Genomic DNA, 71,279 nt, shown 5'->3' on the forward strand with positions numbered 1-71,279 from the left:
ATTATAGACTCTCGTTGCATATTTCAACTTCACTCGAAAATTAGAACTCAATCTGTCTGCAGTTTCACATTTAGCTTCTAAAAAATAAAACATCTGAAGGGATTCATGGAAAACACTAAAATTCATTCCTTTGTTTATTCATCAATTGTTTTTTCCTTCAAAAATACAGTTGATTCCATCGTCGCAAACCGCTCTTTGGGCTAGCTTATCATACGTTTTCCTCCACTACTCGTGAAAAGTAACATAAACGACACGCGTTTCCTTCGTCTCGTTACGAAGAGCTCCGACAACCCCAACAAAGTTCAACTTCAGATGGGTAAGAGACTAGCTTCCACTGTTCCACGGGACAGCTCTCCGTGGATTATCCTGAGTGACAGTAACCGGGATGCTGTTTCTGTGTTTTTTTTTTCTTCCAAATGTTATTGCCAAAGCTTCAGGGGATCGCTAACCTAATTCCATTCATCTGTGTGCTTTGAGGTGGCGGCAGAAGTCTCAACGGTTAGGACCTCACAACCTCAACAAATCCAATCCAAACTATCTACCACGTCTAGACCAACGCACCAGTGACCAATCAAAGATGACTTGCACATACACAGAGAGTTCAGGCACACCAAAAAAAAACACTCGAACAGAATCATGGAGAAGCTTGGCGTGCAACTGATAACTGATCGCATTAAAGTCAGAACACGCAAGAAATGAGCAAGAAATGACTTGTTTGTCAGAAAGTTGGACCGGTACATCCGAGTGCGCGTATTCGTCTGGAAAGGAGCGCGATTTAAAAGGACCGTGCTGATGCTTTGTCAGTGTTTTTGCCGTTTACAGATCACATCACGCGATTACTGGCCATTTTCAAAAGCCTATCATCAGCTTTTAGACTGATTCGAGTCATTTCATCAAATCTACCTCGCAGATGTTTGTCAGTAGGGGTTTGTCTCTCCGTCGGTGCGTTCAAAGACCCTCCAGTATACGTTTAAGAGTTGCCTGCTCCTCCGTGGGAACCTTTTTCCATGATAGAAATTCCTATGATCTTTTACGTGAGCTTCAAAACACTGAGCTCAGCGAATTCCCCTTCTAAGTAAAAGTGAAATATTAGAGAAAAAAAACAGTAAATCGTCAATCATGAAGCAATCCATGCTTTGAAAGTTAATGAAGGGCTACTGCTACAAACTGCATAGCCTCCAGGAGACCGGCCGCTGTCAGTATCCACAGCAGGATGCCATCTCCACTCAGCCCCCCCCCCCCCCCCCCCCCGGCCCCCTCTTGTTCACGCTGTACACCCACGACTGCAATCCCAGACGTGGAGAGAACTCTGCTGTGGAGTTTGGGGACGATACTCCCACCATCGGCCGGATTACGAACAGCGCTGAGACTGCCTTTGTATAATATATGTATATATATATAGGTAACTGTATATATTGTTTTCCCGCCCTGTGTAGTAGAATGACTAATAAATGTACCTGGAACCTTGAACCTTGATTAACATTAGCAGTCAATCAAAAGAAGGAGCCTCTTATTGCTTATTTGAACTGACTGAGGAACGATGTCGACCTTCCAAACCGTCCGTTCTGTAGACAAGCTCACTTGGACGTGTTCCTCTTTGTGCAGATTTGATGGCGAAATAAAAAAATGTTTGGTTTTCATAGTGCACTGAAATTGACTGAAACAAATGTCTGGGGGGGGGCAAATCTACAAACTAATGGTACTCTTTGGAAAGCGGTCAGCAGCAAAACACTGGTGATCTGTAGTTGACAGGATAGCACATAAAAAATAAAAACGCCCAGCAATCTGGTTCCACGAACTTCATACTGTTCTAAACAAATCCCAACTTTCCGCACTTGTGGCTATCTAAAACAACAGAGACACACCCTCTACGATTGTCACGGGAGTTGAATCCGTGTTCTGCCCTTCGCGCCAGTGTTTACCGAGCCTCGTCCTCGCTGTCCGAGTTAGCCGGTGGCTCTTCTGGCTGGAACAAAGGATTGTGGGCCAGTTTATGCAGATCCTCCGGGGTCATCTCTCTCATCTTCCCGTCCATGCCGAGCTGCATGGGCTGGATCAAATTGGTCCTGCGGGAAGGAATGGTTCAAATGATAACAATGTGTGCATGCAAATGGCAGTAAATGATACTAAATGTCTACTTATTCGTTGTCATTTTCAGTTGTAATAAATTGACAAACACACAATTTTCATATATGCAGAAAACCAAATCTCCTGTTATATATGTTACTGAATTTAGGGTTAGGGTTGGTTAGGACCTTGACAGTTTGTCGAACATGTTGACCAGCTTCATGACTTCATATTCTTTCTGCTCCTCCGTCATTCCCTCCATGGGGTTGGGCTGCTCCTCTTCTACAACTCCTGTTATCGGGTTTATACTGGAGACACGAGAGAGAGAGACAACAGCAACATTAGCATAATTAATGGTTACTTTTAATTCCCATTAGCATTAGTCAAATTTTATGGTATGGTCAAAAGCTCCGGAGCAGATGGGGTTTTTTTTTGTGCCAACAATCGAAATCGTCTGTTTTGTTTTGTCTGTTTCGTTCGGTGGTGTCATTATGTGGGTGTCCCTGCTGTGTGGGCAGTTCGGGGGGTTCACGAAATCCCCTGGCCTATGTATGGTTGGGGTTCTGGAGAGGATGCCGCCCGGTGACTCCTTTGTTCTGTGGGGGACTTCCAGCATTCGTGTGGGCAACAATAGAGAAACCTGCTGTGGGGTGACTGGGAGGAATGGCTTGGCTGATCTGAACCAGCATGTTTTTTTTAATTTTTTTATTGGAATGAAGTGGTAGTCATGGATCATCCACAACAAACATCATTTGTAAGCACAAGGTAGCTCATAAGTGAACCTGGTGCCAGAATGCCTTAGCTGATGATCTAGTTGCTGTCGTATCATCAGATCTGCAAACCCCGTGTCCTGGACACAACAGATCACCACCTAATGGTGAACTGGATCAGGTAATGGGGTAAACTGACGGAAAGACATGGGGAACTGAAACGTGAGGCGCTATCTGGAGTTGGAGCCCAGAAGGTCATAGGTGCCTGCTGTAGAAGCAACCTAAAGAAGTGGTAGTCTCTTTGGGCTTGAATGCTGTAGCTATTTATTCTTGCAAGGATACTGGAGGGGGTCATGGGAGTTTGCTTTGTGGACTTGGAGAAAGGCTTATGGGGGCGGGGGGGGGGGGGGGGGGCTACGATCATGAGCTTTGGTTAGTGTCGAAAAGAATAAGACTTCATTCTGGACGCCTCGTTGTGGAGGTATTCCGGGTATGTTCAATCAGGAGGAGACCCTGGAGCAGACCCAGAACACGCTGGAGGGACTATATATATATATATATATATCCCATCTGGTCTGGGAGTACCTTGTGATACTGCAGAAAAAAGCTGGAGGACGTTTGAGCTACATTGCTTGGTCGGCTGCCACTGACACAAGACACAAGAGCTACACCAATGTATCTATCAAGGTCTTCGGTTAAAGCCGCACGATATCATTTTTGCAAAAAAGGTGCAACGAAACACAGCACATCAGTTACTGAGGTAAGGCGACACAGTGTTGTGGAGGTACTGACTGGGCCTTGGCCTCTCTGTACTCCTCTGTCTCAGAGTCTTCATCTTCAGAGTAGATCCCAGAGTCTCTGCCCCCCCTAAGCAGTCCTCTGGCAGCCAGCAGACCTGCAGCATTACCGTATCCAGTGTACTTAATGAACCTTGAAACTGGATGGAGAACATATTGCTGTTAATACGGCAGGATTTGAACACATTGAAAAGATACCTGTACATTCATACGATGCCAATAAAAACAAAAATACATATTCACTGAACCGTCGATGGCTGATGTTACTGGGAGTCATAGGCTTAAAAGTCAATCACACGAAGATCGCCATGAATTATTGAAAGGAATCAACAATACAGATATTTCCCTCACCGCTCTCCTTGCAGAGAACAAAGAGGAACTCGGCAGCACAGTCCTTGACGTCAGTGTCAATGTGTGTCATCAGGCGGACCAGTTTGTTCCTCAGAGCGCTGCCCACCTCTGGCTTGTTCTTCACATCCCGCAGTGGGGGCAGCACCTACAATGCACACACAGGCTTACATGCGGATGGATACCCGAGGGATCAAAACACCAACAGTACACATAAGTCTTCATCGTGGCTTCTCTTTGCCTCAGCCCGGTGCTGACCTTTGACCTGAGGAACTTCCTGGTCTCTCTGTGGATGCGGGCGCTCTCGGTCAGCAAGTTCAGTGACGGGAGAAGGGTCTCCTTCAGCTTATGTCCCTGGGAGACGGGCAAGCAGACGATAAATACAACCTATCGGACGGACTGCAAGAGCAAATAAGCCTGCTTGTTTGGAAGTATGCACCATGTGAGCACAATGTGAACTAAAATAACAAGGTCTTAAATGTACATTTAGGGCCAGAGGATTAGATATTAAAGCATGAGCTGCTTTTGTTGATATCATACCTTAATAGTGCAAACAAATTCAAACAAATCTACAGTTAATCAAATTGCCAAATCCCACTGATATGCAGTGAACCTGGATCTTTTGGTGCCCCTGGAGGTCTGGGGCCCTGAGGTGTATATAAAAATCTTACACCCTTAGAATCAAGAGGGTTTCACTCGTCAGTTGACAAACAGCTCCACCTAGTGACAGAGATGAGTTTGCCCGGCCGTGGTTCAACGGTTCATTTCCTCGTACCGCCCAGAAAATAAGCAACGCATCGCTTTTGACAGATCAATATTATTCTAGCATATTTCAAAACCACTGTTTCATGTGATCCTGGTCATGAGTCGTGCCTTTGAACCCACATTACACGTTGTCTTACCCGGTCCAGTTTTTTCTCCATGAATTCCAGCAGCATGTTGACAGCATCCATGTTGACCCCCATGTACTCGCAGGATCCTTGCTGCACCTTGGGCATCAACAGTACATCCAAACAGGGCAGAGGGAGGTTCCCCAGCAGGTTGACAGTATGGCTGAGAAAAAGAGGGGGAGTGGGAGGGGGACGGAAGAGCAATTTATTCAGTCAGTGTATTTATTTTACTTCTTACTGTTTCTTCCATGCAATGAACATTAAAAAAAAACAGACATGCAAGGAAGTGTGTGTGTGTGTGTGTGTGTGTGTGTGTTGTCCCACCTGTGGAACTCCTCAGTCCGCTCCTCCCCGTCTGCATGGCTCATCAGACAGTGTCTCAGTATGGCTCCCAAATGTCTGCACTCTGCTGCCTCTTCCTTCACACACAAGACGTTACACACACACACACACACACACACACACACACACACATTGTTCACGTCACACTGAAAATACAGAAACGCTTCTTGCATCGAGGAACGTGTCCTTCCAAAGGACAGCATAGACACATTACTGGCACGTTCATGCATAATGATACTTTGTTATTCCCCCTGACTTTTCATCTAGTGTCGTTTTTTTGTTGTTGTTTTTTTTGTTCGGAGTGAAATGTCTCAACAACTATTGGATGGATTGCAATGAAATGCGATGTCCCCAGAGGATGAATCCTGATGACTTTGGCGGTCCCCTGACTTTTCCACTGTATGACCACTGCTAGCCTGAGAACAGCTAAGGGAAGGCCTTACGGAGCAGCTAGCGTTGTTGTAGACTCTTGAGGGCAGTAGAGAGAAGTAAAGCTACGGTAGCCTGGATGTACCAACCCCAGGTGCACTTTTCTGGAATAAAATAGCTGATGCACAAAGAAAATGACAACAACGCGTAACTGTCTTCGGTACCTCGTCGACCTTGCGCCTGGTTGTGTCAAACGTGATGTTGAACAGTATCTTCAGTATTTCCATGGCTAGTTCTGTCTGCTGCCGGCTCAGGGGGAGCGGTTCTTCGGGGGCGACGCCCTCCAACCCCGCCCTAGCCGTTTCCAGTGTGTCTGGCCAACACAGACCCAGCGTGGCATCCAACTGGTTGCCTAGAACATACGCAGGGTGGGAAGTCATTAATCATACACTTCAACTTGATACATTTGTACCTTCTATCATTTGCTTCTTGTACGTGTTTGCCTAATTATGTTATAGATTTGTCACGGGTTGTTGTGACATTGGTGACCTGGGGCCGGTTGCATACGCCTGGTCTTAAGCTAAGTCGGTCGTAACTCGGCATTCTAAGTCCGACCTAATAGTTATGCCGGCTACATCATCTAGGCTTAAGCCTTCTCCTCGCTAAGAAGAAGAAGAAGAAGAACCTTTTTCTTCTTGCCAGGCAATAGACATAGTCGCGTGGGCATTGGTTGGCCCACCCACCGTAAAGTCCATTCTGTAGACTTGAGAAAGACTGACTTAGCAGTTAGGACCAGGCTAAGAAAAGTTTAGTTCGTGCAACCCAGTCCCGGTGAGTTGCCTCTCAGCATTGGTTACCTTGGAGGCTAGCAGCCCAGAGAGCTGACATTGGTTTCCCAGGTCAGTGGTTACACTGGTTACCCAGGAAATCAGTTACCTAGCAGACTGATGCCGTGAAGCTCCTGAGCCAACTGCGTCCTGACGTCCACTCTCAGGGCGGTCAGCAGGAAGGTGAGGCGCAAGTCAAAGAAACGCACCTAGACAGAGAGAGCAGGCGCGTTGGAGACTATAGATTGCATCACTCACTCACTATCTAGTCTAATCCAGTCTGTGTTTATAGTCGTTCTTTTGGTTGGGTATCCCTGTCTTAATCCTAAGTATTTTTTTTAAGGCAAAGTCGAAACAAAAAGGTTTGTAAAAGAAAAACAAGATCATGTCCTTCACAGTATAAGGTATCAATTTCTCAGCATTTGTATCAAAACTGGGGTGCCGTATTGGGAGTGTGACCCGGTCTCCTCATTTGCAATAGAAAAGATGCTTTGAAAGATACAAATGCTGCCCGTGTCACGTTTTTTTCCAACAACTTCAAGAGGAGTATGATACATTTGGAACATACAAGTACTGTAAACTGCTCACACGGTGTTCACACTGAATATCTCTAGTCAACATCTCATATCATATATCATTGCCCACACTATTTGCTCCTAACAACAACCAAAGCATGATTAATGTTTGTATGATCATGTTTAGGCAAAACGAAAGGTTGTTGGTTCATTGGAAAAGTAAAAAGACTGACTTGAGACGGGGCGTGTTGGCTTACTCAATATGACTGACCCTAACCCCTAACCCTAACTAAAATCCGTCCCTAACCTTAACCTAACTACAAGTGGGATGTAGGATGCAGCTTCTAGTGTCTGTTGTCAAAGTCCTGTACTTTCAAAATGCATTAAGCGGATCAGTAGTGTATGAACATATGTTGTTGGAGACAGGGTCCCAGAGTGGTGGAAAGCTGGCCCTCGTTAAAAACTGGAATGAATTCATTTTGGGGGCTTCGAACCAAGGAGAATAGTGGGGGGAAAAACATGCAAACTCACACAGAAAACACTGGGAATCCTACCCTCCCGCGGATTAAGTACGTAGCTTCTGTCAGGTTAACATTAAAACATCTACCTAACTGATGTCCATACCTCGTGGCTCCAGGTGGGATCGTGACACTGCTTCAGCCTCTCTGCCACGCACTTTATCAGCTGCAGGTCTGCTGCTACCACCTGCCGTCCATCCATCCATCCATCCAGGATACAATTTTATAAATTAGCACCAACCAAATCAGATGTTATAATCCGAGGAATTCATGTCAACGCGGGCATGAAAGAGACTGACCTGTCCTGTCTCGTTGTGGAGCAAGATGTTACAGACGGACTTGAGAGCCTCAACAATCACTTCCTGGTCAGGGCTTTCCGACCCCTCTCCTTCCTCACCCTCCACTAGGAGGAGAAAGAATGGCAAAGTCAAGTAGCACATTCAACCCATATTCAGACATCAGTTGAATCATTCCAGAACGATGTAAGCCACGCCTCGAGTCTCCTGTGTACATTGTAAGAGGAAGGAATTTGGGGGGGTGGGGGGGGGGGGGGCAGTACCTTTTCCCCGCGATAGCAGGTAAAAGGTACTGTAAATTTGTAACATTAATGATGGCTGCATTCCATTTAGGTAAGCTGGATCTAGGTCCCTGGTAGCGCGCAAGCTGGGTCTCTGAAATGGCTTCGTGGGACACTTAATGGAACAGCCATCCGAAGTGTTGAAAAGCAGCAAGTTAGCACATCATCACTTCAGCCCTCTGTCTGCATCTACACAGGGTGTGTTCAGGGACAGTGCTGAGCGCCAGGTCACCTGCGTTTCAGAGCCCAACACACAATCACTGTAGTTGCAAAAAATAAAAAAAATAATGATAATAATTGAATTGAAGCGGAAAAAAAATCAGCTTTTTCTGGCAATGACAAGTGTTTGTGAAAAGGGTCTCATGCCAAATTGAGGAATTGAAATGTTATAATTGAAATTCAGGGGATTTAGGTGATTTCATGGGAGAAATGACGAAACAGGAGCACCGGGACACAATGCTTGGGAAAGAGATTACCTTGGCCCTCCGCCTGCTGGCTGTAGGCAGGCGAGGCAGTGCCGGACACTGTGAGGCCGGCGTAGCGGCCCAGAGTTGACATGGCGGAGCGGCTGGTGAAGGGGTCCAGGCAATGTTTGTCTCTGGACAGGATTCGAACTGTTTCCAGACAGGCCAGCTGGCAGGAAGGCTGCAGGTCCCTGTTCAGGAAACCGAGCACCAGCTCCCCCAGACGCTGCGTCACACGACAAGTACATCAGGTTAGACCCATATGTACGGAATGGCCATGAAGATTTTAATCTTAGAAGTCATTTCAAGTAAATTGAATCACTACTGAATACTTAATGTTTAAATTGAAATACTACATTTGACCTAAAACCATGAATTTATGTGGCCTGAATTCCCTTCTTTGAAATTTTCAGTTGTAAAATGTAAAACATTATTCCCAAATTAACAAAAAAAAAAAAAAAAAAAATCAGAAAATAAAGTGCCAAATATTCTAAATATATATACAAAGTGCTCAAATTCAAAGTTCAATCCACAACTCGAAGCGGCGTGTTCAGATCTAGATTTCATCAAGTGGACTTTTTTCCCATTGAATCTGAATTGAGCTCATAGAATGTGAGCCATTTCAAATATAGATCTTGAATATTAGGAACTGGAATTTGAATTGTGAGAAAGTTCAGACCATATAAATTCAGATCAATGTTTTTTTAAAGCAAAATATTATATATCTATATATATATATATGTGTGTGTATATATAATATAGAATCTTCTGTTTTTGTGAATGTCAGTCAACGGACGACTCAAATATCTTCAAAGTGTCACTTCTGGCTGATGCGGGGACCAGATGCTGGCTAGCTAAGACCAGCACTGATAAATATGTCCGCTAAGCTGCCTTGCATCATTTCTTCCTACAGTCTGTGCTGCAGGTGTGTGCACGTGTCCGTTAGATAATGGAAGGCGCCCAAAGGCAACATAAGCTGCACATGAACTCGACTTAACCCTGAACTAAAGGTGAGTTCTTTTTTTTTTTTTTTTTGCCTCGAGACTCAACCACCCCTTTCTATCCATCTATGGTGAAGGCAAACCAAACGGATAAAACAGTAACTTAACGAGGGTCAGTTTGTAAAAGCTTTGCTAATCCTGTTTCCCCACGCGGTGGATGAGAGGTTTCACGTCAAAAAGCTTACGAAAGCGGCTCGTTATCAGACGTGGGGGAAGTTATCCCAGCAAACATTTGCCAAAGCAGCAACATATAGTCCTCATCCTCCTCCTCCTCCTCCTCGTCTTTTCTCAAAAAGAGTCAGAAACACACTGTTTGAAAAGACTGTAGAGTTGTAAATGAAGAAAGAACGGATCATTGGGTATATGGGTCCACTACCTCAAACCAACTCCTAATATTCACATAACACATAGCAGTGGATGGCATTTTCTTTTGCCGATTTTCTGGAAATCTGTTAACATTTGCGTTACATTTGGATGGAAACCCGACACACCCGTGACACAAGGTAAAATTACTTAGGGAAACCTTCCAAGAGAACTTGTCTTAACTGAAGAGAGAAAATGTACTAATGTTGAGAATACCTCTCTGTCCCGCTCTTCTTCCTTGCTGAATGTAAAGCACTGGTTCATCTGAAGGAAGGAAGCAACACAGAAAGAACAAGAGACAAGAGGACGGAGACAGGGGAAGAGAGGGAAAAGGCAGGAGAGAAGACAAGAGAAAAAGACATGAAACAGTAACTCTTGAAGATGTTGAAGCTGCCGTGTTTGTCACAACCAGATGACATGCATTTAACCTAATAATGAGTTTGTCTCTCAGAAGCAGCGTGACGTTGTTGTAGGCAGTGTGCAGTGCGCGGAAGTGTTTGGTTTCAAAAAGTTCATGTACACCTCACCTGCTCGGGGCAGGTGGGAGAGGTTTGCCTTCGGGGCTTTCTGGCAGAAAGCCTTTCCGACAGACAGACAGACAGACAGACAGACAGGACTTTCACCCAGGAGACTGCTGTTCGTGTCCCGTGTGAAACCTAAAGTCAACGTACCACGAACCATGATCATTTCCTAAACCTAACCAAGTAGTTTTGGTGCCTAAACCTAACCAAACTGCGACATTAACCATGTGTTAGAAAGGCTTTCTGGCAGAAAGGCCTATTAATATTTGTTTATTAACTGGCCCCTGTCCTCGTGTCATGTTGCAAAACTGACCCCCCCGGGGCAAGTTGAGTATCCCTGGGCTAAGGTTTGCCTCCACGGAACCCATTACAATCATGGAACATACAAACTTGGAGGGTACTATCCCACTTATACCATGACCACTTGCTTACAAAATGCCATATGGAAACAAATAAAAAATATGTCGATATTTCAAAAAGTTATTTCAAAAGTCCTCTGTTGCTTCTTTCGGCTGATTTGGACGTCCAGATTCACGCACATTTCAAACACATTTTTCAATCAAATTTGCGTGATTCTCGCTGAGAAAGTTTTTTTTATCCTTTATTCAGTTGTTGGTGGCGGTTACACAAATAACCCTAGCACCAAGCGCTTGAGCTAAGCCTCACTGTTGCTGTATTTACCTATAGTTTAATACTGACGCATTCATTTAGAACTACAACAAACACATATGTCGTAGCTGTCCAGTTATACTGTCCAGTTATGAAAAGTTAACTTCTAATAGCTTAAATATAAATATTGTTAACAGAGTGTTGCAGAGATGACGTATTTTTGTAGGCCAACCTTGAAGTTAGTATCACCCTGGTTCCCTCCACAAAAAGTTTTTAACTTTTAAGAGAATATTGTGTAATTTCCCCCCGGGGATCAATAAAGTATTTCTGATTCTGAATATAGATAGATATAGATATATAGACAGATAGATGCAGAGCATAAACACAACGAGGCTGTAAAGGCGGACTAGTGAGTAGATGACTTTCCGTGTTCGGCATTAAAAGGTTTAATGTCCAAGACAACCTCTGTAGTCTCACGGCCTTTTTTAAGACGCATAAAAGCTTCAAAATTCACGAGTGGGGGGGGGGGTATCTACTGATGTATTCTATGTCGTAGGACATTAACGTTGAAATCCCTTAAGCTTGTGTGTAACCACAGACCTGATTTCAGGCATCTAACCAAAAAACCCCATTCAGAAAACCCATCGACTCATTCCTGCAGCACTCTCTTTGATATACAAATTAAAAGTGCATTTACTCAATGTGTATTCTAGGGCTTGGCTAACAGCAAAGGACAACCGAGCCTACTGAGGGAGGTGCAGCTTATAGCAGAGTCTCCTGCAGCGCTAAGCTCCTCATCTCCCAGAGCTCTTTAGCGCAGTGGGATTTGACTGGGCTGCAGGAGGCTCTATTTGCGTATCAGGGAAATCTAATCCTATTGCCTTCAAGATCAACTCCCGCACGGCACAAGTCGCCCGTCGCCTAAGAGACCCACGCGCCAGCGCTAGCCTGGGGTTAGCAGACGGCATGTTCCTAAAACTTAGGTGGCCAGTTAGACAAATGGAAGCACACCCACTTTGAGATTGAGGGCTCTATTTTCGGGAAACCCAGCGGCAAAGGTGCAGCTGGCAGCCAAGTGCGCCCTGCCCGGCGCCAAGTGCACTTTTGGTATTTCCGTGGCCTGGTGGCGCACTAGGATACGAGAAACGTTCAGCTCCTTTTAAAAGGGGACAGGGCTCTTTTCCTCAAAGATCCATACAATAAAATTCTGCACTTCAATGCCACTGTAGCGCCATAAATAAAAGTTTTATGTCGTATCATTTGATTTCTTACTGTTCAGTTAATTTTAATTCAGTTTAGATTTGACTGTTAATCTACATACTGCAACATAATGTCTTTTGTTTCTGGGAACACCACTGCAATCTCCCACATCTCCCACATCATGTTGGTCATCGCAGCATCAATCCCTGCATCGTGTCTGCAGGCGTTGCCCCAGCAACCTGGTGTTTTAGATGGAGGACTGGCAGGAACAGATGGTCTCGAAGGAGTAATTAGCGGAAAAGAGAAGTTTCAATCGATTTGACACATTTACCGTGGAGCTGTGTGAACTGCTTTCGACGCGTCCACCTCCAGCACACCCGTTGATTTGCACCGCAGGTTTCTGGGGGTTATTTTGCAACAATCTGGCGCTTGTGGCGCAACCCTTTAACCGGCGGCTCGACCGTGCGTAAATGTAGATACCTGCTGCCTTCAGGTGACTCTAAAGAAAGTCACCAGAGTAAAAGGACAGCTCCTCAGTTTAGGCAACGAACTGCCGTGGATTACAGAGTTGGTTAAGAATCGTTCATTAATCTTTCATTCTGTCTGGCTGGCATTAATTCCGTAATTGGACTTTTTTTTGTCGGCGGACCAATGGATTGGCATCGCCGCACCCTTCCAGAGCCCCAAAACTTTGGTGTAAATGGACTTCCTATTGCGCTTTTCGACCTTAACGGTTCGCAAAGGGCTGCGCGGATTGACAAGACGTACAACCCAATATACACCGAGTTACATGCACAGTCAGGTGCTTTTCATTTTAAGTCCTCTTCATGTGTACATAAATGGGGGGGGGGGGGGGGGGACAAAACACCATACTGCTAATAAAAAAGAATTTCTTTTCTATTGTGGCCAGATTACTTCCACTTTAGTTCCGAGTATCAGTGTGAGTGGGCGTGTGTGGAGGGTGCAAAGCTCCATGTACAGCATACTTGATTATAAAATATAAAAACAGGCAGGCTGGGCTCCACGTTGTCTCCATGCAAAATCAACCCCCATTATTACAACACCAGAGTTGAATTTTAACCTATGTAGCGTCGGAGAGTGTAGTTACCCAGTTACTCTGTTTATTCCTAATGCAAATTGCAAAAAAGCAGCAGTTTGCCTTTAAATGCTCAAATTACAGTCCAACATATGACCACATTCTGTTTTGTTGAGCGTTCAAATTTACTGTCAGTTTAATAATATCAATAAATAGACGAGCATTATCGGTATTTCACATTTTTTGTTTTTATTTTCAAGCTGTAATAATATATATTTTTTTATGAACAATGGATCGAATGACTGCAACTTGAAAGATGTCGCTCGTAGCGTCAAAACCCACGTCGTGGCAATGAGAAAACCTACACACACAATACTGGGTCACAAACCAAGTCACACGTTTCACAACCTCCTGCAGCCACCCCCCCCCCACCCCCCAACCATTGTGCTTGTCTAATGGGGGCGACAAGTTCCACTTTGTATGTTCTATACCTTGTGATACATAAGCACAGTACTTCACACAGCCTCACATGTCCTATGGATGATACAGTGTCATGCTACACACACACACACACACACACACACACACACACAGCAATAGTCTAGTCTTTACCTCCACATGGTTATACTTACGTTTCACAACAACAATCCCTCTTAGATAACATTCCAATACATTTTCACTTACAAGTAGAGCTGCAACGATTATTACACGATCATTAGGATCGAAAGCAAAATAGTTGTCAACTATTTTGATCATCCATAAGTCGTTTCAGTCATTTTTCAAGCAAATATTTAAGTTTACGACAGTAAATGAAGAGTCTTTTGGGTTTTGGACTGTTGGCTGGACAAACGAAGCAATTTGAAGGCGTCACCTTTCACATTTCTTTGACTAAGCGATGAATCGTGACAATAATCGGCAGATAAATCGATAATGAAAACAAACCGTTAGTTGCAGCCCCACTTGTAAAGTACGTGAACATTTTAACAGATACAGCTTTGTTTTTTTTTTGTTTTTTTAAAGCTCATTGTTTTGGTTTTCTGGCCAACAAATGCGATGTTTTTTTTTCAACCTCGTTTCCAGAACCAGCTTTTCGACAAGAGAGTCATCCATAAATTCCAAATAGAGTTCAGCTTTTGAAACAGTAGCCTTATGTTGTTGTTGTTGTTGTTGTTGTTATTAAGCCTTTTTTTTGTTGTTGAGGCTATTGCATGGTTAAATCAATTAATTTCATTTGATGGAACCCCCCCCCCCCCCCCTTGGTTCACTTCACTATGGCTCGGGCCTGATGTCAGTGTCGCGTTTAGAACTTGTTCTGCTGCCCCCAAGTGGCCAAACAAAATGAATGCAGCTTTAAAACTGCTTGAGTGTCTCTACATGAGGATATAAAATGATTTTAAAATGTCAGTTTAAAAACCTTCAGTGTTCTTGTGTAGGTAAGCTGGCGCTCTTGACCACGAAGACCTAATCTACCTGGGTGTTATCTTGTAACGGACCCTGTAGAAGCTTGAACAGAAGCTAACCGTGCTGCGGCAGTGAAGGCGACATTTACAGACCAGAAAAACACAACATGATGAACTTCATGTTTCAACACAGAGGGCTGGGTCTGTTGTGGCGCTGCGGTGCTGGTCTTTACCTCCTTGTTGTAGCTCTGTAGAGCCGCAAAAGCCGTGTCTTGCTCTCCCGACTCCATTTGCTCTATAATGGCATTTAAATCCATTTTCATCGCCATGGAGCTAGCTGCAGCTTCCTCCTGAACTCACCGTCAGAGCAGGACTCTCTGTGTGTGTGTGTGTGTGTGTGTGTGTGTGTGTGTGTCACTGAGATCGTACCCGCTATGGCTTGTCACCACCCACAGACCCACGACTGCATGATGTCTGAATCCCTACTAGCCGGCGGGGGGGCGATTAACGGAGAGGATTTGTGCTGCCAAGTGCTGCATTCAGGTGTCCCGGGGAAAGACGGAAGAAACCTATTTCCTCATTAAAGCATTTGCACAAGCAAACCCCTCCCGGCTACTTATGTAGAAATTAGGCAATATCAAAGTTGTTGGTGCATTTATTATAAACAGTGCTTAACAAATTTATTAGACCACCTGTCATAAAAATGAGAAAACACAAATATTTTAGAAATCTGTCAAAAACTTGTTTCAAACTAAAAAATTGTATTGTTATTTATTAGGCAAATAACAAACTGGAACAACTAAATAGTCCTTATTCACATATATTAACCAAAAATCTTAATATTCTGTACGACCTCCTTTGGCCCTGATAACAGCTTGCATTCTTTGCAACCACTAAAACAAATGTTTCTGTTCAGGAATGCGAGTAAATAACTGTCATTTGGCATCTCAATCAAAAAATAATAATGTGCTTCACTATTTGTCTTCTGCTTTTTTGTAAAACAGTAAATTTGAGAATTCATGGATAACAACAATAATTATATTTCAGCATTAAAGATATCATTTTGATTAAAGAGCTTGGCTTGCACATACTGGTGGATTAACCATTACAGAGACATCAAATGTTTTGGTCATCAGCAATACTGTTCATTTAGGGCAGCGGTGGCAAACACCTTACACTGGGTGGTGGTCTAATACATTTGTTAAGCACTGTATATATAGCTGACATTTTGATATGCCATATGTATATATATGTATACCTCCTGTAAATCTATCGATTTATAGTTAATAGTTAATACCTGACTAGGAAGGCATTCAAACCACATGTACACTGTGTATGTGTAAAGTTCATAGTCACTCACTCATTCACTTCTTCTTCTGTGGTCCCCACTATCTCTGGCACAATTATCTTGTGGGAGAGGTGCGTGTGATTTTTTTTTTTTGTCCATTTTTTTTGTTCCTTTTTTTTTTATTTTTAACAGTAAAGCCCTGTACATTTCCTCCTATGACAAATCAAAATGTCTGCTGTGGGAAAAAAAGGCATATTGACTCGATGAACTGAATATAAACAAAATATCATCTAAAATTGAAAAAAAACAACAGGTTTTATGATTTAAATGATTATTGAAATGATTAATCAGCTGCCTTTTTATGTCACTGTATAACTGATAATGAATATTGAATCTTGTATAATTTATTTTACACCCCAGTTCAGGAAGAAAATGAGATCTGCATGTATATCATTTTGTATTTCATGGGTGAAAAAGCTTCTTACTTCACTTCATGTCCTTTAAGTCAACCAGTCTTTACTCTGGACCTAGCTATTTATACAGTATATCAAAACTACTAGGCCAATGTTAAATTCTTAAACAATGCATTTTCATTGGACAAGACCAAGAAATAAGTCAATTACAACAGCTCTGAAGAGGAAGGCTGTATTTGTGACCAAAGCAAACCCTTCCTCAATTCACATCACAAACTTGAATTTTGTTGTTGACATTACAGTTTGCCTTCCTATAAAAGATTAACTCAAATGTGTCATCACAAGTACGACCATGCATTTTCCATTCCCCTTAAGCATCACTTATTGTGCTGATGCTTAAGGGAAATGTGATGGTTATACAGCTGCATGTGAATGTGCATACACGTGCAAGTGTCACAACTGAGTTTGACTTCCTTCCTCTTGCGACTTTGGATGTGAAATAGCACTCCAAACCTAATTGAAGAGAGGGTCACTCGTAGTTTGAGGACATTTTTATGTGCAACCTCTTGTAATCATTGAAAACCCTTTTTTTTTTTAGACTTGAACTGGACTAATGCCTTGAAAATATGAGAATGTATAAGAACCACACACCCGGAAAATAGCACACATTTAGTTTAGTGTTCACAAAAAAGTGCTTGTAAGAAATGGATGTAGATATATTCAGTATAACAAATCAAACAATGATGAGACTTCATGTCGCAAGGAAATCAACAATCTTGCACCATAAATAAATTACACAGAACTTTTGTTATGCTGGTTTTGCACATTACTGTACAAGTCTTTCTATTTGCACTATACTACTTAAAACACTCATATGACACTGATATTAAACATATTGTATATATTTTTTGTATGTATAGGTGTGTGTATATATATACATATGTATGTATATTCGTAACTTTGTATCTTCCTTGTAAATACAATTACGATTCTTCCTTTAGTGCTACTTTTATATAGTTTGCTCTAATTGTATTGTTTATATTCTATTCTAATTGAAATATTTGAATATCTGCATAAACATTATATTGCTGTTACCCTCTGGTTTGCTGCAAGACTACGTGATGAAATAAATGTAAAATTATTTTAATTATAACAATAACTGCAATAATAAAAAAAAACGTTCTCTGCTGTCATGACATTATACATATGATAGAAAGTCCTGACTTTTAACATACATTTTAACATAAACTGCAGTTTATCATAGGGCTAACAAAACTAATCTGTGACTATTACAATCAGTTATGTGTGTCCTATTTGGGACAGCACACATTTGATCAATTTCAATTAATATTTTGAGTTATTTTCAGGACACGAGGTGGAGTATTGTCCGTTGTGTTTCCTTGGCTACACCTCTCCTACTTTAATTTCACGAATATGTCCCCTATCTTTGATCCACCACCTTCAGTAAATTGGGCGTTTCTCGGCGAACCAAGGGCGTGCTCGTACTGTGCGAGTATGTTCGATTTAGAATGCAAAGTAAACGTGCGAGCGGGGTTAATGTTTTACATTAACATTTCACCCAAATATGATTAGATAAGAAATTAGATACACTAAAATACTCTTTTTTACTTTTTCTGTTACTACATGTGTTATACAAAATACATACACTTCATAAAACAGTTTAAACTCCGCTCTTCCGCGACACAGAATACTTGTACTTCGATTGAATGACGCCATGAAGTGGCACGCCCTGTAGCCAATAAAACCTCAAGGCCTGGTTTGAGCGATGGGATTACAACCAATAGTTTTGCTGTTAAAGTTTGAGTGACAAACGCTGTAGCTGTAGTGGGGGAAGGGGTCGCTGAAGTTGACGGAACCGCCATCTTGAAAAGTGCCCTCCGATGATCTACCTTTTCGCGCCTGTCAGAATCAGTTTTAAACGCTTTATTTTCCTTACTGGGATACGTGTTGTCTCTGTATTCGTTTTGTTAAGGCCTGGGGCTAATGGCAAGATAAGCTACATGCTGGAGACTCGCCGTTTACCGTTGTCTATCGGTAGGTACACTTGCTAGCCCATGCACTTGGTTGGTGCTGAAGAGACGATTAGCCAGCAGTCTTCAGATAGCCGGCTAACGTTAGCTGGCTAGCAAGAAGCATAGTTGGCCATCTTAACACTATGCTGTCAGGCACTCTTGGTGTACCTCTAGCTAGGACGGGGGTAACGTTAACATTGCTTATCAGTGTAATAAGGTACGTTACCGTGAAGCCATAGCGGTACTTAGTTGGTCAACCTTTCAACCAATTAACGTTACCCTAACTCAGTGATACTTGTTAACTTGACGTAGTCCCTAACGTTATTTGGATCCAGATTTTAGGTGGCCAGGTTAGCTAACAATAGCTAACGGTAGCTAGTGACGTTAGCCAGTTTGCCATAGCCGGTGTGTTTCTGTTGCGTTAGCGGTACTCTGTTTTGGGCCCTGGTATAGCGTTATAACGTTAAATGGACTGACGTTACAGCAAACGTAGTATTTCGACAGCAAAACGCAAATAACGTTAGCCGGTGTTACCTTTTTACAAGCCCGCAATAGCTTGAATGATCTAGTGTTTGCCTGACGTTTCAACCCATGTTCAGCCGAAATGAAAGCTTATTCTGACCGCTGTTCGGTTTAACTAGCTGTACAGTACAGGGCAATCATGTTTTCTTTTTCAGCAACGTTGACTTTGCGTGCGAATAGTGGAGAGCCGGAATAATAGTGTAACTAATGGTCATAATTTGCGGTAACTACGGCATTCTGAGTCAAAACTGCGCCTTCAACAGGCTCCGTCTGTTGGTTAGGAATTAACTGTAATGGACCGTATAATTCTGTGTGCAGGCTATAGAAGCTCTGTTGACTTAAGGAAGGAGAACACTTGTCTTTTTCATTTTACTTAGGCATGCGCAAGCTACGTAGGTTGGAAATTTACTAGACAATTTTATGTAAACTGTCAGTAACGTTTGCTAGTTAGTGTCAAGATCGATTTTGTTTGGGTCTCGTGACAGTGTCAGGTACCCAATCAGGCACCGCGTTTAAGTCGTAAACACTTGGTTTGCTGAGGTTCTGTAGGGTTGCCTAGAGTGTTTTATCACTTTTGGCCTTTGGAATATGTCTCACTGTTATGCTGTTCTATTCCTAACTAAGGTTTCACTGAGATGAAGGGATACATTTTATTCTTTGATTTAGAGTCTCAAGACGTTGTGCGGTTATGGATGTATTTTATAGTTGCAGCACTTTTTCCCAGTATTGGACAGCTATTGCTGAGTTAATACAGATTTAAAAAGAAGAAAACAACACAAATGTAGTTGGTGTGGTCATGACACGCCACATTTTAGTGTTAAAAATAGTTTTGAGCTCACAGTGGCTAGCATCTGTTTTTATTTTTTGTATTGAACACATTTGCTGCATTCCCTTGGTGTCATCTCATTCTTCTACAATATAAGTAGGAATGTGTCTCATGCATATATTATTTACAGTTTACATACACACAATAAAACACATTTTTTGGGAGAATTCTGAGAATAGATATACAGACATTGTAATAACCTGGTTAGTATAAAACTTGCAGCTGGTTAGTAATCAGATTTTCGACTACTCACTACCCAATTTTAAAACTATAAATATATAATCTATAAGGCTACAGACAGAACATAAATATTTTAGTCTGTCAGTCCATTTGAACTGGTGGCACATTGAGAGATCAGGAAGGAGATCAGAACGTTTTCCTTGCAGAGTGAATGTGTCTAAATTCCACAAATGTTCAAGCAAAAACTGTTTCGACTCATTGATCTCTTTCAGTCAAGTTTTGGATTAGAAATCTAGCTTTGTTAACTAGCATGCACTTAATCTTTTACTCTAATTGCTTACTTTTACTCTAATTAAGGAATCCATGCTTAGTGTTAGTTATTGTCTTGTTAAACAGGTGTTTGTGGCTGGACAATATTGTGTACCGTTTTTGACAACCTCCTGCATAACCAGGACATTATCAACAAGTTCTTATGTGTCCTATTTCTAATAGTGTCAGAATTCATATTTGTTATGTAATACAGCTGCAGAGCTCACACCTAGCCTTAAGTAGGTATATGAAGAAAAAACAATATTATAATGAAGTATTATATTTGATCATTTTAAAATGTCTTGCTCAGGTGGAGGGTTGGTGCCATAGACTGAGAATAGTTTTATCAATGTTGTTTTGGTATTTACTGACCATCAATGGAGATTGAACATGATTGTTGAGGTGATGAACAATTATTTTACAACCATCACCATGTCCTTTTAAGTTAGCTGTAATTTCCGATGTATGTAGTTTGTTTGGGATTACTCTTATCACAGTGAGAAAGATGAGCTGAAAAAAATGTCTATTTATTTTTTATTTAGATTTTTATTTTTGTATTTCATGAATTTTATAGTGTAGTCAGAGTATTAAGACAGTGACACTTTTTGTTGTGTTGATGTTTTGCTCCGTTTGTTAAGATACTGTGTAAGTGTTTCTCTTAAGTAAAGCTATATGATTTAAACATTGCATGTCCAACAGGGTCGTGGTGCTTGCTTGGTTGTATCTTTGGGTTGTTGTTGTTGTTGCTGGTAACGCTTGCTACTCAGCAGGATTAGGCTTGTTTCAGAACCGAAAACAGCGCAGGTGGGCTGCATTGGTGGAGCCGTGTTTTTAAGGTACCGGTGAGACAATGAAACTTGCCCCAGGAAGTCGAGTTTGAGTAACAGATTATGTGTTTTAAAGGCTTATCAGATGCCAGAACGCTGCATTTGGCATTGATTTGTAATACTTACAGGCGGCATTTTACAAGTCTGGAAAGTTAGAGCTGTGGCAACTATTTTATCTTTCGTTGCCATGGTAAAGTGTAAAAATACAGTGTTCGTGTCTGTCATGTCTTTTCTCCACTATGGGTGTGTGTCAATGATTTGTGCCTTTTTTGTAATTATATGTAATAATCAGAATTGCTATATCCTCATGAAAACCAGTGGAACATTCCTTTTAACAACATGTCTGTTTCTGTGTCTGGGCCTTACAGGTGTGTGCTGTTGAACTGCTGTATGTGTGCCGTTTGTCAGTCTGTCCGTCACCGCTGTCTGCCTGCCTGTCTGTCCGTCCGTCTAGCCTGGAATGGGCCACAACTCCCAAAGACTAGAACACACCTCTTTATAACCTGAGCTCCGCCGTCTGGACACTCACAGGTAGGAAGAAGAAAGCGATTTTAAATGATCCCTCAGTTAATCATTTATAGTAATCTATTATATTCTGATAGAAGACATCATTTAGTATTGATTTCAATGACACATGTTGTGGTTGACAAATCTTTTAGAGCCAACATGTTTTGGAAATTTGACCTCCACACCACATCCCACATTGACACGCTGTTAGAGAAGGAGGATGTGACGCTGACCGAGGTGATGGATGAGGATGACGTCCTGCAGGAGTGCAAGGCCCAGAACCACAAACTGGTCGACTTCCTGCTGAGACCACAATGCATGGAGGACCTAGTCACCTTCATCACACAAGAACCCAGTACTGATGTTGAGGAGAAGGTTAAATACAAGTAAGAGAAAATACGATTTTTTGCAATGCAATTTGACACACATGTAGACATCTCTCCACGTCTCATTTAGTCCTCACTTAGTATTGCAACCGTTCATTTTGCCTTTAAACGATGTACAAACTCAGAAAACTAGTAAAACTGTGCCTAGCATATCTTGTAATTAAATGATACAGTAAAAAATGTTAATTTATGGACTCCTCATGGATCTCCGCATTAGAAGTCATGGAATGTTTGTTTGAAAGTATTAGCTGGGAAATGGTCGCCAGTTAAGCTTGCGCTTCACAAGTCCCTGTTGTCCTTTTTGTAGTATATATTTCCAGGAAGTAAGCAGCCACAGGAACTAAACAAGGACCTAAAAGCCCATTTTGCACAGTCCTGTTCGCGTTTCCACCACATCTGAAGACCGCAAAGCATTTTACGTAGCTCTCAGTTGTGTTGGCAAAAAAGGCAAAACTGTGTCTAAAGAACCATGAAAATTGGGCAAATTGCGCTAATAACAGATTAAAAGACATTGTTGTTTGACAAGCAATTTTGACACACAAGGAAACAATAACATGAGTCATTGTGTTCTTTGTGTTTACTGTAATGCGACTCTGATGTTTGATAGCGTGCAATATCCAAATTGCAGGAGCTGTAATTTTGTTATAAATCAAATCAAACTTTATTTATATAGCACCTTTTCTGCAAAATTGCAATACAAGGTGCTTAACAATACAATAAAATACAACAATACAGTGAAAATAAACGGTAATATACGGAAATAATAAACGTGATAAAACAGAGAGCCCAGTGTAGCACAGTAGAGGAGGGTAGATAAAAAATATAAATAGATTGATAGATAAAATATATAGATACATTTTATAGATAAAATGGATTAAGGGAATGCTAAGCTAAAAAGATTTGTCCTAAGATTTCTTTTAAAGGCGCTCAGCTCCTCTGGCAGGCTGTTCCAGAGAAGGGGACAAATTCCCTAAAAAATCATGACTCATATTGCAATATCTGTCAAAATAATCGCAATATGATTTTCTTTATCATTCAGTCATAATGCAGGGCTTCACTCTTCTCAAACCTTTACTCATGCTCTCTCTTTAACTCTCTCCTTAGATTCACGGGGAAACCAAACTATGTATAACTATGTTTTTAACATCAATTAATATGACAAGAACTGTCCACCCCTTGCCTTAATATTGACGCTAGAGGCACCCAGTGCTTGTGAGTAATGTTCAGCACTGCAGACCAAACACTGCCATGATAGTTCCTGGATTATCAGAAAGTATTTCTCCCAGAACAGGGACATTTTAGGGGAGTCCAGGAGCTATGGCAGAGGAAATAAAGTTAGACCCCGATTCCTCAGGTTGAAATGCAGATAAAGTTCCCTGTTCCTGCAATGGTTATAGGGCCCCATTAAAAAGTTCTGTACGCCGAATACATACAGCATCTGTGCTGCGCTGTGTTCTGGCTACACCCTGGCTCAGTCCATGGAGGAATTCACACAGCCCGTATTCAGACACTGTGCCTTTAAACGAGCCGTCAGGACTTCCTGTAAGGTTGTGATGTCACAACTATACAGTCACAGCACTCAGCCACGCCTCCATCAGGTCATCTGCTCCAATCACAGCACCACCCACCAAGTACAGGGACACTCATCCACCCGCTCAGTCTGTCTAAGTTATTGGAGCGCTCTGCTCAGGACTACTCTTCAAGTTTTTGGCGGTTGTTCAGTTTGTCTAAATCGGCTTGTTTCAGACAGAGGGGGGCACTGAGGGGCTGCAGAAAGGGCCAGGAGGAGATCAATAAGGACTTTTATGAACTGTGAATCATGCAAAGCTGCTCTAGTGGAGACCCAGAATACAAATATAGAGCTGAAATGAGCAGAATATGGGACCTTTAAATGTCAATATGGCTGATCTTACAGCACAGCTGCCGCCATTAACGTGCATTTTTTTTTTTATTCCTGACAAAGTCGTGTTTGTAATGATTTTATTAATGATTTATAGCTCAGCAGCTTTTTAATGACTGAATGACTTTAATGAGATTTATATTTATGAAAACAGCTATGTATATGATGACTTGGGCAGCATTAAAGCACAGTATAGGTGATCACAGGGAGTAGGCAGGGATTGACTTCTCTCTCTATCTTTCTCTCTGTCTCTATCTACAAATACTATCTATGAAGACAAAGTCAAAAACAAATGAAATGCATCATTAAAAAATATTTTTAAGTAATTTGCCAATAAAGACAGGCATTTATATACATTCACAAGTGAGTTTCACGCTTTAGAGACGCAAGCTGCTCTGGCAAAAATAGACCCGGCGTGTGATTAGATGCACTGGACACATACAGTGCATCCGGAAAGTATTCATACCGCTTCACTTTTTCCACATTTAGTTATGTTACAGCCTTAATCCAAAATGGATTCAATTCTTATTTTTTTCTCAAAATTCTACACACAATACCCCATAATGACAAAGTGAAAAATGTTTTTTAGACAATTTTGCTAATTTATTAAAAATAAAACACTCAAATATCGCATGCATAACGGTGCACAAAATTCACGGTTTGTATGTACCTTGGTTTTAGGGTCACAGTTTTTTTTGTAGCCTTGATTTGTTTAAGAATAAAGTTTGAAGAACAAAGTAGTTTGCAACATATTGGGAATCCCATGCTCATCAGATCCATCCAAGTCTCTTGACTCTAAATGTAGCATTAGGGGTTAGGCCCCAGTTATTCTTACTTTCTCCCTAAAAACGGTTATTGGCATCTACCAGCGGTTTGTTACAGTAGATTATTTGAAATCTCTGGCTAGTGGCGGCTCATCCAGTGTAAATTTAGCGTCACAATACTATAACTGTTGTACTGGAAAAAATCTAAGGAACAACTTTTTGTGCTCTTCCAGGTATCCCAACATATCATGCGAGCTGCTTACATCAGACGTCAGCCAGATCAACGACAGACTGGGAGAAGACGAGAAACTGCTGATGAAACTGTATGGCTTCCTCCAGAACGAGCCGCCTCTCAACCCGCTCCTGGCCAGCTTCTTCTCCAAGGTCCTGTCCATTCTTATAGGACGCAAGCCCGAACAGGTGAGTCTGCAAGAAGGGGGTGCATGTGAGAACAGGATTATTTACGGGAGTATTTTAGACTTGTAAGAAACACAACTGTGCATCCTGCGTACTGATTTTAAGGTGTGTATGGTTTGTTTTGTGTGTGTTTTATAGATAGTGGATTTTCTGCGGAAGCGGGAGGACTTTGTAGACTTGATGATCAAACACATCGGGACATCTGCCATCATGGACCTGCTGCTCAGAATGCTCACCTGCATCGAACCGCAACAGCTACGACAGGACGTTCTCAACGTGGGTAGCGGGATAACACTTTCTCTCCCCCATCTGCTCACACATCAAGCAGTTTAAATCGGACCATCACAACCCAAAAGAACAGGCCAACAAATAGAATTTTGCTAATTTGTGAGAGTATGCCGTACAAAAGATAATTCGAGCTGCTCTTGACACATCAACATATGAATCCTTGGGCAAACCCAACAGCTGTTGAGATGTCATTGGTCGTTGCTTCTGATTTTCAAACTGGAAAAAAACGATAGCGGCTATTCAGAAAATGTTGGAAGTCGTTTTCTCAACTATCCTCCTTTAGAGATAATAGAAATAGATGTTGCAATTCCAAAATCATTCTTTAATTTGTATCTAGTTCGTGTCATGGCAAAAGCTAAGGTTGCATTATTCAGGCTGGTGTTACAAGGCTCGCATCACGATACAATGCAATTTGTTGGATAATTCATAGTTTAGTTCTTGTTAGGGGCCTTCTTGAGACGAATAAGTAGGATGAATTGGCAACATGGACTTGGACAGCAGAGACAGAGGCTCCTTTTTTTTATTTTTTTATTCCCAGTTTCTATTTGCAAAGCTACTGGAAACTCATATTTATGAGAAATTATGACTGAAATTATGATTTGGTTGACTTGTTATCTTGGTTTCATTCATATTTCTACATGTTTTTTTTTTAAATTAAGTTTTGTGCTGTCCTGAACTATCTCTGCGCTCTGTCCTCTTTTCAGTGGCTGAATGAGGAGAAGGTGATCCAGAGACTGGTGGACATGGTACAACCTTCTCAAGATGAGGATGTGAGTCTCACACACACTTCAGTGAAGTCCCCTGTGGGTTTTTGATGAACCAGGGAACGTTTTGTTTTGGTTTTCATTTAACATTTGAAAGCATTAATATGTATTAAACACAGTTTAATAGAATAAAGTTTGCACTCCCACTTCTACATATATATTCCATTTTATTTTATTAGACATGTTTTATCTGTCTATTTTAAATCTGTTCAGGAATATTAGGACTTTTACGGGAGGATTGAATATGTTTTAAAGCGAGTCGAACTCAAAACCACAGATTTCATGGTTTTGGTTTGTCCACCTTTCTTGTCCACAGAGACACTCCAATGCCTCCCAGTCGCTGTGTGAGATCATCCGACTGAGCAGAGACCAGATGTTCCAGGTCCAGGGCTGCTCAGAGCCCGACCCACTTCTGGCAACACTTGAAAAGTACGTACGCTTTTTATCTACAGGAACTCTCACAGCCAGTCTTGTACAGAACAAACCTGGTTGATTCCCCAGGTGTTTTGACACTGACCTGACCCTTGACAACTACTAAGGTATTGAGGCTTATTAAATATTCCTTAAGTTCTAATTACTGTACCAGTTATTTTCATGTAGATAAGTCATTTAGCTTTTATTTGCTCACCATTTTTGCTTTTCAGTGTTTGATAATGTATTTATCTAACAATGGCTATTGAAAACACACTCTGTCCTGCAGATCTGGCAAGTTTGACTTTTGAAGCCTGCTTTCTCTTCATCTTCATGTCTGTCCTCCTCCTCCTCAGACAGGAGACGGTGGAGCAGCTGCTGTCTAATATCTTCGACAAGGAGAAGAATGAATCTGCAATTGTCAGTGTTATCCAGATCCTCCTCACCTTGTTTGAGACAAGGAGACCAGCGTACGTCCAACAATATTTTAATTTGACATTGGATATAAAGTAGATGATGAGATTGTTGGAGAATGTGAGATGAGGACAAAATGGCTCGGTTTGAAAAAGCTATTTTTAAGTTAGATTTTGAAGTCACACATATTAGAGTAAATTGTTAAAGGATCGCTGTAGTTTAATACAGTATCGTAATTACATAGTTGATGAGCCAGGTGATCAAACACGCTGTAAACAACAGTCTATCCAGATTATCTAAACCATTTGCTTGGAGGTAAAGCTCAAACTGAGCACACCTGAAATTACTTTTACTGATAGGAATGATGACCAAAAACAATCTGTACAACAACAATAGACAATTCTGTGGCACAGTTCTTCATACTTTCAATTACAGTTGTTCTAGAGGAATAAACACATTTGTTAAATGAACAATAATTAAAACTACATCCTGAATTCACCAAACAGTTCACATGCTTTGGATAGACTCTACCCACCCCCCACCCCCATTATTACCATGAAAGTTCCCACTACTTTGGTGGCAGTTTAGGGAAAACCCTTTTATGTATGCTTCAATATCAGATTCCTAACCCATAATTATTTGTGACTTTAGGCACAGTCCAAAAATAGTTGACACTACTATATTGTGTGTGGCGAGCTAGTTCATTAGATTATGACTTTCTATGTTGTAGGTTTGAGGGCCACATGGAGTGCCCCCCTGGGATGTCCCACCCTTCATTCTCAGTCAACCACAGCATCCTGGAGGCAGTGAGACCCCGACTCAAAGACTTTCACCAGCTGCTACTGGAACCCCCAAAGGTAAAAGAAAAACACTCAGACTACTTTTTTAAATGACAAATTGTCTTGTAGATTAAAGTTACAAGGTTGCAGTCTGCATGGGACTATTTAATCCTTTTTGTCCAACACATTTATCAGCTGTTTTCAGTTCAGTTTGAATTAGTATGTTATATCCAACAATATTTGTAAACTGTCCCAGTCAGTTGCGTACATATTGAGCAGTGTTTGTTTTCCACCAACAGAGGAATGTGATGAAGACAACGTGGGGAGTGCTGGACCCTCCTGTGGGCAACACCAGGCTCAACGTGGTCAGACTGGTGGCCAGTCTGTTGCAGAGCAACACACACAGCATAAACACAGAACTCATTAACCTCAACACACTGGGAGTCATACTAGTGAGTAATATCAGTATTTTTGGTATTTGTTTTGGGCCATTTATTCCCTTTCTCACAAGCTAACTACTGTAAAATCTTACGACTGAAGTAACGGAGGCTGTCAGCTCACAACTCTTACAAAGCTGATTAACCGGTTAGGTTTCTTTTTTATAATGATTGACTAATGAATTTTGTTTTGCCCACAGGATATGTATTTCAAATACATCTGGAACAACTTCCTCCACATTCAGGTGGAGATCTGCACAGCCATGATTCTGGCAATGCCACCCGCCCCTATTGACACCCAGCCAGACACAGAGCAAGAACATGCAAGGGAGAGCATTCTCATCAAAAATGTAAGATTACTAGAGAAAAGGCGATATTTACATCAGTTCTTAAACGTCTCCTTATTATTTGATGTCATTGTTTAGGTCTGCACACGCTGTTACCTATAGGACTATAGCAAAACCACAAGGGTTGCTAAAGCTGTCTTTTACATATGTGTAAAACTACTAACAAGAAGCAAAATGTGTTCCAACTGACCATTATTTCCTTGTCTTTTTCTCTGCCAGCTGTTTCAAAAGTGCCAGTTTATACAGAGAATCATAGAAGCCTGGAGCTCCAATGAGAAAGAACAGTGAGTATTCTGCTCTCCTGCAATCGTCAAGGTGTACCAATGTTTTATTTTGTTCAGATTAGTTAAGAGAGTGATGTTTGGCTTCAGAGGTCAAAGCAATAACTCATATTGAAATGTCCTGATAGTTGTATTAATGTGTTTGTGTGTGCTTTTAGGGCGGAAGGCGGTCGGCGACGAGGCTACATGGGTCACCTCACCAGAATAGCCAACTCTATAGTTCATAACTGTGACAAAGGCCCTAACGGACCACAGATACAACAGCTCATCTCTGGTAAGGACTCTCATCTGTCTTGTAAATCAGCTTTATGTTCTTCTCTCAGTTTCATATTGTGTTGTGGAAATCTTCCTGTGGCGTCACTTAGCTCTGTGCTTAGCCTATTTTTTGTTTATCAATATAACTTAATCTAATACGGACTTGAGAGCACCATTTTTCAACACTTTTTTTTTTAAATGAAAAAGATAGAAGATAGAGTACATATGACAACTGTGTGTGTGTGTGTGTGTGTGTGTGTGTGTGTGTGTGTGTGTGACACAGAGCTCCAAGCAGAGGACCGAGAGAAATGGGAGGCCTTTATTTCTGGGCAGCTGGCTGACACAAACAAGAGAAACACTGTTGACCTGGTAAGTAACCACATGGACATTAACGCTGATGTCAAGCTTTAATATTGATTTCACTATACATGTTAGGTGTGCAACACAGATACTTTTTTTTTATTGTCTGGAGAAGTTTATTTTTGCTAAATGAATTCATCTTTTAGGTGAATACACACCACATTCATTCTTCCAGCGATGATGAGGTGGACTTTAAAGACAGTGGCTTTCACCAGGACTCCTCTCTACAACAAGTAAGAACTAAACACACACACACAAATGCATACATGCACACAGAGCAGGCCCATAGCCACACAGACCTAGCTGATCTGCAAATATGAGTATATCTATTGGAGGCAAATTCTCATGGTCTATAGTCTCATTGTGAAACTTACAGAATCAGTCCTACTTGGACAAAATTACTTTTAACCCAGTTTACAAAAAAGGGAATAAATCATCAGCATTCTTCTACAGACCCCAAAAAACCTCAATCATGATCATACACGGATGCCCTGGTCCATTTGTTAGAGTACTCTTACCTTTCCCTACATTATAAAAAAAAAAAAAATACCATGATTAAAATGTAAAGTCTTTCAGTGCTGCTTTTTAAGAAGTTCAAGACTTAGTGAAGAATACATGACAGGCTACATTGAGTTGAGTAATTGATATGAAAGTTCAAATTTCTGGGTGATGATGCACTGGGAATACAGATGTTTTTCCTGGAGCCCTTGTCATTGGTTGCTTGTTGAGGCGTAATATGACATAAGAATCGCACATCCTCAAAAGTTCAACTAACTTTTCAACATTTTCCACCTTGTGGCCTTCAACAGAAAATGCTTTCCCCACCAGAACACGTCAAATTGCATTCATTTTTGAAATATATAGAGTTCAAGAGCTACGTGTCTCTGTGTCATCTTCAAATATTTTGTGACTATGGGTCGTGCACAGTAACAATCTACAGGAACATCTCTCTACCATGTTTTGAATAGATTTACTTAACTACTAATGTCATATGGGAAACTTCAGTTTTAAATAGAATAGAATTGACAGTTGTTTTTTTTTTTAACTAATGTTAAAGCATTTTGGCATCCGACTGTAAATGCATGTTTGTGGGTTATTTTTTATTTATTTATTTTTTTTAAGCTATTAACACGTCTAGCCTACATGTTATACATTATTTGTGTTTCCAAATCAGTATATGCATTTGCTATTTTCTGTACTGCAAAGTAATGACCAGCTTTGTGTAGAGCCAAGACTATATCATTATCGTTGGTCCTGGGTTTTGCCAGGCCTTTTCTGATTATCAGATGCAACAAATGACGTCCAATTTTATTGAGCAGTTCGGCTTCAATGACGAAGAGTTTGCTGATCAGGACGATGTTGTGGAGTGAGTACTCATCCTGCATGACTGGACTTGCTGTCTAAATATTACTGTGTAACACTGAAGGGACAGGGCACTGAAGACATTACAAAGCTGGTTTTGGGTTTGATTCCTATTCCAAGTCTTCTCGATGATTGCTTGGACCAAACACCTTTTTCTTTTGTATTTCAAAACCATTTGGAACCATCATCTCAGGCATAATAAATCCAAAATATGGCTAAAAGAGAGGAAACCACATACAGCTTGTGTGTTCTTGTGCGCTGTCCTTTTGTACATTCCTTAGGGCAAGCTGGTTTTGGGTGTATAATCTTCTGCAAAGGTTGTGGGCTGTGGGAGATAGCTGGATAGTTGATCAACAGGGGTGTTGGGTTCTGAAACCGAGACCGAATTTGCGATACAAACGTCCAAAGGCGAGTCCTTCTCTCACTGCAGATTCGGACCGTGCCAAAGTAATAACTAACGCGACAGGAGCGTTTATCGCTGCATATATGCGACCGTACTCGGTCGTAGAGAATACAGAATTTGAGCATCTGATCAAAGTGCTTGAGCCTCACTACAATGTGCCTTCACATGTTAGTCAGTCTGTTGTGCCTGCCCTGGATAAACCAGCGCAAGCTGCAGTTACGGAATTACCAACAGGTCAGAGTCTTATGATGGAGCATCACTGACATTTGTGTTATTTATTTTTTCTTTTTGACAATATGCCAGTATTTGAGTGAACTGTTACCGTAAGAGTTATGGCCAATGAGCCACTGTTGAATGTTTACACTTTTCAAAATAAATGACAAAAATACTATATTCTACATTTTATTGTTTTCCTTGCTTTACTGGATACATACCGAACTGTGACCCCCAAACCCGAGGAACACACCTAACCGTGAATTTTGTGCTATCTTATACACCCCTATTGATCAAAGATTTAAAAGGGTCTGCTTCATGTTAAACAGTTTGTGGGGTGAAGTAGAGCCTGTTTCTTTTTTCCATAGATCTTGAGCTTAGCATTATCAGACTATGCAAAACGAGGCTGGGTGAAATAAGCAATACACCTATACAAACGTTCAGAATCTATTCCTCAAGTCCTGACATTCTTGTAACTTGTAATTGTTTTTATAAAAGAGCAATTCAAAAGAAAAGGTTTTCACACACATACAGTAGATGTGAAGTGGGTCATTTACAGAACTGTTGTATTGGTGGACCTGATAATGCTCCCGTTCTAGTCTGGTGGTCTTCCCATCTGTGCAGTCAAGATGCCTGGAACATGTCTGAGTTACCCTTTTAAGCATCAACAAGGGAGGGGACTTGGCTTTCCCAAGGCCTGAACAAAAACCCTTGCTGTGCTTAAAACGTATTCTATACAGGTCAGATACTTTACCAGTTGTCATGAATGCACAAATCGGAAGGTGAGGTGGGATTAGTTGAAGAGTAATTTGGGTTACTGTCCTGTTACGTAAGGAATAGTAATAATGTGAGTCAAGTTTGTAGGCTGGTGTGAGCTGATGGGGATTGTTGGGTTCATGTGTGGACATGAGATAAAGTTAACTCTTCATCTGACATTTGCCTTGATGACCTATTGTCATCATCAATGTATTGTTTATTAGTGAAATGCAGCTTTGTTCACTTGTTTCCCACTGGAAAGATCGGGGCTGCTGTAGTCTAGAATGACTCCCTGATCTTCTGATAGTGTTTATTAAAAAGCAAAGGTCTGACAGTTTTGGATCCAAGGGGAAACAATCAGTTTTCAGTCAGGTGAGAAGATCAGTATTAGTTTAATTAAAGAGTCCAGGATGTTTTTTGTTTTTTTTAGCCTAGCCCATGGCAGAAAACTGGAAGCAGGGGGGAAATGGCTATTCAGCAACTATTTTGATAATTGATTAATTGTGGAAGTTTGATCATTTTTCAAGCACAAATCATCAGCAGATGAATGGATAATAATTGTGAGTTGTTGCCCTAATCTATAGACAGCTCTATTACATATGACAGGAGTAGTCACCTTTGACAGAGCTAGGCTAGCAGTTTTCCTCTGCTTCCAGTCTTTGTGCTCAACTAGGCTTAATCGTGAGCTGATATTAATCTTATATTAACAATCTCCCCAAATGTTTGACTTTTCCTAAAATGATTGATGTACTATTTAAAATGTCGGGTACAGCATAATATTCTGGCAATACTAGCCATTTTGGCTTCCGTGTAAAAACGCACTTTCTTCTATGTATGACTCTTTCGCTTTTCTTTGACCAGTTTACATGCGTGTAAAAAAAGAAAAGCACTATCTTTATGTTATCATGAACCTGGCATGGGGTGAGAATAAGTTCCATTTTTCCCCTGCAGTATTGAAGATGAAGTGTTACAGCTGCGTGCCTGTCTGCCTGTGTGTGTTACCATTATATGTGGATGCCTAACGACCCTAACTAAACTAAACTCTGTTCTCTTTAACATTGCAGTATTCCCTTTGATAGAATATCAGACATCAATTTTTCACTGAATACAAATGAAAGTGTAAGTACTTTGATTATTAATCTTGAATTCCTAGGTAGTCAGTGAATGAGAGGAGAAAGTCAAATTCTCATGAAACAAATGAAAATGTGTTATTATATTGATATGACATGTCTTATATTTCCACTGTTTACATTCATCTAGAATTTCAATTTCTCCCTAGCCAACAAATGTGCAGTATGTATGGCATATGTATAGGATATGATACCTGCATTTGAATTGAAAGCTTGGAGCATAGCAAAAATGTCAAACCCCAAAACTTGATTTTATCAAATACTGTACCATTGGTTTGAAAAATGTAACAGAACGGGGGCTACAAATGTAAAACATGAGCATTCAGAAAGTATTCGGACCCTTCATTTTTTTCACATTTTTCACTCAACACCCCATAATGACAAAGCAAAAAAAAAACATTTTGGATTCTTTTTGCAAATGTTTTAAAACGAAAAAACTGAAATATCACACACGCATTCACACACTTAACTCAGGACTTAGTTGAAGCACCTTTTGGTAACGATTACAGCACCAAGTCTTCTTGGGTATGACGCGACAAGCTTTGCTACCTGGATTTGGCGATTTTTCTGCCAGTCTTTCTCTCTCTCTCTGCAAGCTTTGTCAGACGGGATTAGGCCCGTCGGTGGACCTGTTAGATTGGGTTCAAGTCCGGGCTCTGGACAGAGTTGCCCCTAAACCCTTGTTTATGCTCATGCGAGCAAGCCGCCGTAGATCTTGCGTGATCTTTGATATTGCACGGAGGCGTTTATGCTTAACAGGCGATCTGTTGCCCCTAAACCCTTGTTTATGCTCATGCGAGCAAGCCGCCGTAGATCTTGCGTGATCTTTGATATTGCACGGAGGCGTTTATGCTTAACAGGCGATCTGTTGCAGTATTCTCCGAAACGCCAAAAACGAGTGGAAGATCATCATAAAGCAACATGGCTGCACTCTGCACTAGAGCTTGTTGTTGCTGAGGGGGAATGTATCTGTTTTTATCTGTTAAATGTGGCGGCGGTCTCTCTCCATGAGTTCAGAATCGTGTCTGTCCCTGTGGTCTCTCATGGAAGGGTCATAGAGGTGCTTGAAATGACGTACCGGCTAGTTACCACATAGTAACAAAAATTCAGAGGTGCGCGACCACGCGGCTGGCAGCTTGCAGAGCCTTCGGCATGGCTTGATGACGTCATTTTGGGTGCACGGACCCTCGCGCCACAGACACTACGGTGACCATAAAGCCAGCTTAAGCCACCCCTGCGTTGTCTTGGCTGGTTGTTCTCTGCCGGTCTCTGTACTTTGCTCTGATCAGCTTTCCCTCAACCCTGACCAGTCCCCCTGTCCCTGCCTCTGCCTCCATCGGTGCCTGGTTTCCTTCAGACATGACACTCAGAATTGAGGCCAAACAGTTCAATCTCAGCCCAGGCCCAGGAGTGACTTTGTGAGTGCTTTGGCCTAGCAGCCAGCTCTTGGAAGAGTCCTGGTTGTTCCAAACTTCTTCCATTTAAGAGTTATGGAGGCCTCTGTGCTCCAGGGAGCCTTGAGTGCATCCTGTCTCTGAGCTCTGCAGGCTCTGATATACATTATCAGCTGTGAGACCTTGTACAGACAGGTGTGTGCCTTTCCAAATCATGTCAAATCAATTGAATTGACCAAATTTAATACATTTGCAAAAACATCCTAAAATACTGCTCGCTCTCTCTAATATAATATGCGCGCACACACAATATTTCCTTTGAGATGGCTCTGTTTGAAGCCTGCAGTGTAGCTGTTGTGCTAGGAAACTGGAGGTATACATGTTAATGTCTGCTTCACGGAGTGGCTTTTTGTTCTGCAGGACCCAATCCTAGTTTGAATGTGCACGTACTGTACATATAGACAGTGTTATTTGTAAGTATGTGGCCCGTGTGTGTCGTCCCCAGGCAAATATAGCTTTGTTTGAGGCACGCTGTAAGGAGAAAATCCAGCAGTTTGAAGATGCTGGTTCAGATGAGGAGGACATCTGGGATGAAAAAGATGTCACCTTTGCACCAGAGGCACAGAGACGCCCCAGGTCAGCTAAACACACACGAGATGTTTCTCTTTATGTAATGTCACACTGTACAAACTTTTGTGACTTTTACACCTTCAAGTCATCAGATTTTGTTAATAAAATGCTAAAAAAAAAAAAAAAAAAAAAAGGTGAACACTTATCATCCCATTTGTGAAACTTTGACCAGAATAATTACCTAAACATTTAGCTCTTCCCTCATTGGTGAGCAAAACTAATTTCTAAGTTGATCGAGTAATTAATACAGTCATTACTATCTTTCTGCTGATTTGATAATCAGACTCTGATTCTCGATTGCCTTAACAATTAAGCTGCATGGTTGTGTAGCTCCACATTTATCGCGCTCTCAATATACAGAGAGGATGAACTCAAGATGCCGATTTGGAAATAACGGTTTGATCTGTGTGTCCCATCTCAGGAGCTCAGGCAGCACGGACAGTGAGGAAAGCACAGACTCCGAGGAGGAGGATGTGAAGAGAGATCCCTTTGAAGCTTCCAACCCCAGCACCGACGACAGAATGGAAGTCGACACAGGTACGACACACATTCATTTATAAGAAAACCATAGTTCTTTCAATACCTGAGTCATTTCATGTATTCTTTATCATTATAATTTTTTTAGGGCCAGTGTGGACAGCCAACTTTGACGACATCCCCATGGACACGGGTACGTCCACAGCTCCAGCCTCCAGCCCAAACAACCCCACCGCCTCCTCTCCTTTGTCCCCCTCCTCCTCCTCTTCCACAGAAGTCCTCCCTGAGGCAGCGTGGAGCTCCTCTTCTGCCGCCCCCTCCAACTCTGAAACAGGCTGGGCTGATTTCTCCAACTTCACCCCTGTCCGGTAGGGACATCCTGACAGACTCTGGTTCAGTGTCTGTTAGTGTGCTTTGCTTTTGGCCGTCATAGTCTTGTAATCTGAAAGAGTATGCATCATACATTGAAATTCCTCTCTTTCAGCCCCAAAGACCCTCTGAGGTGCAACTCTCCTGTTGCTATGGAAACCAGCCTAGAGACAATGGACCCTCTGGGGGTCAATGCACCCATGCAGCCTGAAGGTGAGATCTAAATAACCCAAAATCACATTAGGGAGGAGTGAATATATCTCCAGTCAGGGTAGCTGTGAGTTAAGTGTTGAAGCTTAAATGATCTTGACTCGCCTTTCTTCACCCCCCTTCCTCCCAGACTGTGATGGCTGGTTGGGTACCAGCGTGGCTTCTCTCTCCTCCACCTCACCTAAAGATTGCGGGAAATCTAAAGCGGAGGAGGAAACGGCCTGTTGTGAGCAGCGCAGCATCACCGAGACGGTCATCAATGGCTCCATGAAAGAAACGGTCAGCCTCACCGTCGATGCCAAGACTGAGACCGCCGTCTTCAAGAGGTTCGCCAAACACACCTGAATAAAAAAACACTACACAGCTCTCTGTGCTAAATGACTGAATGTCATTAATAGCAGTTTCAGTGCTAATGTTGTGGTCCTGGCATTCAAAAAAACCCAAGAGGGGGGGAACACTGGAATGCTCTCTTACATTATGGTGTCTTTGCTTGTCAGGATGTGTTGTCATTAGTGTTGTCACATCTGTTTTATTATGAGTGCCCTCACACTATCACTCGGTCACAGTTCCTGTAGAGGTAGTGTTAAATTTAACACCAAGATCCAAGACAGGCCCCAGGCCATTTAAACGCATCTACTGGCTGTAACCATAGACTGTATGTAAAGATGGCTGACGCGTCTCCACTTCTTCCCACTGGCTTATGACATGATGCTTATGTTATGATACTGCAGCCAGCCACCAGGGGGGCGATCAAGATCTTTTGGCTTCACTTTTCGTGAGCTGTCATGTCGTCCATCTTTATATACAGTCTATGGCTGGAAAGTGTTGAATTAAAATGGTTAACTTGCATTTTAAGCACTATTCCACTGTTAGTTTGCTCTTGTGGACAAAAATCACCAAAGTGGCAGCAGTGGGCGCCAGGAACAGATGTGGCTCTGAGGTGTCTATTTTCAGTGCAACATCTGAGACCCAATTTCCACCAAAAATACCAACAGTTTGCTTTGTTCTGCCCCCATGTGAATGAACCTCCCCCGCCTGTGTACCATGTGCTCAGGGCAACAAAATACCACACAGACGTGCAAAGCCTGTTTCTAGGTCAGGGTAATGCCAAACGGTTGGAGCTCTGCTTGAGCTGGTCGTAGACTGGTTCAGTTGTCTTATACTTTGTGCTCATTCTTTCACTGTCTAATAATTTGGTAGCTCACATAACAGAATAGCATAGGAAATGACATAGCTATGGCCATATGGTGATGAACTGCTGTACACTAATTGTATATTTAGGCGTTAAAATGATATTCCATCATCCAGTCCTACAAGGAATTATTACATAATTTAACATACTTCCGCAATGTCTTCACAGTGAAAATGCCTATCCTAAATCTGCAGGTTTTAAAGTTGGCTGTCCTCTGTCCTTCTGTCCCCTTGTTGATGCTGCATTATACTGTCTTGTCTGTCTGAGTAAATAACAACTGTCTGATGAACTGAGCGACACTTACAACCTGAGCTTCCCCTCCTCTCTCTCTTGCTGTGCGTTGTGGGTGTGGTCTTCTTCAGAGTGTTGAAATCTTATCGGTATGTACAGCCAATCAGAGATCAGCCTGCGGCCGTGATGTAGTCTTGTTGTCACGTCAACCACCAACTTTTCTTTCCCAATTTTGATCTTCTTCTTCTTTGGTTTCAGCTCCTTGTTTGTTTATTTCATTATCTCCATTCTGCATGTGTTTCTTACCAAAGGTGTTGTCCGAGTGCAGTTTTTTAAGTTTATTCAGTTTTCAAATGGCTTTCAAAACAGATTTAAGACCAAATTATTATTTGAGACGACAAAAGCGTAATTGGAGTGTGGAGGCCAGTTTTCCGATGATATATGATACTACTATTAAAGAACACCTTTTAGGCGACAAAATAAATTGCATTAAATCATACCACCGAGCCCCAATGTCCAAACATAACATTACATTTTATAGATGGCTCATCAGTTACCCTCCCCTCTTTAGCCTTACTAGAATTAACCAGAAAAGAGGACAAAAGTCAGAAAATGTAACAAAAATTGCCGTCCATAAATATAAAGTCAACGGACACCACAGAGGGTGCAACAAGCATTATTAAGCCACATAAATGAAATAGCCTGACACTTCTTATGGAATCAACAAGTAGAATAAAACATCACCAAAGCAGACAACACGGATGTATAATACAAGCATTTTAGCACTGAACCAGACCCAACATGCATACATGCTGGGTCTTTTCGCTGCAGCTGCTGATCTGGATCCTGTTTCACTCTCCGTTTACCAGGACTTTTTCATGAGACCTTTGTTCTTACCCTGTACCAGATGCGACTTGAAAAGTAGCAACGTACAATACTTAAGCAACGTACAATACTTAAGTACTTAAAAATATAATGACCTATTTTTCAGTTCAATTGTGTGTGTATGTATATATATATATATATATATATATATATATATATATATATATATATATATATATATATATATATATATATATATATAGCTCCAAATAACAACAAAATACAAATAGAGCAGGTCTAGACAGACTCTTTATAATAGTATTCCAGAGACCCAACAGTTCCCACCATGAGCAAGCACTATGGTGACAGTGGCAAGGATACTCAAACCAACACAAAAAACAACTTTGATGCATTTTCAGATGCTACTCGTTTTACTCAAATCACAATAAGTGGAAGTTCTAGGCACATAGGAAAATGTTGCGTCAATACAGCTTCTGTAATTGGAATGAGATACGAAGAGCTCATAGGAGCAGCAGACGTGTAGCATTTTACACATACATCTAACATTTATAATATCAATCCTATTAAAGATTCATTCAATTCATTTTGGTTGCAAGAATTATTTTTTGGTTAGAAAAGGTGTCTCCACTAGAGAGAAGTTTAACGTCCTCGAACATATCTTTGGCTTTCGTGTACTGCAGTTTCTTGTTGCGTTATCGGCCTGACGTGTGTGCCAAATCTGCGAAAAGCTGAAATCGGCCGATACATTTTGGCCCTAGCTGAAATGAAATATTGTTTCTTCGGGACCGGTGTGTTTTTTAAAAGTGACCTAATGTCAGAGCTTTGTGACAAAAAACGTAAAATATCCAAAGTCTTCTGGTCAAAGGAGCAGTAGCCAGGACATAAGCAAGTAGTAATATCCTTCTCGTTTCATTAAGAGTTGCTGTGTACATGAAGTAGCTTGAAAGATGTGTATGATTTTTGTTAGTACTTAGACTACTTTGAACCAATCATGAAGATACCAGTATGGCGCAAGAAGGGACGGCTCATTTTCACAAATCGACAACACGCTGCGCGAGTGTTCCGTAGCACCTCAAATGTTGGATGTTTTGTGGGTGTTTTGCTTTGATTGAGGCCTCATCAAGATTATTGGTGGTTCTCTGAGACAAAGCTAGACTGAACGGCTGGCACGAATCAATTTTGGTCTGATCGGTTTTCCAAATCAGTTTGTAGGCCTGCCTGCTATTTGCTGGCTCCGTAGCAAACAAAGCATTGCGGCTAAAACAATCAAAAACCGTTGACTTTCTCCATTTGCTGTACATTTTGATGCTTTTCCCACATGCTGTCCACAGTGACACAGTTACCCATTTCACCACCATCCATCCTTTGTTTTACTGTGTGTGCTCCGTCAGTCAGTTCAGCATGCACCACTGTTCACGTCTCACTGTGTTCTGTGTGTTTCTGTGGGAGGGGGGGCGCGGGGGGGTATGAATCACCTCATATGGTATTAATGTATATTTGTGTGTGCGTGTGTGTATCTGTGTGTTCCAGTGATGAAGAGAAGAGTGCTCCTTCAGAGAAGTACTCAGTAGCGGAGTGTGTGGATTCGGAGAGAACAGGCTTCAACAGCTCAGCGTTAGCCTGCTGTCCCAAAACAGGGTCAGACACAACACACACACACACACACACCACTTACCTTGGGGGGGGGGGGATTCAAGACTACTCACATGGAAATGTTCAGTTACATGATATCTTTGACCCCTTCGTAACTGTGATTGTTTGTTAATTCAGAGCAACAAGCAATCATCATCAACTTAATGCAGCGCAACTCCCACATCTTGATGTCTTTCTTATGAAACATTTTTTCAACTTGTAAACATCTTTGACTGTATCTTACATTGTACCATCACATGTTTCCGTTTATGTCAAAATGATTCGAGGCGGTTTAGTGAACTTTATTCTCTTGTTCTCCCGTGTGTCCTGTAAGCAGTGAGAAGTGTCGGCCCAGCGCAGAGCTTCCCAATGGTCCTCTAGAGGAAATGTCAGCCATAGAGGAGGCCAAGTAAGTCTTAACACACCATATGTGAGAGTGTGACTTTCTGGGCTGCACCACTAAACCCAAGAAAACCCCCTTCAAACACCATCTTTTTTGCGTTCTCTTCCCAGACTGGACCAGAGTGCCGTGTCCTCAGAGCCAGCTGTGAACGGGCCGGCGTGAGGGTCACCAGTGCCAGCCAACGGCCAGCCTGTTCTGCCACGCAGGGCCCCTCCTCCTGGCCAGCCAGCGAAGGCCACTGCTCAGAGCTCTACCAATCACACGCCCCCCCTCCCCCCTCCCTCCCTCCCCCCCCCACCTCCCAACAGGACCAGCAATACTCCCATCGGCTTATCACTGACAGACAAGACGGACAGGTGTACAGACACACGATGAACTGAAAAAGCAAAATGAGAGACATACTCAAATGGATACAGAATAATTTTTTTTCTGCATTTGTTTATATACTTGTTCTTATGAGGTGATGTGCGACTGATACCTTGCCACTCAAAATTAAATAGTAATGTTGCTATAGTTAAAGAAATGATTGTATGAATAAAATATTTTATAAAAAGAAAAAAAATGTATACAGAAACAAAGATGAATGACCACAGAAACAGGAATAGCTGATTGGTGACCCAAACCCACCCGTTAAGCTGTCGTTACTGGCTGGATCTGTCTTGACAGTTAATACAACAGTTGCTATATTTAAAAAAAAAAACAAACAAACAAAAAAATGTCACTCACCGTCGGTCTGTGTCTCTGAGCAGAAGCTTGCTCCTACGAATTGAAACACATTTTTAAACACCACACTTAAAAAGTTTTTATTTTGCTGCAGGTATTATTTGTAAATGTTTCTCCTCTTGTATTCTTCTGCATCGAGTAAGATTTGACAAGGTTTTTTTTTTTTTTATTCTTTTTTAAAATTTATTTATTATGGAAGTAAGATGGTTATGTTTTGTCACTGAAGAGCCAATGCACACCCTCTTCCCTTCTAGCAGGCCGCATTCGTGGTTAACTCGGGTTCCTACCTCGCAGCTAGAAGGTTAAACAGGAGAGAGATGCGGCGTGTCGTCACCAGAGCCTAAACCTGGGAGGTGTGAATGCATTCTGAGCTTGTGTTTAGTACCAACAAAACTTCCTCAGAACCACAGTCCTCTTCTTTGGCCCAAAACTCCTTTTTTTTTTTTTTTTTTTTTTTTTTTTTTCCCTCTTAACTTGGGGGTCTTCCTGTAGGTCACACTCACATTTAGAAGTCAGTTGCAGTGTGCAGAACTGTGATTTTAGGCCGTCGCAATGGAGCGAGAGGGGCTGTTGAAGAAACTACACGCAGGAACATGAAATGACATTTTAAGATGTACATGAGTTTACCCCCCTGCAAGACTAGATCAGCCTCTTGGAGCCAGCTGTGATTCAGCTCACTTTATGATAGGAACTAGTTCAAATTGTCAAAATTGGGACAGTCGTTATTATCTGCTGCTTACCAACTTCCAAACAGAGGTTTTTAATTGTCGGACTGTGTTCAGACTGACGACAGAGTACAGAGGAAAATACAGGCAATGATGTTGCAACGCATCCAACAACACACTATGTTGGCCAGTTAAAAACAGTGTAAAAACCAGACCCTTGCTTTTTGCAGTGGTGTTTAATCCAGGAAGTCCAGTTTGGTGCCATTGTCAGTCTAAACGCACCTTTGGTCCACCATTTTTTATTTTTTTTTATTTTTTTACTTTACTTTTCCTCTGCTTGAAAATCTGCCTTCATGAGGCGTTGGTTTGACTTGGAAATTTCAAAACTTTTAAAACGTGCCTGGCTCTTGAGCTGCCAGCTGCTTAACTTTCTTTTCTTAACATTTTATAAATAAAGGACCAACTGTTGCAATGGGCCAATTGCTAGTCTACTGAGGGGGGAAAAAACACACAAATAAATATCAGCTAATCTTGATCGGCAGCCGATCTTGTTGCAGAAATGTCCGTCCACGTTAGGTTAACTTTTGGTAGCAGGGGTTTAAATGATATACATGTTGCTAGGAATGACTCTCTTCTGCAGCCTTCCTTTTTGCTGTTCTTTCCAGAGGGGAACCCCTTCCTTTCCTCTCACCCAAATGTGACCGTTTTATTTTCATCTGGGCAACAGCACATGATTCACTGGTTGGGATTCGGTTCAAATGTACCAGCATTGGAAAGGGAAGAATGATGGTACAACTTAACTCCACTTTGTTTTGTCAGATTATTAATTGATTAAATTTCATCTTAATTTCTGAAGCTAAGTGGTCTTTGCAGATGGTTTATTGGGCTTGTCTGTCTGACTTAAGGTTTTTTTTTTTTTATTAGGCCTGTTGCACAAAGAGATTTGTTCAGAGATTGTATCTTTAATACTATCACAGGACTTTGAAAGCTCATTTCCAGATAGTGCAAATCAAACAATCTCCATACAATTACCCACATTTAAGGCCTGCAAATTCTTTAAAAAAAAAAATAAAATAAAAAAGTCACCAGAATCTGAATTTCCATTTAATGTGACACTGCATTAGATTGCAGTTACATCTCCCTTCAGCTTTCTGAGGCTTTCCTGCATTGAAAACCACGTGTAAAGGTTAATGGAAGTTTTAAAGAACTTCTGGATTTTGACGGCGGCCATAGTTCAAGAGCGCTGACATCCGCACTGCTGCGGAGAACCTAGACAAGGTCAGTGATTTTTTTATTTATTTATTTATTTTTCCATTTTGAACAAAGATAATGGAAAGTGCATGTTGAGTCCAAACAAAACTTAGCAAAGCATAAATCAAGCTGAAAAAAAAAATCATTTGACATGTCTATTACTATTTATCATTCATACATAATACTACGTTGCTATTTATTATTCGTTATTATATAATTGTTTTATACCTTAACATTTCCCTATGGATCAAGAACAAAAGCAGACATGACATTCACTGTGATGCATTTTTTTCATATCTTATTGAAATGAATGGGAAACATGAATGGGATTTCAAATCTACGGCACATGTGGTATCCCTTTTTAAAAAAAAAAAAAAATCAGCCTAATATAAAGATGTATTTGTAGTACGTTTCTTACAAAACCTTATGAAAGCAACAACTGACAGAAACAAAGTGCATTTTATTTGCCCGTTTCCAACGATTCCCTCTAATATATATATATTATATATATATATATTCTCATGTAATTGCGCCTTTCAAACTCAATAAGCTCAAGAAATGAAATGTTCCAAAGGTCTGGGTGAAATTAACTAAATTAAAACCCTAGGGTAATCATTTGCCACTTCCTTATTACAATTATTATTATTATTACAATTTCTGTGTTTTTACCACAAATTTTTTAAATTACCTAAAACTGAGAAAGATACAACTTGTGTTAACATTTGAATCCCTTTCTCTAAAAACATCATCATGGTCATGAGTGAGTGAAACAAACATTAAAACTAAGAAGGGAGATTTGTACTGTGGTTATGACCTTTCCTGCGCTCGTTTGTCCCACTCTGTGTGCACGACCCCAAATGCACCTGTATTAATACGTCGGGGCAAGTACTCCCTGGATTTAGCTTCTCAGGCAGACTACTGCCTAGCGGGATAGAGATCCAGCTCTGCCATATTTCTTCATTGAGGGGAGATTCTTGCGAGACCCCTAGCATTAAAATGCACTCCCCATAGCCTATAGAGCGTTTATTCGGCAGTTTTATGACCGCAGTTTGATTTCTCACTGAGGTCTTGATGGTCGACAGCGGGAAGCGCCGCCGCCTGACAGACCTAGCTCGAGGCGAAAATCGGACTATTTCGACGTCGAAACACGTTGTGTTGACAGCTAGCCGAGCTAGCCTGATGTTAGCTAGCCTTGCGTCAAGATCGAGTCTGGGCAAATCCCTCACCGACTCTCATGGTTTTACACGTCCGTTGGCCATCTTTCATCCATGCAGTGTCGAGTATCGGCGTGAGACATGCAGGATAGATACAGCGAGATAGGCTTTGTCCAGCAAATACTCGGTTTGAATTTAGTGCCGAGGAAAAATGGCACGCACCGAGGCAACGACACATCTCTCAGCGACTTCTCAGGTAATGTTTGGCGGCGTTAGCTTGTTAGCCACACGGGCTGTGTGTCAACGCTGAAATACTTGGCTGAAATGCTGTAATAGGGGGTGAATATCACAGTCGAGTCTATTGTTTCAATTTAAACGAACGTGGGGAACGTTCAAATGTATCACTATAGGTTAGTTGTTGGACGCTAGTTGGTACGCGTTAGCATTGTTTAGGTATTAGTGAAGGCATTAGTGAAGCTAGTTAGCTAGCTAACTTCCTGCTTCATCTCAACGGTTGTTTTGTAATTGTCGGACGTGTCCCCAGCGATGGTCAACAGATGTGTGGTATTATTTCCGAGTAGAGAGCACGTAAATTGAATTAACGACCTCAAACGTAGTTTAAAAAAAGAAAAGCTGTTATATTTAATTCAATATTCGAGCTAGTTCAGAAACGCGTAGTAGTCGTGTCAGTGGAAGAGACTAACATAACTTTCCAGTGTTTGGGTTATATAAGATACAGTGTGGACACAAAAGCATGAACACTTGGAAATACAGCAGCCTCGCTGTTGTATTGCATTATGAGATCTGCACTGTCCAGTCTATGTTGGCCTTGTCCAGGGTTGAGCAGCCAAGTTCACTTTATTGAAGTGTATAGTTCTGCAAGACAGGTGGCACTTTGAATTCAACCTTGTTCGTGTAGCACCGCATTTAACCGTTAACCACTTCCATAGTCATCAAACCATTAGTTGCACTGTGATTGGCATGAAGTGATGTGCGCAGTTGTGTGTTTGTCTAGAGATGTGGTACGGGGTGTTTCTGTGGGCAGCGGTCTCCTCTCTGGTCTTCCACCTGCCTGCCGCTCTGCTCTCCCTCGCCACGCTGCGCCAGCACAAGATGGCCCGGTTCATGCCCATCGCCATCCTCCTCATGGGCATCGTGGGACCGGTTTGCGGGGGAGTCCTCACCAGTAAGTCACACACACACGTGTACCTCTGCTTGGAATTGTGTGCCGATCAAGTTTTCTTGTCCCCAATCTCAATCAGAGTCCCCAAGGCCGATCCAATGCTTATATTTGTGGAGTTTCTTCCCTCACTAAAATTATATATTAGTGTAACTGTGAAAAAGTGATTTGAAAAAGATGGTGTGAGATGGCAAACATCCCACAAGTAGATCCAGAGACGCACTGTGGGGAAAGTGCACACACGCAAAAAGAAAAACCCCACTCAGGTTATCATCTCAAATGAGGAGAGAAAAAAAAAAAAAAAAGGTTTAATCATAATTTGACAGACAGGGTGTTTTTTTTTTTTTCCCTTGAGGCCGTAATTCCTATTTTCTAACTTCCAAAGTGGTGTTTATCTTATGTGTTGTTATGTTTGTTTTTTTAAGGTGCAGCCATAGCAGGCGTGTACAAGGCCGCTGGGAAGAGAATGATCTCTCTGGAGGCTCTCGTTTTCGGCGTCGGACAGTCGTTCTGTGTCCTCATCATCTCTTTCCTCAGGGTACTTGCCACCCTTTAGCAGCGCCGGGGCCCGCCTGGCTGGCCCCGATGCTGCCCGGGTGAGTCCGACACCAGTGGCACCTTCTCTCGATGGGACCTGAGTCTTTTTTTTTTTTCTTCTTTTTTTTTTCGTGGTACAAGACTATAGATCCCTTGGCAAATCCTGGGACACATGTAAACCCAATCAGGCCCGGGACATGATGTCATTTCCTACTGATGGATCAGGACCAGAGCGGATTTTTATTCAGCAGTGTGTGTGTGTGTGTGTGTGTGTGTGTGTGTGTGTTATGCAGCGCTAAGCCTTCTGACTTGCTGTTGAGCCATCTGTATGATGTCCACTGTAGGACAGCACAATGCCTGCATTCATAGAGCAACCACACACACTACATACACTATAAGCTGTTTATTTGAAAAGTACCCTGGCAGTGCGTCCGCAGTTTACTCCAAAGTAAAGAGAAAACCTTAAATAATCATTAAAATCACAGTTTTCCTGTATGATGTGAAGGCAGCAGGATGCTGTTCTTCCCTGTTGCCAGGGGTTACAGGTCAGCAGTGAGGATGACACTAACCTTTCTCAGGGGCTGTGTGAGTGAGTGTGTTTGTGTGTGTGTGTGTGTGTGTGTGTTTCACTACGAGTCTGACAACAGTCTGACTCCATGGCAGGCTGACGCACTGTTGAGACAGGAAGTTTGATGGTTATATGCAAGATTCTGGCTTTTTTCCCCTTGAGGCCTTAATTTCTATTTTCTAACTTCCAAAGTGGTGTTTATCTTCAGGGCTGTCTTTCTTTAACACTCTTGTCTCTTGCTGCTGCTTTTGTTCTTCCTTTTTTTTTTAATATAATTTTCTTTGTTCAGAATAATTCAGGTCTGACGGCCTGTGTGTTTTATTGTGAATTCCACCATTAGTTAGAAGCACCCACAATGTGTTCCCTTCTAGCTTTTGTCAGCTAATTTGTTTTTAGACAAGCATACAAGTGGTGAGGAGATTTAGTTTAGTCCTGATCTCAGCCGAGAGAATGTCTTCACAGTTTCTCTGCTTATTTTCATGGTGGGTTTATTCGTTCCGAGAGAATAGATGGTCAGATTACTAAACGAACCCAAAAATGAGAAGAGCTTTTGATCTTTTCTGAACTGATTTGTATATATTCTAAATTATTTTTCCGGTCTTTGTAGCTTTTCAATATCGTTCTGACCAAATATAATTTGCTGGGTTTTTTTGTTGTTGTTTTTTTGTCTGCACTAAACGTGTACATGATGTTTGAACAGAAGTGCACTCCCTGGGCTCATCAAACTCCTCCAGTCTTCAGTGGCTGCTTTTATTTGCTTTTTGGTAGCTGACGGGTGCTTTTCAAGTAGTATCATACGTGCAATTTGCATATACAGACATAAGTAAACTCTACATGTAATTTTAAATTTGTAAGAAAAACTAAAAAACAAACAAAAAAACATTGGAGCTTGCAAGTGATGCCGTTTGCTGTTTGTGTATTAGCAACTACTTAGCAATGATTTAAAACCATAGACTGCGTATAAAGATGGCCGACGCACCTCCACTTCCTCCCACTGTACAAAAATGAAGCCAAAATATCCCGAATATATGGCCGCTGCCATCTCGCACTGGTGATGTCATTTGGAATTGGAAAGATGGATAGGACGTGTACCTTTTTGATTTATTTATTTTTTTGTAGTTTGGCCCATGTCCCATCCGCTAACATGGAGGGGGTGGGGTTTATGAGCTATACTGCAGCCAGCCACCAGGGGGCGACCGAGCCGTGTTTTGGCTTCACTTTCAGGGAGCTGTCATGTCGTCCATCTTTAGATACAGTGTATGTTTAAAACTAGCTCCTGACAGCACTACCACACATGTATTTATTGTTGGAGTCACTTTTCACAGTGATTTTTACATTGGTTTTTATTTGATATTTAATTATTTTTATATCATTGTCTCGACGAAAAGCTGTATTTGAATCTGTTTTCCACTAATCAACATCTTGACACAAACATCAAATGATTTTGGCCAGCCAAAGAAAATGTCTTTTCTTTTGATTAGAAACAAAGCTAGATTAACCCCCCCCCCCAGGTTTCCCATATTCGTTTTAGAATTTTAATATGCCCTCTGTCAGCATAATGTAAAGTGGCATATTAAAGGTGCATGCGGGGTCCCACTGCAAGACGGGGCTTTAAAATGAGGTTCGATTCAGGAGCCACCTTAAGGCCCATAATGGTGCACGTTACCAAACAAACGTGTTAGTAATCAATTAACCACACGCAGTCATTGAGGGTCTGGGGCCCCCCCGGGGGGGGGGGGGCAGTTTCCAGCTTCACTCGGGTTAAGATTCTGGTCTTGACTATGAATGTAACAGAAACGAGACACGTGGCAGAAATCCAGGCAGAATCTGTGGAGCAGATCCAAAACTTCGTCTTCTCTCAAGGTTTAGTTTATTTCTGGTGCACGTGACATGCAAGCAGTTTACCTGGGAGCTAGTGGGCCAGTGTTGACGTTAACAGTCAAGCATAGTTCGACACACAGTACACACAGACTTTGAACAAGGACTGGGAGCCCTTTTAAACTCGTGCAGTAGTAAACGGCAGATTTTCCTCACAATCCCCTCAAAGAATTTCTTTAACCCTCCGGACCAAAGGTGGCTTGAATTCATCCACATGCACTCCTCGTACTTCACTACTTCAGTTCTGTCACATCTGAAAGTGCGTGTAAATATGCAACAAATCAAAGTGACGCTAGAATGTAGAATTTCTTCTTTTTTTTTCTCCTTTTTTTTTTTTGGCTTAAGTTTTAGTTCTGGGAATGAAGTCTATGAAGACTATGAAAGGCCACGATCAGAGAACAGTTGAGTTGACTTTGATGACCACACACTCAAAAGTAAAGACTGCAGACGTTCAGCACCCATGGGACCAAGAATGGGACGGGAATTGTTTCTGGACAGCGCCCAAAATTGACTTGAAAGACCAACAGGAGAGGATCTTTTCCTCTTGCAGACCCATTTTTAATGGTCTGAAGCTTTTGGAGCCGCAAGAACCAAACCACTAACTTCTTCAAACTTTGTCATTTCTTTTTCTTTTCCACTTCAAAAAAAGCTCTGTGTGTGTGTGTGTGTGTGTGGCTTTGCACTGTACATATAGTTGGCAAGTGCAGTCATTTGAAGGGAGGTAGATGAAAGTATACATTTTTGTTCCCCTCCAAAGACCTGGTGATGCACGGGAAAAATCAAAAGCCACCTCATTGAACGGTCTGGCTGATGCAGAAACAACCGAGCCTTCTTTGAAACTGGAAGTCTTGCCGACCCCTTGGCCTTGCTTTTATGCTGTACATTTTGGAGAATGTTTATTTTTTTATGGTTGTGTAATTTAGCTCTTGGAGTGTGTACGTGCTCTCTGGTTCTGTTACAGCAGCACAAACATAACCTGTCGCCCTATTTGAAACTTAATTGGCGTCCTCATCAGCAGGTGGTCTGTTTGGTTATCGGGAGCTGTAGGCACGCACTTGATTACTGATTTTGAAAAACCGCCAGCAAGAAGGTTTTTGCGAGTGTGGTTTCAGAGCTTCTTGTGTTGAGACTAAAGGTCAGCGGTATGGAATGTGAACCGTTGGAGACGGCAGTAAATGTTCATGCATGCAAGTTCCGCCTCTGCCTTTCACGTTAGACTCCTAGAGGGGGTTAAAGTCCATGTGCAAATGTTCTTGGAGCAGGAGGATAAAACGGGCATGAACATGTGGATTCACAGAAATGTTAAGTCAGAACACTGAAGACGATTAAGTAACACGAGTAAAAGTAGCCACGCTAAACTCCCCTCTAGATGGTAGGTATGCCCGGCCTATATACACTAGGAGAAGAAAATGAAAATGTAGGAATGCCAATAATGCTAAGTCAAAGTAACTCAACAGTCCTGCAATACACCCTCCCTTCATGAAGGTTATAATGTTCAGATTTTGTTAAATGTCGTAGAGAGGAGTGGAGTTCCACTGCATGATCATTGTGAGGATGGAGTTTGTGGCGCTGTTCAATAGAGCGTTGCAATGATGACGTACTTTTGGAGGCTAACCCGGAAGTTAGCATCACCCCTGGTTCCCTCCACAAAAAGCCAATGGGATTGTTCCGTGGGGTTTTGGATTATTGCAGAAAATAAAGGCTCTGTGGCAAAACAAAAGTTTATGACACTCGCACGTTTTTTGTTCAGCGAGATAATCTTCACTAATGAACACCACTTTTATGATTTTAGAAACTTAAATGGAATCGCCAGAAGTAAAAAAGCTAATGTTCGTCACCACCACTGAGCTTCACGTTTAAGAGACTATAGATATATGGACAGATGGATATAGAGTATAAACACAACGAGGCTGTAAAGGCGGACTAGTGAGTAGATGACTTTCCGTGTTCGGCATGAAGACGTTTAATGTCCGCGACAACCTCTGTAGTCTCATTTAGCCTTTTTTAAGACTTAAAAAGCTTCAAAATTCAGGAGTGGGGGGGGTATCTGCTGACATATTTAATGTCGTAGGACAAAATGTGTGAATCTCTTAAGCTTGTGTGTAACCACAGACCTTATTTCAGGTATCTAACCAAAAAACCCACTGACTTCCAGACGAGGGAACCTGGAAGTGTAAAAAGATGCTGACTCATTTCTGGGTTTAGGACTCATTCCTGCAGCGCTCTATTGTATTGCATTATACCGGGAGGTACTTCTAATATTTTGTCCATCTCATTTACATCATCGCAGGACTGTGCAGTTTTACTTAGGTGGACCTAATAAATGTTGGCGAGATCCTAACAACTATCTCATGACTGGCATAGCAAATCGCATAACTTTGATTCACCATTTTTTTTTGTTTAGTCATTCGTTTTTTTTTTAATTTTTCTTGGCAGAAGTGAGCTTCCATACATGCCAGTTGTCCAGAACAATTCGTTTTGAAATTGTTACTCCTGGGAGTAATAAGAAAAGATGTGCACAGCAAACTGGAGCAAGCCGTCTGACTTTCATTGCAGACCTGCCGGACGTCTCGGTGCACGTTCTCCTGGATGGACTACCACGCTGTAAGAAGTGCCAGGCAAAGTAAATGTCGGAATAAAATGATAGAATTTCAAGGTAAATGCTGGATATCTGCTGTAATAGAACCATTTCTTTCCACATGGTTTGGTCCACATTCCTGGACTCCTTTTTTTTTTTCACTTTATACCGGTTTCAAAAGGTTTTAAAAGTTGATTTTATTAGAGTAAATTAAGTGCCAATGGTTGATATTTTCATGGAATTAAAAAAATGTTTCAACTATATCGTTGTGGTGTTGCGTCCATGTCCTTTGTCCGCCTCTAGTGGTGACCAGTGGGAGCTGCAACTACAGTAACAGCATTTAAACCGTCCTGTTGTTTAGAAATGTAAATGGATGATAATGGTAAGAGTTCTGCCAGCATTAGAGGAATAACTGTGTATGGTTGATGCCTGTAAGAAAGCTTAATTTTCTTTTAAAAGATTCTATTTGAATCAGCTGTTAAAAAGTATAAGGAGTAAAGAAGCATGAAGTGACCTGTTGTAAGAAGCAGTTCAGAGCTTCTCCAAGGAGGACTCTGGAGGTAAGTAATGAGGATGTGTTGAATAAACCGCATCTATCTTAGTAACCCCGACTAAAAATGTAAGATCCCTTTACAAAAAGTGTAATCGGCATAACACGTGGTTAGGTAGCGATGCATATTTGTGTTATTTGTAAAGTAGGATGTCTGTTTACATCAGGTGGGATCCAGTACACGATACTGAATCAAAGAAATTTACATTCTTAGCACAGTTTTATTACTTACAGAAATGGAATGATGATGCCAAGTTGAATCAAAATCAGAAATACTTTATTGATCCCTGGAGAGGGTGGAGCTGCAGGCGTTTTGATTCTGCAAGTAAAATCTGGGGATGGAACTGGGTTGGCAGAGGCTGAAGGCGGCGGTTGAGGACGCAGCTGGCTACCGGAGGTGGCAGGTGAAGGCTGGGACCATGGCTGGCTGGTAGGAGCTGCAGGTGCATGTGGAGGCTGGGGCATAATATATTTGGCAGGAGCTGAAGGCTGCAGCTGTGCACTAGAAAGTGGAAGTGGAGGCTGCAGCTGGAGGTTACTAGTGAATGCTGCGGGCAAGGAGCTGAAGGAGGCGTTAGGTGGAGGTCCTGGCTGCAGATGTGTGGAAGGCTTCAGCTCTCTGCCAGAATCTACAGGTGTTTAGCACAGGCTGTAGGTGGAGATTTGGAATGCAGCTTTCTACCAGAATCTGTAGGTGGAGTTAAGAGGTGTAGGTATCTGGCAGAATATTATGGTGTAGTTGGGAGGAGCAGGACGTAACGAGGGAAAGATCCAAAGCTACCTAGAAAAGGCTTCGGGTGGAGGTTTGGGTTGTATCTGTCTGCCAGAATCTAGAGGTGGAGACCGCGGCTAGAGGTGGAGGTTTAGGCTGCAGCTTGCATGAGGTGGGGTGCCAAAGACTGTAGTTGTTGGAGCTGCATCTGGTTGTCACCAGTTTAAAGTCTGCAGCGGTGGCAGGTGAAGGCTGGGACCATGGCTGGCTGGTAGCTGTAGGTGGAGGTTTGGAAATTCAGTTGTCTGCAGGTGGAGGTGGAGGTGAATTAAAGGCTGATTAACCTGACCGTGGGAAATCCTGCCCAAGCCTTTCCTTGTCTCAACGACATTTCAATCAGTCAATCGATCACGGCTCCTGTTTGGAGAGGCCGGACCCCTTCACGGTGTCGTAGCGGCCCTCCACCACCTGAGGGCGCAGCAGGGCAAAACAATGTCGGGGAGAGAAGTGTCCCAGTGACAGTGTGACCCTACTTGGTCTGGCACCCCAATACCGTTGAGCCGTGACCCAGCTAGACCCCTCAGGTCGTCTGGAACAGGCCGCTTGCTTTAAATGACTGACTCTCAAAATTAGATTATTGTTGCTATTGTTACTATTAGCAGGTGAAACCTCACTTTCACAGTAAATGGGAATGACTTCCGTATGTTGACCAGGGGTCGGCGTCCCTTTAAACCGCACGCGAAGGGACCGCGGAGGACTGCGGGACTGTTCCGGACCGTTCGGTGCTGTGCGGTATTGGGAGAGGGCCTTCTTCTAGAAAGACTTCTGCCAGAAAGCCTTTAGGAAGCCCGGTGATGTAGGATAAAGCAGTAGGTTGTTGGTATTTACTATCTTCCTCGTGATACATAAATGCCTCACCAGACTGGCTGCTCTTACATGACAAACCAAACATCTGGAACTCTTGTGTGGTGTATTGGTCGGGATCATAAAGTCACTACCTACTGCGAACACATCAGCACCTTTCGGTATGATAAACTTCAGACGTGTATCCAAGAACTCCTGCACATGACAGACTTCATGCATCAAGGCACTGCTGGGAATTGAACCCAGGAGGGTCCGAGGTCTGGCCAAGATGGTCTCACAAAGTCCTATGGGACCCCCATTTAAAAAAAAAAAAAAAAAAACTGGACCAGGTCTGAATCAAGCAACCAATCAGGGTTAGCTAGCACGTGGCTGGCCAATCACATCGACTCTCTACTTTCTTCTCCGCCTTCTGGATTGTCACGAAATCAAAATTCATTATTTCCACTAAAATTATATTTCAGTAATATTGCCTACTGTAGCTTTAAATAGGTGGCCGGTTAAATATACAATTTGCCAAGATGCAGGACCAAAAGACTGCCGTTGGCCTTTCAAATGAGTCAATGTGATTTTTATATTTATTGTTCATTGTTTGTCTGATGGTCATGTGGTACCTGCTGGCTGTACTACGAATTGCCCCTCAGGGGCTAATACAGATACTTGAACTTAAACTGTCATGTCTTAATGCTGTATGTACAGTGTTGTGAGTCACATAGCTAGAGCACCTTTCATTTACTGCTGATACAGGTCAGGTTTTTCTATTATCAGCAGCAGCACAAAGGTAGACTGTTGGCTGCTGGTTAATCAGTACATAAGACTGTGGGTGTGTGTGTGTGTGTGTGTTCTACAGTGGGCTTGAACACACACACACACACACACACACACACTAAATGTTGGTGCAAATGTCCTCCACTGATGTATGTTTGTGTAAATACCATCATAAACGTGGGGGGCGTAAGATCAGGGCGGACTTTGTGACGTCTGCTCTTGAAAGGTGCTAAATAAATTGGATTTGTGAATTCCTTTACGCTGAAGAAAGGCAACGGGCCAAACGGTGGGCCGCGTGTTCTCGAACTTGAAATAAAACAGCGGCATGGAAAGTTCGCAATGCGTGGCTTTCCCTCCTTTCCTAGTTTGATAGGAAGTCATGAAATGGTCTGGGAGGTTTCCCTTTCTAGATTGCATCTGGTTTCCAAAAGCACGTATTTTGAAAAACGTGTATAAATCGGAAGTGGAGTGGATTGTGGATCAAATGTTCTCCGAGGAGATGTTGCAGTACCGCTCAACAAATCACAACAGGAAGGAGCCCCCAGTTTGACATCAAGACAGCAGAAACTCTACACATCTTCCGTCACAGACTGAAAACTCATCAGTTCAGAAAAAAGAAAAAACCCTCTTTCTCCTATTGTTTCTAATTGTAGCACTTGAAGCAGTTCAGCATATTTGATGAAGTTGATATTAGCTGCTCTGGACTGGCTCCGCTGGTCAGGCACCATCATATCTTAAAGAGCTCACAGTACCCTGTTACCCCACTAGAGCACTGCGCTCCCAGAATGCAGGTTTAGCTTGTGGTTCCTTGAGTCTCCAAAAGCAGAACAGGAGCCCAGAGCCTTCAGCTATCAAGCTCCTCTCCTGTGGAACCAGCTCCCAGTTTGGGTCCCAGGAGGCAGACACACTCTCTACTTTTAAGAGTAAGGTTTAAAACTTTGCAGGACTTTTACTTGTAGAGGAGCGTTTGCAGTGAGTACTGTATTCTTTTTATCAGGCCATATGTTATGCCAGGAAACACTAAAAAAAAGAAAAAGACAGAGAGACAGGAGACAAGGCTAAAGTGGCTTTAACTGTAAGTCTGTGTTGTGTCTGGCCAGTATAAACTGCCTGGATTAGCAGCGTGACCTGCAGATGAACCGCTGAAAGCCAAGTGCACATTAGAATAACGCGACATGCATGGCTGCGGCTACCTGGGGCTGAATTCACAAAGGATCCTACCTAACCCCTAAAGGAGTCCTCCTGAACGGCACTAAGAGTTTCCTCTGAAGAGCTGAGACGGAACAGAAGGATTCCCAAGAGAAGTGAAGGCTGACACCGTGTTTCATCGCTGAACTTCCACGACGATGACGCTTGACCGGCTTAAAAGTCCATCGTGTACAAATGCGCATGGGGACGTCTTCGAATTCTCTTGTTTTGTCTGTCCAACAGTCCAAAGATATTCAGTTTACAATGACTCACTCAATGGAGAGGCTGGAAACACAATATATATATACATATAGACTTTTAATTCCTATATGCTCTACTGTGAAAATACATCTACGAGCTGTACGCGATGTGATGCTAACTTTAATTGTTTGTATACGCACATACAGTACACAGATGGAGGGTAAACATACTGTAACAGCAGTCTATCTATTGGCTCATATGAAGTTGTTATATAAAAACTCATGAACATGTCAACATGTTCACATGAGACAATGATGTACATAGTCGTGGTAATACGTATAAATACATGCTTATATAAATGTCCTGTTAGAACATGATCGTGAACTCATGAATGTGTCGTAATGCAAAACCCTTCAAGCCCATCAAAATACTGTTTCATTTAGTGTTACTTTTTTGCGCAATGGTTAACATGACTGTGATGATGATACAGTTGTTTTTTTTTAACATAATAATATGCCTTTTTGACAGAAAATGAATCCCCAGCACTTCTGGCAGACTTTTCTGAGGAGAAAATGTCAAAACATTCTGCTGCGAGGGTTTGCTGCTTTTCTGTTTTGTATCATTGTAAACTCAGTATTTTGGGGGGTTTTGGACTGTTGGTCAGACACAAAAAACTGTTGATGATTTGCCTGTATTTTCTGACAATTGATTTATCAATTAAAAAAAAAAAATCAATGATCATGGAAAGCATCTTTAGTTGCAGCAAAATAAATCTTGTCATCTGCAATCAAACACACACACACACAAACACACACACTGAGCCCAGTTTTCTATATACTGAACATGTATTTATTGATGCACATCATCACAGGCCAGAAGGGCTGAAACAACTTTGGAGGCAGAACTGAAAAAAAACTGAGCAGAGTGAGAGACGTGGAGGGAGCGCGGGCTGGTCTGCATCTTCACCCAGGCTGGAATGATACTCTGCTGTCCCTCCTCTTCTACTCCTTCTTCTTGTAGTCCTCCAGGTGAGCCAGTACCCAGCTGGAGGGACCCAGGATGGCCACAAACAGGGCTGTCATAGCTATTCCATGCTCCTGAGAGGGACACACACACACACACACACAGACACGCGGTTGAACTCATATTGCTGCAGTGTAAGTCTCATCTGTCCACAACAGCATTTTCAGATTGTAAACCTAACCAAAACTAAAGAAAAGGGGATGGTAAAAACATCTTCTCTTTCCCTATTTCGGCTGCTAAATGGCGTTACCAGCTTTGCTTGTGTCCATGTTTGGTCGTGTAAAGCAGAAGGTTGCTGTTATCTTTGGGAGTAAACGCAACAAGAAAATACTCTTACATTCTGTAATCTGTACGGATTCAATCCAAAAACAACAACAAAGTTCCTCAAGCAACAACTCAAACATACTGGTTTTCTAATGGAAACTCATCTCCAATGGGTCCAGTGCTTTACTGCTTCAATGCTTCAGTCTTCTCACAAAACAAATGACAGAGCCCAACGGATTCGTCAGCAGGACCTGTGGCATCGTGTGCAGGATTTAAAGGTACCCTGCAGAGTCTTTTGGCCACCGGTGGCGCTTCGGCACAATGTTTCGTTTGCATCTCGTACACGAGGACTCACGTGGGCTTTTATGGGGAAGGAAGTTTATTCAACGTTTGTTAGAGCCCCCCAAGGACAGACACACGCACACAACGGGTGTTGGTGGGAAACACTGAACGTAATCATTAACTTGGTTCGTTTACAAGAATACTTCACAGAGTACCGTATATTGGCATTGGCTTACATGCCATTAGATACTGTACGCTAAAAATGTATCGCCATCTTAGATGATACAGTGTACGTGTGAATTGTTTGTTTATGGCAAATAAAAAATAAAAACTGACCCCCAAAGCTCCCCTACGTCTCATACTTAAGCCTAGGTCAGTTGAACCTGTAGCTTTTTTTGATTTAAAAAGAGTTAATGACCTGAGCTAAATGTATCAACCGAACATTACATGGAACTGAGTAAATAATATCGTGTCACAGTGAGCAAAAACAATGTGCCTGAATGCAATGCATTTCTTCATATGTTGCATTTGAAGTCGGGCCCACTGTGTCTGACCGTGTTCCACATCAAGGTCGGTCTCTTGGCACCTGCTCAACAGGGGCCGCGTGTGTTCACACAACGACGACACAATATCAAACTTACACGGTTTACACTCACACTGCAATATTCAACACCTGCTGCGCTGTTCAAAACATTGTGGAAACAACACTAAGTTCTTTTAGGTAACGTGCAACATTTCGGCTATGACCTATAGCTTGCTATTTATGTCTGAGCTGGCAGATATGTGTGTGTGTACGTGTTGGAATTGGGCGGAATAATGGCGAGATACTGACGCACTTATCAAAGTCTTACAAGTCATTTCGTTTGATAAGTTGCCGCATAGCTGAGCAGGTGCACGGGGGGGGGATAGGATATTCAGCCTTCCGCACGGATAATAAACATTTTTTAAGTACGAGAGAAGGAAGACAGTGTCAAGTTTGACGCAGTTAAGTGAAAGTCGAGCCTGCGGGCAGGATTATGCCTCATCATATCAGGCCGAGATGCGCCGCGGGCGGAACAATTGCTATTAACGCTTAAATACAGCTAGCTAACGGCCGTCCGGAGCCCGCGGAGGGGAGCGCTCGCTGGGGTCGTGTTAGGTCAGTAGAGTGAACGTGAACTCACCCCTGCAGTGATATTGTGTTTGGCAGGTTTGGACGCCACATTAGCCACAGGGACCAGCTGAGTCCTCAGCGCGCTCCTGAACAACCGGGAAACGGCGGGCAGAGGCATAGCGACGGTTCAGTGCTGCGAGTCTGACAGGACCGGAGGACGGGGACGACACACCAAGCAGGTCTACCGTTACCGATACTGCTGCCCTTACTTTCAGTTTTTCCCTACGTGTCAGGCGCAATATATGTGAGCGCGCGCGTGTGCGTGCGTGCGTGCGTGTGTGTCTGTGTGTACGGGGGGGGCGTTACGTTAACAGACGGCCGGCGTCGGAATTTAATTGGCCGCCTCACCGCCGGGTATCCGACACCAGGAGAGATGAGCGCGGGACGCGTCCTCGTGTCACCCCCTCGCGCAGCTGTGCCGTCAGGCACTGAAAACATGTTGCTCCACAGCGCAGCTGCTGAGGAGACGGAGAGCTTCACGGAGCTGTAAATAGTACATTATTGCAACCACTTCACAGTCTCTGTAAGCAAGCGTTGAACTCGCATCATTATTGCAATATAGTATTATACAGTATATATATATATATATTCTGTTTACAGCCAATGTTGGTTTATCATGCAAAATAATTCACAGTCTAGCACCACAACCTCTCACCGTCACCGTCATTGCAATGTATTGTTGTCACAACAAGCATTGTGAAGGTGTCACTTTGGGCTCTGGGGGTCATTGTGATGGCATTACTCACTATTTTCAGAATGTTTATCGATGAATCGATTAATGGAGACAATAAAACAGCAGATTCATCCGGAATGAAAAGAATCTTTAGTCGATGGTTCAAAATGAACTTCACCTCATCCAGCTACAGCAGTACACCTGTTGAGCTCAACATGTCATAATAAGCAAGGGTCAATCTTTGTTTTTTAATGGTTGCTGTTTACGGACACAATTCTTCCACAATGCACTTGCACACAGGAAATGGAGGAGCTGTTCACTACTGGGAGAAAAAAAAAATGAAATGAATTGGCGATGAAAAAGCTCCAGAAGGATCTCGTTCTCGTTTGTGACATTCCACGTGTTGTATCACTTCTTGTTAGTGTGAAATGGTAAAATATGTACAATTTCATGTACTTTACTTATATACTCTGTACACTGAAACAGTATACTTACTCGCGTTGTATTGTGTCTGTAGCCTGGTGGCCTCCGCCCAGGGACCACAGATGAAAATGATCTTCCAGCTATATCTGGTACAATAATATGTATTGTGCATTGTCCCTGCTAAATAAACAGCTATTTAAAAAAAAAAAGATACAAGGAGATGCAGTGTTTGGCGTTAGATTACAACCATGTGTCATTAAGATGAATTCAATCATATAAATCCATCCATCATCTTTGAAAAATAGTTCTGCCATATTTACATCTTTGTGTTCTCGTGACCATATATGAACGTGACGTGTATTATATTTGTCCTTTTGCTCTCATTATGTTAATGCTCTTGTTTGTTATTGTTGTAGTGTCACTTTTTCTGTGCATGACAAAAATAAACGCCTACTATAAACATATACAGGCTACTCTGTACATGTGTTTGGTTTTGTAGTCTTTCCATTTTGTGCAACTATATGCTGCATAGAAAACCACTGCATTACCAGTAACTCTGCGAGATGAATATTTCTATATACAAAACATGGTAAATATAGGCTACTGTATAGTCAGGAGTAGTGATTAGTGGAAGTATAGTGCTTGGCATAAGTCATGGAAACAAACTAAAATAAAGAGGTAAAGAGGATGAAATAGCACGACAACTTAAATTTGAATTCAAAATTGAATTTTTTTAGCTCTTTATTTAATAGTAAAAAAAATTAGTTTAGCAGTAGAGATAGCAGCAGCAGTAGCGCCACACGTGGTCGCAGATGCACCAGTAGTGGAAACAGTCCTTCTAGTGTTGTCAGTTAGTAGTGGCAGTTGTTGCCAGGTCATTTGTGGGTCGCTCTGAGGTAATGACGCCCCCTCTAGTGGATCGTGGGTGAGGTGCTGGCTGGTCACAGCTTGTGTGACAGTGACGCTTCGTTTCTTGCATTGGCTGTGTACTGTGGCATTTTGAAATGAATGTGTTATAAATAAATATTGTTCTTTTTCTCTGATGATTTAATGTTCCCTGGCTTTTTTTGGCACACCAGGCGGAATATAACTCTATAACCTTTAACATAAAGCGAGCTGGATGTTCAGGTCAGTGTTGTACAAAGCCAGGGGCAGGTGAGTCCAGAACTCTACGGGACGATGTGGTGTTTCTCCATCTCTTCCAGTTACAGACTGGTTTACAGCCCACCCACCCCCCAGGATGGGGGTCACTTTTCCTTCCACCTTACTCTCCATTCCTCAACCCCACAGAGGAAAAAATGTTCCTCATGGAGGTGGAAAGTTTATGACCAGCAGCCACATGATCAGATGTCTGTGATACAGTGAATGCTGGATGTCTGGACATGTCTGCAGGGGATTACCAGGATCAGACGTGCAAAAAGATTCTTTCCCAGGTGGATTACAGGAGAGGACAGAAGGGTTTTGTATTGCATTACTGGAATTATTTTAGTTTCATTTTGTGCATTTGGAATTACTCTCTGCAAAAATGACCAAAACCAAATGCCTGTTTAAGTATATTCCAATGTTTCTGATTTATCTCAATGGGATTTACTGTGAGGCAGCACAATTCATGCAGGAAGTGACCTCATTTTTGTTGGGGTCGATACATAATGAGTGACAAAGTGTTACTGTCTGCAGATGATGTTGTCAGTGTTCATGTAGAAGAGTTGATCTCAGGGCCTAGACCGTACTCGCAGAGACTGCGAACAGAAGCGGACTCTAGGTGGGCAGTCATCCGGTCATTTTATTGAAGATGAGGCGCTATCGCAAGAGAGGGAGAGCTTGATGAGGGGTCTGGTTAAATGTGATAGGGACAAAGATTAAGAACATCAAGAAACTGAAACAATTTGAAGATTTCAAAACATTACAATCATGTTTGGATTGTGTTTGCTTGTTCAAGCTTTTATACTATACTGCATATGTTTTTTTTTTCTTGCAGACAAGTCTCTCTTAATCTGAATGAGGCCACCGGGTTAAATAAAGGAATTGGGTAGACGCTCCACAAGGCATACAAAATGTATTCTTTCTTTAATTGAGTCATGTTGAGTCAATTGGTCAAGAATAGGCTGTTTAATCTCATCTTGTTGTAGTTCGATGTGACCTGTAGAGGGCAGCAACGCGCCCGCGACGAGTCGACGCAGCCAGAAATGAAGCTAAAGAAGAAGAAGCTTACCTCCTGCATCCAGGATGTGTCGAGTCCAGCCAGCCTGGAAACCTGCCTGTGCTTGTTGTGGTCAATAAATCAAACACTACGCATCGCTGGTGAGTCTCCGAAAACACGTTAACTAACCTTAATTGTAGTTAGCATTGTTTAGCGATTACGTTGTCCAGATAACGCACTAAAGAAGATGGCATGTTAGCATTAGCTAGGCTACAATTGGATGTTAACTGTCTTCTCTGTTAAAGGGAGATATCTTTTTTTCATTGGACGTTAACTTATTTCACATCCACCCGGTTCTTACTGGCACGTGAACTAGTTGTAGCATTTTACACACGTTTCACTCACCGCTAACTCAGCGGGTCAAGGCGCTATCTTTTTAACTATTGACACGTTAGTTCCTGTTACCGTGTTAGCGGTAACGTGAGTCAAATACGGGCTAGGTTTGGCAACTTTGGCATTGACGTTAACCGTCTGAACGAACGTTAGCGGCGTCGACGACTTCCAGAAATGTAAGCTTTCACTCGGGCCCCATGTTAGCGCCAGTGTGCTATAAGTCCGAGTTGTTCCAAGGCTTATTTACCCCCACCATAATGACTCGGTCCCTTCAACGTGTAATGTTGGCGCACCGCGGACCCAACAACACAGTGTAACGGAACGATACACAAACCTCGTAGCTTCTGTCGATGGGTGCACACAGTGCTCGCTTGGCTTTGGGTTTCAGCGTGTTTGAAGAAATGGTTGGATTATCAAGAAAGTGTTGTCGAAAGTGAATTGAAATAACGTTATGCGTCGTTTTGGTATTTGAATATACGCCCTGAAAGTCTTGTTCTGTGAAGTGCCTGAGGCAACGTTAAACAGCCGGATTTTTGAATGGAGTTTGGTTCTGAGACTTTCTGGTTTTAACAACAGTGCTGACGGCGTGCTTTGCCTCTCTGCCTCTACTTCTCTCCACGTAGGCATCGGAATTGACCTTTGAGTGCTCTCTGTTTACATTTAGGGCTGGTCGCTATGCAAAGCGTTGAAACCAGCTCTCGTTGATGCCTTGTCCAATTGCGAGACCCCGGTTGACTTTCAGTTCTTCGTGGCTTGTACAATAAAAGTCTGACTTGGAGACTAATGTGTAGATCTAGTAAGTTTTACACGAGGTTGGCGATACGTTTTGGCCCGGTTTTCATTTCGAATTCGTGCCGCGAGCCCTTTCACGCGGGCCGGTCATTGACGCGGCTGCGTCAGGTTCAGGCCGTTCTCATAATATAAAAATGGCATCTCTGGTTGTTTTGCCCTCCAAACTAAAAACAATAAAAATAAAATCACAAATGTTGTCAGTGGAAAGGCACCGCTTATTGCTCGAGTGCTTACTCTAGTACCAAAAGGTTTAATTTGTATTTGCAATATTAAACATTTCTCTAATAAAAGATTGACACATTGCCACGCAAAATATCGCGATATTATACTTTATCGCCCACCCCTAAGATACTGTAGACTCTAGGACCGTTTTAATGTCCTTATTTGCTAATTAAATGCAAATATTAGATCTTTTGGCCTGGTGGGGACTATAAACCTCCATCACCCCCCAACTCCTTGATTCCACCGGGCAGCGATCCCTGTACTAATAACACTAATGATGGCTCCATCCATCCATCCATCCATCCATCCAGCAGTGCTGGGGTTTGACAAAGTGAAAAAGCTCTATTCAGTCAGTTTCGCTCCACATTTTTCACCCTGGTGATTTTCACACAAATGTGTATAAATATAGCAGCCATTTACCAATTTTAAAAGGCCAAAGACCTGCTGAACTTGATGTCAGTGGAAAATTAATAATAATAATAACAATAATAACACAAAATTGTTTAAAAGTTGCCAGTGACAGGGAGATTAGTCTACAAGCAACAGTGTCGCGCTGCACTATTACGGCCAAAATGATAATCCAGATTATTTTGATCAATATTGAGGTGACAATTATTTACCATGATTATTCATTGATTTTTAGGGACAAAATATTTTTACATTAGATGACAGACATTAGATTTTCCTTTTACTCTGGACTGCAGCCGCAACCTCCAGGACATTTTTGCACAGTTCACAGTTGTGAATGATGGTGGTTTCTCTTTTTTTTTTTTTCCTATTTGAACATAACTACAAAAAGGAGAGAAAATCACAAAGGTGTGACCTCAGAAGGCTTTTTTTCCCATTAAGATTAATGTTAAAAAAATAAAAATGCCCTAATTCTGTATTGAAAACCAAATAAGATTATTACTTTTACTCGCTCCATGCAACCCTTAATGCTTCATTTTGTTCCAACTGCAGAATCTAAAAGTGAGATGTAAAAGCACTATTGTTTAACTGCATTTTGTAGTTCCTATACCTATTTTATAGAAGAAGCTCCATGCTGCCATACGTTGGACTAAAATAACATTGAGTTCTTTCTATTTATGTAAAATAATTTCAGGCTTTTTTCCTTCATAAAATGACTGGTATTCTGCCTCTGCTGCACTATCTGAGACTTGCATTGTTCTGTCACTAGATGGTAGTCAATACTCACATTTGGCTTGTGGTGGACTTCGAACCAAACTACTCTCAGCTTGAAGCTGTGTTTTTTTATATTTTTTTATACAAAAAATACTGAATGCAGTTTCTCTGCACTAATTTGCCATTTACAGCTTTTAGACTGGATAATACAGAAGATTTTTGTTCCTTATAGCTTCCACTACAATTAGTTTTTTTTACCTAAAGGAATATTGACATTACTTTTATTCTAACTGCCTTGACAAAGCCTACTCAAGCTATTTATAACTATTTGTATTGGAAAATATCAAAAATACAAAGGCAACTATTGTTTTTACGTTGCTTATAAAAAGTATTATAGTAAGTTTGATTTTTCTTTTTTAACCTACTGAATCACCTGTGAATGTAATTGTACATCTTTGACAAATTTGACAAATGGAAGAAGCCCATTTAATGTCGACATGGAAACAAATTTATATGTTACTTGTTTCTATAACACAGACAGCTAATGCCTACCATACACTAGAAGACTTTGAGAAGACGAAAGTCTGGCTTCCTCTTGCAATCTAAAGAGTTTTAGTCATGGACTATAAGATTTTGCAAAGATTGGGGATTTTGCAGGGTCACTATTTACAAGACTATACAACTAGATTCCTACATATACATGGTTGTAGTAGCAGACCCGTCTATGATCATGACCAATAAAGCTGCTTTCACTATAAAGCTCAGCTTATATATAAGCTCAGCCACTGTCAGTAATGAATACACACATTATTAAACCATTAATCAAACCAATAACTAACAGCAGTAAAATTCAGGGGAAAATATTAAACCAAACTCACTTTAAGAAATATAACATATTAAAAATTAATCACTCTAGAAATACAAGATAAAGTGCTCTGTATTTCAACAGTCTTCTTGTCAATTCGGCATCAGTGTAATCCATAGATAGAAAGATAAACCGTATTTCCGTACAAACTTTACATTTTGAATTTTGTCGCCTCGACTCGTTGGCTCTCTAAAATTTCTCACTAAACTGAGTGTTGGTTGGTGGATCAGACACAGGCCAAATTAAACACAGACTCATAATGCTGTTAATTCACCATCTATCGTGTGTGTGTGTGTGTGTGTGTGTGTGTGTGTGTGTGTGACAGTGTTTCACGTCAGTTAACTTCACTATTTGCATGACGTCAGCTGTCTAGCTGTAGGAAGTCTCTTCCATATCTCTAATGGCCGCTGTTGACACACGTGTGTGTTGGTGTTGATGTCTTGTGCAGGTCCAGAAAGTGGATGCTGCCCTCACTTCCTCCTGGTCTCCATCCTCCCATTTCAGCTGAGCCTCCACTCCTTGTGTGTGCACGTTGATAGTGTGTGCACCTGACTGTACCTGTTGAGTGTGTGTGTGTGTGTTGCGTGTGTGCGTGTGTAAATTCACCCTAGGCCTATGTGAGTGTGTTGCTTTAAGGTAGCGCATGTGAATGAGTGTGTATGTGTGTGTGTCTGTGTCATTCCCTCCCCAGCCCATCATGTCCCTGTATCCCTCGACGCTCCAGCTGAGTCCATCGGTGTGTCTTCACCTCCTCTGCCTGCTGCTGCTCCTCACTGACTCCTCCTCCACAGTATCTAAAAAGGACCCAGTTCCGGCCGACCCCCCAACCCAGCTCAACACGACACAAGGTAACCGCTCCACTGACTGTGACTATGCGCCAGGTTTCATTCAGAAATGTGCTGTGGCTACGTGATGCAGCTGGAAAAAGTCTCTTTACATGTATGTAAATAAATGATGTAAATGCTCCCGCTATCCAAAGATGCAGCTGTCATTCAGCGGCCGTACGCAGGAGAGTTTGGCTTCATTTTTGTGCAGTGGGAAGAATTGGAGACGTGTCAGCCATCCTTACATACAGTCTATAATACAACAAAGGCTATATATATTTTTTTTTTTACGAAGACTGAGGCTCTATGGTGTCGAACGGAAACTGATGTTACCATTCTACCAGACAGGTCTAGCGAGTATCCTCCGCTTGGGGATCATTGCTTGATTATCAGTTCAATGTACAATTACAGTATGATGACAAAACTATAAATAGATTGTAACATATATATATATATATATATACACACATATATATGAGGAATGGATCTGGGAGGATGTGGAGCAGCTTCATGTTTTGCCAGACAGATAAGCACCCTGAGCCACACAACTTCCTTTCCACACGCAAGACCCCAAAAGCTCCGGCACGCTGTTCACATAGATGGGAGAAAGAAACCGACACAGATCCAGATCCAAAACATCTGGAATGAGGCACCAACAAGCCAGGAGAGAGAGAGAGAGAGAGAGAGAGAGAGGGGTCCCAGGATGGGTCAACGGTCCCGGCACAGAGAAGCCTGAGTTGCAGCCTGTAGGCACACAGCTGTGCTTGTTGGACACAAACAAACAAAAGGGTTACAGAGATGTGGCAGGTTTTTCAGACAGTTTACAGTATTCTCATTGGCAGCACAAACATGGACTAGAAGTACTCGGCTCAACAGATTTCACTGAGACCGAGACCGACCCGCTGGAAGGGATAATGGTAACATGTATAAGGTAATCAAGAACAAGCTGCAAGCTAAGGCGAAAAGATGAGTTTTAAGTTTGGATTGAAAGGCCCCAACAGAGTCAAGACTGTCTAATGTCAACAGGGACACCCTTCTGCATCAACTTTAGAAATGTTTAACAAAGTGTCAACTGAACAAGTCAAAGCTGCCATCATCAATGTTACATCGGCTTTGGTTAAGTTATTCAGATCTAATATGATTAGTAATGTTTCTTTATTTTTGAGCTTAGTCATTCATTGAATTTTTTTTTTTCCCGTTCCCCAGGTAATAATGGTGGTGTCGGTAAAAATGCAGCAGTTACGGACTCCTTGGAGACCGGTTCCGCCAAAGCGGCAACGTTGCCACCACATAAGATTTTGGGCCCCGTCTCAGTCGGCCCCAGGTTAAATGACAACGCCGTAGCGTCCTCGAGCCCTGGAGGAGAGCGTTGGCCCACGGCCTCGCCACCCAGTCGACAGCCGGTGTCACCAGACCATCAGCTCCCATCGCCAGAGACGGTCACTCAGCCCGCAGCCCTTCTTCCCGCTGCCACCACAGGCTCGCCCACACAGGCTGCTCCCACTGGATCTATCACCAGCACCGGTACTATTCCATCCACAACTGCAGAGCCTGTTAGGAATGTACTCAGAAACCCTGTACCGGTGACTTTGACAACTACAATTGCAACAACCACAACACCAACATCTACAACACCAACAACAACAACCACAACAACAACAACAACAACATCTACAACAACAACATCTACAACAACAACCACCACAACACCAACATCTACAACAACAAGAACCAAAACAATGCCAACATCTACAGCACCACACCCTGCAAGAGGTAACACAAGCGTTACTATCACTACCACCACAGGTATCAAGATGTCACTTCCACCATCATCATCAGCTGCCACGCCACCGCCAAATGCCCCTGGTACTCGGATGCCACCGATTCAGACCACAGCGCCTGCCACCGCAACTGCCACCAGCACCATTACTCCTACTGCCAATCGCAACGAGCCGGTGGCCTCGGGAACGAGGGTCGCTGTGGTAGAAGTAGCGGGGGCCGCCCTGACCAGGCAGCTGGTGGACACGGCGTCCTTGCTGGCCGTCCTGCTCTTCGGCCTCCTCTTCTTCTTGGTCACGGTGGCCGTGTTCGTCACACAGGCCTACGAGAGCTACAGGAGGAAGGACTACACCCAAGTGGACTACCTGATCAATGGCATGTACACAGACTCTGGGGTGTGAGCGGCTAAGCACAACTCGTGGAGATTGTTTTTGTTTGGTTTTTTTTTTGCGCTTGGAGTGGAAGATCGACTGGATGGCGTTACGGTGGTGCCGCGAATTCACCGGTGCCGCCGTTCGACCGCTAGAGGGAGAAGTAGGAATGGACTGAACTGACTCTTAAAGCAGTCACTGATCTGTTTCTGTCCTGACTGTTCCACTTTAATGCTTTTGTTCTTTTCTGCCTCTCTTTCTTTGATGGTTCGAATGTGAAGCGTTTGGCTTATCCCATTTCAGCCAAATGTAACTCCGGTTCTATGAGCACGTGCGCAGTCGTCTTAACGGGCTTTGCTAGTGGCCCAGCGATAGAATCTCCTCTACATTGCTGCTCGGTCCAGCTGTAGTTGGCTCCTGTAGGTGACTGGACTGGACTGGACTGGACCAATCAGGAGGATTCGTCAATTGAGGTTTCATTTCCAGGAGAGGTGTTTTTTTTGTTTCTTGTGATTTGAAAGGTGGTTGATTGTTTGAGTTATTGTCCCTTTTACAGATGAATGTAGTCCCATAGAAATCTAGTGCTTGTTGAGGACTCGGGCTGTCTGTTTCAAACTAACACGTAAAGCCTATTTGCACACGACCCATATAGCATAATGCATTTCCCCACATTCAAAAACGTACTAAATACTAAAAGAAAGTGACACTTTTTTTAGTAGAAATTCCAACATTCGCCCTAGAAAGAACCAAAGCATATTTGCCAATATCATGTCCTCCAACGTAGACCCTAATGGCCAATTAGTTGACAACAAACGGCTCTAAAAATGTATCGCATTGGAAATGAACAAATACGATCGTATTGTGTTTTATAGGTTTTCAAAATGTTTTTGTCCAAATTAATATTTTTGAGAGCTGAATTTGATTTCAAAACTAACAAAGCGGCTTACTTAAGATTTAGTTCTGCACATCTGGTGATTTGAACCCTAATTTTGCATACATTTTGCCATCTGAGCAAATATTATTAACAATTAAGACTGATTATTGATTTCAACTGTATCGCCCAGCCCTACACATCTATTACTTTTTTTATTTTTACACGTGTTGCCATTTCCACCTCTGTCAACATATTTTGACTACCAGCACAAAGTAAGGCAACGGTCCCAATGGTTGGTTGATTTCAGCCGTTTGTTGTCGGTGGCTCAGCTGATGCCAGCTGTCGTTTTGTTGTAGAGTTCGACAACAAACCCAGACCGCAGACCCACTGTTGTAGTTTTGGCCGTCATTTATATTAGAAATAGTAATATTGCACCCACTGATAAGCTTGCTTTTGCTGACCCCCCCCCCCCCCCCCCCACCTTGCTGCAGTGATGTTGAAGCGTACTTCAGGGCATGACATCACGGCTGCCTGTGGTTACAGCAAAGTAGAGCCAGGTCAGGTTGGAGTAAACAAACCTTTTTTTTTGTGTGTGTTTTCTGTGCAATGAGGGATAGTTACCTTCACCTTCTTCCAATGTGCACTTTAGCGTAAGACCAAGACCCTTTTGGCATGTGGCCTTTTATCTGGGTCACTTTTGAGTTTGACCTCCCAAATGAAGTGGCTTAGATAGACTGGATAAACTGTTTACAACAGGTCTGTCTGAGTGCATTTACTTTGGTGAGTAAAGAGTAGAAAAGAAAAGTTGTAATACACAGATCACAGTTGATCCTTCAAATGTAGTCTGCTACTGATTGAAATCCCAGTCCAGTCCGTAGCAGTGGTGTGCCATTTAACAAAAAAAAAAAAGAGCATAGAGAGCTGGACTTGAACCAGCCTCTTCCATACTTTTGAATAAAAAGTAAATAACCATGTGGAAAAATGACACACGATTCCGCAGGAGTCTTGCTCAGAGAGACATTTTGCCAGCCGATTACAGGGGAAGATATATTTCCATCGCTCTGCATTAAGTTCCCCCAGATGTGGCCTGTTGTGTGAGAGCCAAAGTATATACACAGTGTGGTGTCTGGTTTAGTTAGTAGGACAGACAGAGACCACCGCGTGGTCATCAACTTGATGATTTATTTTTTCATCATCATCTGTCAGTCTGTTAACGTTGGCTCTGTGCTTTTGGTCACTCAGTGTGTGTGTGTGTGTGTGTGTGCGTGTTTGGATGGCACCTCGCTTGGCGATGACGTTAAAAAAGAAGGTCCGACAGACCTAAAACAAGTGCCTCGCTCGGGTTCACACTGAGAATTAATAAGATCCATCCCCGCTTACATTAATTCCAGTTCCTTTTTCAGGAACTTGATCAACAATTTCAAGTATTTCACATCCGGCAGAACAGCAGAAAGTTCCTTTATTTCTTTCATTATAAAAGCAGCTGTGCATCCCCCCCCCCCCCCCAGATTCTGTGGTTGCACGCACTAAACATATTGCAGTTCTTTTTACATCCTCCCATTCATTACTTTAAAGACAACCCCCCCCCCCCCCCACAGTTCCAGTCCACAAGAAGACGCTATGAAGTTCATCCACGCGGCCCAGGATGTTTTTAGCTTAGCTTAGCATTAGCATTTGTCCTTCATCAAAAGTGACAGCGATACACTCCCAATACTAACAAGTCTGCAGCCGTCTTATTTAGTTGCGTCTTGTTTGCCAGCTAACGGCGACCAGACGTCCCGGTTTGACGTCCCAAATTGTCCCCCGTTTTCACCACGACTAAAATAATAATTACAATTAATAAGAGAGGTCTGAGAGACAACAAAAGGTGAATAGAGCTCAGGACATCAGAGACGGTGACCTCCAGGCATTTAGGTGATTTTTTTTTTTTCTTTTTTTTTTTTTAAACATGTGTGACACATGTTTAGGACACAAAGGTTATAGCCTAGCTTAGCACTAACGCTGGTCTTTCAAATTTGATGGAGCAAGATTAGCACTTTCCCCTGCTCCTGGTCTTTGTGCAAAGCTAGGCTAAAACACACCCCCCGGGCCTTTTCTCTCGCTGGAGATATCGGTACAGTCTTGTCTGACTGCGGGTTTAACAGCAAACACGACTTCTTTCCCCAAACGCCGGATTGTTTCTTTAAGATTTAATTTCAAAGGTCTTACGATTTCACTTTCATTCCTTTCCATTAGCTGGTTTTGCACACGTCGTGGGAACGGGGCCATACTAGATCGTTCATGTCTATATATATTTCATATTTGCGCTCGCAAATGTATGTGGATGTATTTTTGAATGCCCAGCTATTTTTGATATGTTGGATTGTGTATTAATCCACTCTTTATTTCTGTTCATGACCAACTGGCGGGTTATATTTAGTCCATAATTCCCGAAACAGATTCATCGTGTAGCTCTAATATGTACATCTTCTCCTGTTTTTTGTCGATGTTTTTAATATTTCACTGATGCACATGAAGCTTAAGCCATTCGCAACACTACATTCCTTCCTGCGCTGTTCATTACTTTTTTTTTTTGCTTCACTTCCTCATAACTATGCTATTATTATATTATTAGAATGATGGGATTTCTCATAATGAGATAAAGCTCCCAATAGTTTCCATAGTTATGAGTGAAATACTGTAGCTCATGAGACAGATGAGGAAGTGATACACGTGAATGTAATGTGAATGCACAGATAACTGTTACAGTTAATGA

General features: G+C 42.1%; 3 protein-coding genes and 1 long non-coding RNA gene across 6 annotated transcripts; 2 read left to right on the forward strand and 2 right to left on the reverse strand.

The window, feature by feature from the left end:
• Positions 1-1,918: 1,918 nt before the first annotated feature.
• Positions 1,919-14,883, reverse strand: ric8a (RIC8 guanine nucleotide exchange factor A). Its single transcript, XM_070907109.1, has 14 exons — positions 14,788-14,883; positions 10,005-10,052; positions 8,437-8,650; positions 7,683-7,786; positions 7,490-7,570; positions 6,460-6,559; positions 5,748-5,935; positions 5,137-5,231; positions 4,825-4,975; positions 4,181-4,276; positions 3,926-4,070; positions 3,570-3,714; positions 2,256-2,375; positions 1,919-2,066 (listed from the first exon to the last, which is right to left on the reverse strand). The coding sequence occupies exons 1-14, from the start codon at positions 14,881-14,883 to the stop codon at positions 1,919-1,921; spliced, it is 1,731 nt and encodes a 576-aa protein (XP_070763210.1).
• A 3,296-nt stretch (positions 14,884-18,179) lies between these two features.
• ppp6r3 (protein phosphatase 6, regulatory subunit 3) lies at positions 18,180-41,274 on the forward strand. Of its 2 annotated transcripts, none has more exons than XM_070908082.1 (25): positions 18,180-18,310; positions 21,321-21,483; positions 21,612-21,845; positions 24,743-24,929; positions 25,065-25,202; positions 25,919-25,984; positions 26,295-26,407; positions 26,746-26,859; positions 27,534-27,660; positions 27,882-28,034; positions 28,220-28,369; positions 28,586-28,650; positions 28,806-28,921; positions 29,186-29,271; positions 29,409-29,495; positions 30,531-30,628; positions 33,061-33,115; positions 35,026-35,156; positions 35,572-35,687; positions 35,776-35,995; positions 36,112-36,209; positions 36,337-36,532; positions 40,006-40,113; positions 40,445-40,516; positions 40,621-41,274. In XM_070908082.1, exons 3-25 carry the CDS (start codon positions 21,619-21,621, stop codon positions 40,670-40,672), a joined length of 2,775 nt encoding a protein of 924 aa, XP_070764183.1. In that variant the 5' UTR covers positions 18,180-18,310; positions 21,321-21,483; positions 21,612-21,618; the 3' UTR covers positions 40,673-41,274. The 2 variants fall into 2 exon arrangements, with proteins under 2 accessions (XP_070764183.1, XP_070764184.1); XM_070908083.1 differs by having other exon boundaries at positions 35,575-35,687.
• Positions 41,275-44,444: 3,170 nt separating this feature from the next.
• tmem170a (transmembrane protein 170A) lies at positions 44,445-46,209 on the forward strand. 2 transcript variants are annotated; one of them, XM_070908089.1, is made up of 3 exons: positions 44,445-44,559; positions 45,319-45,489; positions 45,909-46,209. In XM_070908089.1, exons 1-3 carry the CDS (start codon positions 44,445-44,447, stop codon positions 46,037-46,039), a joined length of 417 nt encoding a protein of 138 aa, XP_070764190.1. In that variant the 3' UTR covers positions 46,040-46,209. The 2 variants fall into 2 exon arrangements, with proteins under 2 accessions (XP_070764190.1, XP_070764191.1); XM_070908090.1 differs by lacking the exon at positions 44,445-44,559 and having other exon boundaries at positions 45,321-45,418; positions 45,907-46,209.
• A 9,941-nt stretch (positions 46,210-56,150) lies between these two features.
• On the reverse strand, positions 56,151-58,289 carry LOC139286819 (uncharacterized). The gene is made up of 2 exons (XR_011597389.1): positions 58,057-58,289; positions 56,151-56,421 (listed from the first exon to the last, which is right to left on the reverse strand). It is a non-coding gene; the product is annotated as an uncharacterized lncRNA (long non-coding RNA).
• Between the last annotated feature and the right edge of the window lie 12,990 nt (positions 58,290-71,279).

This window comes from Enoplosus armatus, chromosome 6 (genome assembly GCF_043641665.1).
Source record: "Enoplosus armatus isolate fEnoArm2 chromosome 6, fEnoArm2.hap1, whole genome shotgun sequence".
NCBI classification, from domain to species: Eukaryota; Metazoa; Chordata; class Actinopteri; order Centrarchiformes; family Enoplosidae; genus Enoplosus; species Enoplosus armatus.

Bases quoted from the DNA above. Each gene is read 5' to 3' on its own strand.
- ric8a (XM_070907109.1), bottom strand. From the start codon at position 14,883: ATGGCGATGAAAATGGATTTAAATGCCATTATAGAGCAAATGGAGTCG. The intron at 7,787-8,436 runs GTAATCTCTTTC...TTCTCCTCCTAG, and splicing joins CCAGCAGGCGGAGGGCCAAG to TGGAGGGTGAGGAAGGAGAG. The intron at 2,376-3,569 runs GTCAGTACCTCC...TCGTGTCTCCAG, and splicing joins TACAGAGAGGCCAAGGCCCA to TATAAACCCGATAACAGGAG.
- ppp6r3 (XM_070908082.1), top strand. From the start codon at position 21,619: ATGTTTTGGAAATTTGACCTCCACACCACATCCCACATTGACACGCTG. The intron at 26,408-26,745 runs GTACGTACGCTT...CCTCCTCCTCAG, and splicing joins CTTCTGGCAACACTTGAAAA to ACAGGAGACGGTGGAGCAGC. The intron at 35,996-36,111 runs GTAGGGACATCC...CCTCTCTTTCAG, and splicing joins TCCAACTTCACCCCTGTCCG to CCCCAAAGACCCTCTGAGGT.
- tmem170a (XM_070908089.1), top strand. From the start codon at position 44,445: ATGCAGGATAGATACAGCGAGATAGGCTTTGTCCAGCAAATACTCGGT. The intron at 44,560-45,318 runs GTAATGTTTGGC...GTGTTTGTCTAG, and splicing joins ATCTCTCAGCGACTTCTCAG to AGATGTGGTACGGGGTGTTT. The intron at 45,490-45,908 runs GTAAGTCACACA...TGTTTTTTTAAG, and splicing joins TTGCGGGGGAGTCCTCACCA to GTGCAGCCATAGCAGGCGTG.